This window comes from Salvelinus namaycush, chromosome 28, assembly GCF_016432855.1.
Source record: "Salvelinus namaycush isolate Seneca chromosome 28, SaNama_1.0, whole genome shotgun sequence".
NCBI lineage: Eukaryota > Metazoa > Chordata > Actinopteri > Salmoniformes > Salmonidae > Salvelinus > Salvelinus namaycush.
The window spans coordinates 20,128,743-20,198,956 of NC_052334.1; the positions used below are offsets into that span (position 1 = coordinate 20,128,743).

Sequence of the window (70,214 nt, forward strand, 5' to 3'; positions counted from 1 at the left end):
GCCAGAGCAGCCAACATGTTCAAGATGGCCAAGAACTGGACCGGTGGGTCACTCACACATACATACAGCTGAAATACTACATACGTTCCATAGATATGATCATTATGTGTTTGTGTGTGTGTAGCTGCTGGTAATGCGTTCTGCCAGGGGGCCCGGCTCCACATGCAGCTGCAGAATAAACTGGACTCAGCCACCAGCTTCGTCGACGCAGGGAACGCTTACAAGAAGGCTGATCCTCAGGGTAGGAACACACATACTAGACTATTTATTTATTTGACTTTTATTTAACTAGGCAAGTCAGTTAAGAACAAATTCTTATTTTCATTGACAGCCTAGGAACAGTGGGTTAACTGCCTTAATTCAGGGGCAGAACAACAGATTTTTACCTTGTCAGCTCGGGGATTTGATCTTGCAACCTTTCAGTTATTGGCCCAACACTCTAACCACTAGGCTACCTGCCGCCCCAGAGGGAAAAGCCTCCCTAATAGTAGTCCCTACTAGTAGGTACTGTATGTTTCTGTCTGTGTTCTTTCTTTTTCAATCTCTCTGGTAGGAAAACCTAACCTCTCTTACTCCCTGCTCTCTCTTTCTCTATCTCTCTGCCGCCCTTTCTTTTTCTCTCTCCCTTCTTTCACTCCTCCCTCTCCCCATCTCTCCTGTAGAGGCTATCAACTGTATAAATGCAGCCATCGATATTTACACTGACATGGTAAGCCTGGTCCAACCCTTGAGCCCTGACCTCTAATTCCTAACCTGTGACCGCTAACCATACCACTGTCATCTTAACCTGCTTCACCCATTTCTATGTGCAATAGTCCATGTACTGTGTGTGAGGGGGCTTTGTTTTCTAGCCATCATTGGCTGATACCACCCGATATGAAGGCTGATACAGTGTATATTCTAATGATTATGTATCAGTGTTGTCCACATGTGTATTACAGGGTAGGTTTACTATCGCAGCCAAACATCACATCACCATCGCAGAGGTGTACGAGTCTGAGCTGGTGGACATAGAGAAGGTACGGAACACACAAACACACACACACACACTCACTCACTCACTCACATCTAACTCCTTATGAACAATACTTTACGTGTGTGTCTCCTGTTGCCCAGGCAATCGCCCACTATGAGCAGGCAGCCGATTATTATAAAGGGGAGGAGTCCAACAGGTGAGTATCCAGTGTTCTGTAGTATAAATGAATACTATACTATTCAGTTATGCTACACTCTACTACTACTATACTGTACTCAAATGCTTTGGTATTATACTACTCTAGTACTATTTATAACAGAGATTAGGGTTCAGTGGGAGTCGTCATGAGGGGTTCCCCAGAGCTCTATACTAGGACCTATGCTGTTCCTTCTCTCTCTCTCTCTCTCTCTCTCTCTCTCTCTCTCTCTCTCTCTCTCTCTCTCTCTCTCTCTCTCTCTCTCTCTCTCTCTCTCTCTCTCTCTCTCTCTCTCTCTCTCTCTCTCTCTCTCTCTCTCTCTCTCTCTCTCTCTCTCTCTCTCTCTCTCTCTCTCTCTCTCTCTCTCTCTCTCTCTCTCTCTCTCTCTCTCTCTCTCTCTCTCTCTCTCTCTCTCTCTCTCTCTCTCTCTCTCTCTCTCTCTCTCTCAGTTCTGCTAACAAGTGTCTGCTGAAGGTGGGCCACTACAGCGCTCAGCTGGAGCAGTATCCGAAAGCCATTGAGATCTACGAGCAGGTGTGTTTGTGTCTGCTTTGCATGCATTTTAAAGCCCTGAAATGTGATCAGCGCTCTCTGAGTGATGTAATGGTGTGTGTGTATCAGGTGGCCACCAATACTATGGACAACCCCCTGCTGAAGTATAATGCCAAAGAGTACTTCTTTAAAGCCTCCCTCTGTCACTTCATTGTGGACGAACTCAACGCAAAGGTATTATTATCATTATTAATGGTAGTAGTTGTCTGTTTTAAAACAAGACACACAGAGTAGACATATATCATTCAGATAATCCAACTGAACCGAGAGAGTACCTGTCAATTATTAGTGATTACAAGTGTGTGTGTGTTTTTACAGCTGGCCATAGAGAAGTATGAGGAGATGTTTCCTGCTTTTGCAGACTCCAGAGAGTGCAAGCTGCTGAAGGTAGACATGATGAACGCCTTTGTGTGTGTGTGTGTGTTAACGGACTTCACATTGCTTGTTTAACAGCATAGCTTCCTTCTTCACAAGCCCACACCTATCTCCCTCCCCCCTCTCTGTCTCTCTGTAGAAGTTGCTGGATGCCCATGAGGAGCAGAACTGCGAGGCGTTTACTGAAGCTGTTAAAGAGTTTGACTCCATCTCTCGTCTGGACCAATGGCTCACCACCATGCTGCTCCGTATCAAGAAGACCATCCAGGGAGATGCTGGAGATCTCAAATAAAGAGAAAAGAGGGGTGGGTTGGGGGGGGGAGGGATAGAGAAAGATATGGGTAGGGAGAGAGGATGGAGAGATGAAAGGGATGGAGGAGAGATATAGGGTTAGGGAGACAGGTCTCTATGTGTTTGATGTGTTCAGTGTAAAGAACTCCATGACTCTGTAGTTCATCATGTCTTACCATATCTCCCCTCAGACTCTCACACTGTCAAATACGTTAGCTGTTTCAACTTTACAAGTACCAGTTACCCAGGAGTTGAAAAAACAGTTGACAAATTATTAGATACATTATAGTATACATGTTTATACAACTTGATCTTTTAGTTAAGTAGGGTACTCTTACACTCATGTTTTTAATGTGAATCAGTACAATTTTTTTTTACAGTGTATGACACACTTAACCTTCCTAACTTGTCCACTGAATATCTTCCCTTGATTGGACCCTGTACAGGTTCATGTTTTAAAGTGTAGGGCTATACAGATAGTGTATGTAAAGGTCGTGTGTGTGTGTGTGTGTGTGCGTCCAATGTATCACATTGAAGCCAATATATCTGTGCCAGTGCTTGTTGTAGTTGTGTGTGTGTATGTTTGTGTGTGTGTGTGTACGCATGTGTGTGAGCGAGAGAGAGAGAAACCAAAGGGAATGAACACTTGTTCTGTGGGACTGTATCATGGTCATATAACGGTGTGTTAATAATTCTTGTCAAATCGGAGTCCTCTGTTATAAACGTGTTTCTATTGATTATTCTCCTATGAAAATATGTATATATGTTTGAACCCTTTACTTTCCTCTCCTTTTGTCCCTCCCTCATATCACAACACTACTCCCTACACACTTCTCCCCTCACCCCTAGACAATCCTCCTAGCCCCTACACACTTCCACTAGCCTCTACACACTTCCCTTAACCCCTGGACCCTTATGTACTACGCCGTAGATACGTCCCCTAGCCCGCTAGACACTAATGATCTGGAAGAAATTGGATAGGTATAAGCACACATTCAGTTCTCTCAGATCTACACAGGTGTTAGGAGTCAGAGGTTAGGGGAAGTGTCTGTGTTGTAGTGTGTTGCTGTGTTGTGCTTTTGTGCTGTGTGTGTATTCCTCTCAGCATGTTGCCATGGTAATGATGTGTGTGTTCAGTGTTATTGTCAAAGTAGGTTAACTCAATGTAACGCTATGTTCATTATCACGTGCATAATGTACAAAAAATAAAACTTCAACAAACTTGCATTTGCTGCCTTGTGTGTGAGAAAGAGATAGAGCGATGGATCTATGTAAGGGATAATCAACGAGGAGCTATGCATTCTATGGAAAATAATGAACAACGTGGAAGGTGTGTTCCACGACACACTAGCAGAGTAGCCTATATAAACGAGCTGGTGTGCAAGGTCGGTGGATTAAAATATAAAGGTATTTATTATTTATTTTGGAAAACTAGAAGAGGAAGCCAACTATTGAGATGGAAAAGAGATGAAAGGAGGTAAGGGAGCACCATCATGTGTCTTCTCTCCTTGTCTCCAAACTCCAGCCTTTCCCCCTCATCTCCTCTTCTTGCTGCATGTGCCACCAAGCTCAACAGAAACAGGACAGTTGATGCTCATGTACAATAGGCCTGTGTTTGTTTGTAGGCTGTGCTAACACCATAATGCAGATCTTGTCCTACTGGTTTCATATAGGGCCTCAACAGTATTCCTGTATTCCAGGTGTTCCATCTATAATATAGGCTAATATTGTAGAATCTGTATGACCTCTCAACAGTGTTTCTGTGTTCTAGGTGCTTCCTGTCTCACGGTAGGTTCTGTGTTCATGCTACTGCCTGCCCCCCACCCCCCACCCAACATCATCGAGCTGTGTGATGTGGTTGTCGAGGATCCCCATGCTTACTTGTTCTTCCCACATTCCTATGGGAACCCAGAGGCGCTGCTCCGAGCCCGGTGCCGGCGGCTACCAGCAAATGGAACCCGATGCCTGTCCCGACAGCTGGTGCTGGCCGTGGCACATTGCCATGACAACGGACTGGTGCTCAGAGACCTCAAGCTGAATAAGTTTGTCTTCAAGAACAAGGAGAGTTGCGTGTGAGTGTGTGTAGGCATGTTTTTGTGCGTGCATGCATCAATCAAAGTGTTTTCCTTGTTTGTGTGTGTGTGTGTGTGTCAGAACCCTGTTGATGCTGGAGAGCTTGGATGATGCAGTCATAATGCAGGAAGGAAACCCCTCCCACTATTGCAGCCCAGGACCCGGGGATGTCTCTGGCCTCTGTGGGTCTGTGCTCTGGCTACAGCTGTCTGGTCTCTAGGAATAATGCTCCATGCGCTGCTATTGGGCTGATACCCTGTTGGGGCTGGACAAACACAAGGGGGGGGCATACAAACCTCGCAGGCTCGCTGTCTGATACGCTCAGCCCTGCATTTTAACTCCATCCTCCGCCTCTCTGCATCCAAGCTTCTCACACACCCCTGGCTGTCCACACATACACAGGCACACACAGTCACATACACCAGATCAGACTATACCTACCTGACACGCACATCCACGGGCGCACAAACACACACACACACTCCATATAAAGCAACACCAATAAAGGATCACATTTGTATGGAATTTTGTTCTTACTTTTATTTTATGATATTTTTAATAACACTATTATTATAGTTGTATATATTGTTGATTAACTTTCACCCTAGTTGAATCAAAGAGTTAGTAGACCTGCCACGTTGTGCGTTGGAGATGGGGCCATTAGTACGGGCCCGAGGGCGAAGAGCGGACCGTTCCGGATGGCGGAGATGGAAATCCCGGACGATGTTGGGGTCCAGGAAGTCAGCCACCGGGACCCAACAGCGCTCCTTCTTGACCGTACCCCTCCCAGTCCACCAGGTACTGAAGCCGACCCCCATGACGTCAGGGGTCCAGTAGGGACTAGACGGCATAGGCGGGGTTCCCATCGATGTCCAGGGGAGGCGGAGGGGTGTCACAGGGGATGGCATCAGCCAGGGGACCAGGAACCACCAGCCTGAGGAGGGAAACATGAAAAGAGGGTGAGATCCGGTAGTTGGTGGGGAGTTGTAACCAATATGTTACCTTGTTGACCCTCTGGAGGACCTTGAAGGGCCCCACAAACCCGGGGGCTCAGCTTCCGGCAGGGCAGGTGAAGCGAGAGGTTCTTGGTAGAGCCAGACGCGATCACCAGGATGGAAAACGGGAGCCTCATTGCGGTGGCGGTCCACCTGCTCCTTCTGGTAGCGGACAGCGCGCTGGAGCCTCACGTGGGCAGCGTTCCAAACTTCCTCTGCATGCTGGAACCACTCGTCCACCACAGGGGCTTTGGTCTGGCTCGGGGTCCACAAGGCCATGTGTGCGCCCAGGTCAACAGTCGGTCTCGTAACCCCGTGGGGATGTAGATGCACTCAGGACAGCAGGTAGCAGGCTTGGGTTAATTCTCCAGAGCCTGGCAGATGTCCACATCTACTTCCCAAAACACGGGGCCAACGATTTTGCCTGCCTCACTAACGACACCTTTTGCCTATTCCCTGCCTATACTTTAGCCTATCAGATTTCCTGTTATCTACCTATTGCCTGATCTCCCGGACTACGTTACTAGCTTTAACCCTGCCTGTACTGTTGCCCTTTTGGACCCCCTGTGTATGACCTTCTGCCTGCCCCTGGACCCAGCTACCTGCCTCCTCCTGTGGTCCTTTACCAATAAACACCTGCTGCGCCCTGCGCTTGAAACCAGCTCTCTGTCTCCCTTCGTGTTCATTACAGACAGGTGATCACGGGCCCGCCTCTCTGCCCCAGTGCATCCTGGGTTGGGATGCATCGGACACCGCTGAAGCTGGTGCCCCTCCTGGCCGCAATAGGAACACAGCCCCAGCTGTCTCCGGCGACGCCGCTCTGCCACAAAGAGGTGTGTGGCCCCTACCTCCATGGGTTCACGCTCTGCCGCAGGATGGCCAAAGGAGGAGGGCGAGGAGAGATGGGAAAAATAGAGGGAGCACTGGAGTAGGTAGCCACGGCATTTGGATGGAGTCCCGTCATACTTATCCGGGAGGGACATTCGGGCATCGCCTCCCTGGGCGGACTGCTGGGTAGGCTGGGCGGCTGGCTCGCTGAGACGACTCGTGGTTGGAGGCCCTCCGCTAGTTGGAGGTGAAACCTCTCAGGTGATGTCGAGGCAGTGGAGGACCTCGACCTCATCCATAGCCGCACTCAGTTGTGTCAGCAGATCGCGGTGTTGGCAAAGTAGGTATTCCTATTCACCGACCGTCTGGTAGATCTCTTTATCTTCTGCTGGTTCCATAATTATTGAGGCATTATTCTGTAACGTATGCGCTTGGAGTCAGGAAGCAGGTGCAGAAGGTGAGTTTAATAAACATGAACAAGCCAAATAATCAAAAAGGGAGAAGCATACTGAATGTGAACAACACCAATACTGCCTGATGACTGAGGCTACTGAGGGCTAAGTAAAGGGAGAGTAATCAAGGTGATGAAGTCCAGGTGTGCATAATGATGGGGAGCAGATGTGCGTAATGATGGTGCCTGGACCGGTGGTTAGTAGACCAGCGACGTTGTGCGCTGGAGAGGGAGAGCGGGTGTAGGTGTGACAGACTGCATGAATGTCATCTCAACTCTTGAGTTTCTGTGTTGTACCATTTAATGTTTCCTATTGTTACAATCAACATTATAAAAATGCATTCTATTCCATGAGCCACATCAGAACAATATAAATATACAACTGAGTATTTTTTTCAAGACGTCAGACTAAATAAAGATCCTATAAATCACATGTAATTCTGTGACTCTATGCCAATGACTGTACAGTATATACTATATACAGTATGAAGCTCTACCATCTGTATAATCATAGATAGAACATTGAGTCAGATATTTAACCAGATGTATAAATGTGAAGCATCGCATTGGCGTTTCCACTCACTACCAAATATTGTGATGAGAGGAAGCCCAGTGTCCGGTAGTGAGAGAAGATGGAGCGAGATAGATTTTGGCCGACATTCTGCAAATTTCGATAAAAGATTTGATCACCATACAGTTTTCTGTTTCCACAACAAGAATCTGTAACAAACCGAGTGGACTACGTTTTCTAGAATGCACACTCACACTTCACAGAGTAGGCGTTCCCTAACAGAAATATGCTAATAAATGCTAGAATGCATTAGGATCTCACTAGCTTGTGCTTGGCTCTGCCCAACTCCTTGCTTGTTCTGCCCTCTATGATTAATTTGGAGGTCAAAGAGAGAGACGGAGGAAGAGGGTGAGCTTGAGTAGGGTAAAATTGTGGAAAAAAGAGAGTTGGTTTGTCAAAGAAGAATGTTAGAAAGTAGGAGCAGAGTGAGCCGTACGCCATATCGAGGTCTGGAGGAGAAATGGAAGTTAATGAGGGCAATTTATCGGAGGAGGCACTTTCGGTGAAGTCCTCAGAGCCAGATGCTTGCACCGATGGTCAGGATAAAGATGAGTCTGTGACAGTAGGAGTGACATTTCTGGAGAAAGTGGACCCTGCCTTTTGGCTGATCCATTTGTGGTTTCAGGGTGGGTGAAAAAGGAGTTTGGTGCTGTGGAATCGGTGAAGGTAACCAGAAGTAGTCTTGTGACTGTTTGTATTTCTGCTGGTCAGAGGGAGCAGGAGCTTTGGGCCAAACCAATTGGGACAAGCGATGTGACTTGTGATTACTGGGGTAACGGTAAATGTGAAAGTGGACCAACTGAAGGGAAAGATTCCCGGTGTTTGTGATGCTCGTCGTTTGGTGCAGCGCAGACATGGTGGCGTGAGTGGTGAAACAGAAGACAAAGTGATGTTAGGATATGTCAGTTATCCTGTACAGGCTTATGTGCCAAATACATTAAGTTGTTACAGGTGCCAAGCTTATGGGCATGTGGCAGCAGTGTGTAGGAGGGAGGTTCTTAGGTGTGAGAAGTGTGCAGAAGGGCATGAGACAAAGGAAGGTGTAGCAATGGGGAATGAAGCGGTATGTGCTAATTGTAGGGATGCCCATGGGGCTGAAGATAAGAAATGTCCGGTGTGAGAGAAGCAGGTTGAGGTTACCAGGGTTAGAGTAGAGCAGAGGGTGTCATATGCTGAGGCAGTGAAGAAAGTTGAGGAAAATGGGTCAAGGGGGAGGGATCCTGAGAGGATTCTTGTGAGTACCCAGTTAGCAATGAGCAATCGGGAGGCCGGCGTCCCTCCAGAGTGGTCGCACACCGTGCAACAGCTTTTTTTTCCAGTCGCCTCCATTCACGGGCGCCTGTCAAGCGGCAGCCGTGCTCCTGCCGTTCACGTGCCATTTTCCTCACACAGCCCACCCACCCATGACCCGCCCTTCTCCCGACTAGCGACACTACTGCTGCTAGCGGGAGGCAAGAAGATTTTTCAACATAATGCCAGGGGCATGCCTTCTCCCTATCGCCACTTATTTTTATAAATATTTATTGCTTTTTATTATTCAAGGTACATTGGATGCCATGTTCATTTGGAAAATTACTGTAAAATAAAATGTGTGCAAAATACTGGATATCAGATAACGAATGCAGTCCTGGTCGCCTGGATCCACTAATAACTACAAATCAAATCCAGTCAAATCTAATTTTATTGTCATGTACTTGCAGGCTTCTCACACAGTGCAATGGTGACACAGGTGTCATAGTAATAAAATAAGTAACATTGTAAATATATGCTAATGAAAATACTAAATCAAGTACAAGAAGCATGCAGATAAAACAAAATATGTAAATGAAAATAAGATTTTTTTTTAAAGCCTATAGGGACATAGTAGGCTATGGACATTGTTTGCCCATTTGTATAGTGAGTGGAATAAGTACAGTGCAGTTACAGCATATAATTATTATATGAAAGTATATACGTAGAGTACAAAACATTAAGAACACCTTCCTAATATTGAGTTGCAGCTTCAATTCGTCGGGGCATGGACTCTACAAGGTGTCGAAAGCATTCCACAGGGATACTGTGTGAGCAAGGAGGCCTACAAACCTGACTCAGTTACACCAGCTCTGTCAGGAGGAATGGGCCAAAATTCACCCAACTTATTGTGGGAAGTTTGTGGAAGGCTACTTGAACATTTGACCCAAGTTAAACAATTTAAAGGCAATGCTACCAAATACTAATTGAGTGTATGTATACTTCTGACCCACTGGGAATGTGATGAAAGAAATAAAAGCTGAAATAAATCATTCTCCTATTATTGTGATATTTCACATTCTTAAAATAAAGTGGTGATCCTAGCTGACCTAAAACAGGAATTTTTACTCGGATTAAATGCCAGGAACTGTGAAAAACTGAGTTTAAATGTATTTGGCTGAGGCATATGTAAACTTCCGACTTCAGCTGTACATCACGTGAAGCAGCCACAAAGGTCAGTAAGAGTGTCCATGATTTAGTCTTTGAATGAAGAGGTGGAGATAAAACTGTCCAGTTTTAGTGTTTTTTGCAGCTTGTTCCAGTCGCAGTGAAATGAAAAGAGTGACCCAGGGATATGTATGCTTTGGAGACCTTTAACAGAATGTGAATGGCAGAACGGGTGTTGTAACCATTTATTATTCTAATCTCTTTTCTGATATTTTCTTAAAACTGCATTGTTGGTTAAGGGCTTTTAATTAAGCATTTCACTGTAAGGTCTACTACACCTGCTGTATTCGGTGCATGTGACAAATACAATTTGATTTGTATGTGGAGGATGAGGGCTGCGGTAGGTATCTCAGATAGGGGGGAGTGAGGCCTAGGAGGGTGTTATAAATAAGCATCAAATAGTAGGTATTGCGACGGGTATACAAAGATGACCAGTTTACACAGGAGTATAGAGTGCAGTGATGTGCCCTATAAGGAGCATTGGTAGAAAATCTGATGGCCGAATGGTAAATGGACTCCCGAGTGGCGCAGCGGTCTAAGGCACTGCATCTCAGTGCTATAGGCGTCACTACAGACCCTGATTCGATTCCAGGCTGTATCACAACCGGCCGTGATTGGGAGTCCCATAGTGCGGCGCACAACTGGCCCAGCATCATCCAGGTTAGGCCATCGTTGCATTTCTATTTGTTTCATCAGACCAGAGGACATTAATCCAAAAATTACAATCTTTGTCCCCATGTGCAGTTGCAAACTGGAGTCTGGCTTTTTTTATACGGTTTTGGAGCAGTGGCTTCTTCCTTGCTGAGCGGCCTTTCAGGTTATGTCGATATAGGACTCGTTTCCTCCAACATCTTCACAAGGTCCTTTGCTGTTGTTCTGGGATTGTGTTGCACTTTTTGCACCAAAGTACATTCCTCTCTAGGAGACAGAACGCGCCTCTTTCCTGAGCGGTATGACAGCTGCGTGGTCTCGGTCCCATGGTGTTTATAATTGTGTACTATTGTTTGTACATATGAACGTGGTACCTTCTGGCATTTGGAAATTGCTCCCAAGGATAAACCAGACTTGTGGAGGTCTACAATTCTTTTCTGAGGTCTTGGCTGATTTCTTTTGATTTTCCCATGATGTCAAGCAAAGAAGCACTGAGTTTGAAGTTCGGCCTTGAAATACATCCACGGGTACATCTCCAATTGACTCAAATGATGTCAATTAGCCTATCAGAAGCTTCTGAAGCCATGACATAATTTTCTGGAATTTTCCAAGCTGTTTAAAGGCACAGGCAACTTAGTGTATGTAAACTTCTGACCCACTGGAATTGTGATACAGTGAAATATAAGTGAAGTAATCTGTAAACAATTGTTGGAAAAATTACTTGTGTCATGCACAAAGTAGATGTCCTAACCGACTAGCCAAAACTATAGTTTGTTAACAAGAAATTTGTGGAGTGGTTGAAAAACGAGTTTTAATGACTCCAACCTAAGTGTGTGTAAACTTCCAACTTCAACTGTTTTGTAGTCTCTACCTTCTTGCCTTTGTGCTGTTGTCTGTGCCAAATAATGTTTGTACCATGTTTTGTGCTGCCACCATGTTGTTGTGCTACTATGTTATTGTCATGTGGTGTTGCTACTATGCTGTGTTGTCATGCGTTGCTGCCATGCTATGTTGTTGTCTTAGGTCTCTCCTTGTCAATATGGGGGCGCTGTTTTCACTTTGTAAAAATTTGTTCCCAAATTAAACTGCCTCGTACTCAATTCTTGCTCGTACAATATGCATATTATTATTACTATTGGATAGAAAACACTCTCTAGTTTCTAAAACCGTTTGAATTATATCTGTGAGTAAAACAGAACTCAAGTTGCAGCTAACTTCCTGTCAGGAAGTGAGAAATCTGGAATCGGGCACTCTGTTCCAGGGTCAGTTTATTAATTTGCATGTAATCTATGAGTCGACATGCACTGCATACGATTTCCCCTAGATGTCAGTAAGCAGTTAGAATTGGAATGGAGTGTCTGGGTAGTTCTGAGGCCGTATAAAAGCTCTTGGAACGTGGGGTGCACTCTTTTCAACGTTCGTCATGGCACAAGACAGACCTCAGGATGGCATTCTGAAAAGCTCTCGTTATAGGCCTTAGATATATCCGGCTCTGATTTTATTCGATATAGGTGTTAAAAACATCATAATGTAGTTATTTTAAACCGAGTTATATCAGTTTATATCAGTATATTGCGATTTTCAGAATTTTCTTTGTGCTGCGTTATGAAGAGTTGGACACGTCTGGGCCACATAGCTAATGTTTGCTGCTAATTCCTAAGTTGAAGACGACAATCTACAACCGAGCAACGATGATTCTGGACAAAGGACAACTTGCACAAGATTCTGATGGAAGCTCATCAAAAAGTAAGAACTATTTATGATGTTAATTCGTTGTTCTGATGTTACACTACTATTCCGCCATTAATTTCGGTGCGGTCTCGCTTTAACGCACGCTGTATGTCGTAGTAACGTTAATTTTAAAAATCTAACACAGCGGTTGCATTAAGAACTAATGTATCTTTCATTTGCTGTCCAACCTGTATTTTTTAGTCAAGTTTATGATTAGTTATTGATTAGATTAGGTGCCTCTCCCAAGATTTCTCCCGACATTTTGTTGGCAGCTTGGCTACTATTCTCATTGTATAACCACGATTTGTGCCGCTAAATATGCACATTTTCGAACAAACAATATATGTATTGTGTAATATGATGTTATAGGACTGTCATCTGATGAAGTTTTGAGAAGGTTAGTGAAAAATTTAATATCTTTTGCTGGTTTATTCGCTATCGCTAACGTGCATGAATCAATGCTGCTGTGTGGTTGGCTATTGTAGTAAGCTAATATAATGCTAAATTGTGTTTTCGCTGAAACACTTAAAGAATCTGAAATATTGGCTGGATTCACAAGATCTTTGTCTTTCATTTGCTGTACGCTGTGTATTTTTCATAAATGTTTTATGATGAGTATTTAGGTAATTCACGTTGCTCTCTGTAGTTATTGTAGTTGCTTTGGTGAGAGTTGTGATGGTGGCTGCAATGTAAAACTATGATTTATACCTGAAATATGCACATTTTTCGATCAAAACATATGCTGTACAATAAATATGTTATCAGACTGTCATCTGATGAAGTTGTTTCTTGGTTAGTGACTATTTCTATCTTTATTTGGTCGAATTTGTGATAGCTACCTATGCAGGAAAAAAATGGTGGGGAAAAAAAGTTGTGTCTTTTGCTATGGTGGTTAGCTAATAGAAATACATATTGTGTCTTCCCTGTAAAACATTTTAAAAATCAGAAATGATGGCTGGATTCACAAGATGTGTATCTTTCATTTGGTGTCTTGGACTTGTGATTTCATGAACATTTTATTATATGATATATGTAGTGTTGTGGTGTCTCTTGTCATGATGTGTTTTGTCCTGTATTTTGATTTTTAATCCCAGCCCCCGTCCCCCTTTAGGTAGGTCGTCATTGTAAATAAGAATTTGTTCTTAATTTGTTCTTAATTAGTTTGACTGACTTGTTTAAAAAAAAAAAAAAAAATACTAATTTGTTTGCATGTGAAACGACGGGCAGTGGTCTATCTTGGTTAAGTTATACAAGTCTTTGACTATACTTTGCGCACTTCCGGTGGTCGCCATATTGATTTTTTGTCGATGTTGAAAACACACGTTCTTAAATCCTTGTTCAATTTTATGTCCAACTTTTCGTATTATTGTTTTAAATTGTGGTATCTGGTTATTTGTTTATAGTTACTACCTGAAGGGTAGCAACACAACAGCCAAGATGCCGCGTATCATGATCAAGGGGGGTGTATGGCGAAACACCGAGGTAAATTGGCGTAGCTAACGCTAGTAACTTACGTCTGCTGCTAGCTTCCAACTAAAATACATTTTTTTTTAGTTAACTAAGTCAACTCCAGGTTAATGAACTACCATGTAAATGCATTCACTGAATTAGCCACTCGACAGCATGTAATTCACTGCATCACTTTAGCTAACATTAGCTGGCTAGTCAGCTAGTTAGCTAACAACATTAACCTTAGTCGTAATAGCTCACTAGCTGAACTTCAATGTAACGTTAGCTAGTTGACATTAACTAACTAGTAATATCTACTAGTTAACGCCGTCTTTAAATTATAGTTGTCTGCAGTTTAAACTGAATTTTCCTCGGGGATCAGTGAACAATTAATTAATCAATAAAATATTACATCCTCCCTCTTTCTCCCAGGATGAGATACTGAAGGCAGCGGTGATGAAATATGGGAAGAACCAGTGGTCTCGTATTGCCTCCCTGCTGCACCGCAAGTCTGCCAAACAGTGCAAAGCCCGCTGGTGTGTGTGTGTGTGTGTCTCTTTCTCTCTCTCTCTCTCTCTCTCTCTCTCTCTCTCTCTCTCTCTCTGACGTTAAAACCGGTGTGTGTGGCATGCATGATAAGCTGAGCCCCAAATAAGACTGAGTGGTTTCTGTGAGTGTGTGTAGATACAGTTCTCTGTGTATCTAATGTGTTGTTTTTGTGTGTAGGTATGAGTGGCTGGATCCCAGCATTAAGAAAACTGAGTGGTCCAGAGAAGAAGAGGAGAAGCTGCTCCACCTGGCCAAGCTTATGCCCACCCAGTGGAGGACCATTGCTCCTATCATAGGACGCACCGCTGCCCAGTGTCTGGAGCACTACGAGTTTCTACTGTAAGACCCACGCAAAAACACTTTCTCTCTGTGTTCAGAGAAGACCTCTTGGCGTCCATGTTCTTATGCATTTTCTTGGTGTATGTGTATAGAGACAAAGCAGCCCAGAGGGACAATGAGGAGGATACAGCTGATGATCCCAGGAAACTGAAGCCTGGAGAGATCGACCCCAACCCTGAAACCAAGCCCGCTAGGCCTGACCCTGTGGACATGGACGAAGGTACGTTTATTTATTTATTATTTAACCTTTATTTAACCAGGTAGGCTAGTTGAGAACAAGTTCTCATTTGCAACTGCGACCTGGCCAAGATAAAGCAAAGCAGTTTGACACATACAACAACACAGAGTTACACATGGGACAAACAAACATACAATCAATAATACAGTAGAAAAATCTATATACAGCATGTGCAAATGAGGTAGGATAAGAGAGGTAAGGCAATAAATAGGCCATGGTGGCAAAGTAATTACAATATAGCAATTAAACACTGGAATGGTAGGATGTGCAGAAGATGAATGTGCAAGTTGAGATACTGGGGTGCAAAGGAGCAAGATAAATAAATACAGTATGGGGATGAGGTAGATTGGATGGGCTATTTACAGATGAGCTATGCACAGGTGCAGTGATCTGTGAGCTGCTCTGACAGCTGGTGCTTAAAGTTAGTGAGGGAGGTAGGAGTCTCCAGCTTCAGAGATTTGTGCAGTTCGTTCCAGTCATTGGCAGCAGAGAACTGGAAGGAGAGGCGGCCAAAGGAAGAATTGGTGCAATGCTTCTTCGGCTCGTTGCTGTTCAGTCAACTTGCATGGTTTATTAAAATTAAATAAATAAGACCAAACCAGCTATTCCTGACTGTGTGTTTCTGTTTGTGTGTATAGATGAGCTGGAGATGCTGTCCGAGGCCAGAGCTCGTCTGGCCAACACTCAGGGCAAGAAAGCCAAGAGGAAGGCCAGAGAGAAACAGCTGGAGGAGGCCAGGTATATACAGGCACACCTTTTACACACCAGCACAAATGTGTGTTTCAAATAAGAGCTGTGTCATGTAAATACAACAAATGCAGGATTTGTCATTTGTGAACTGCATAACTTTCAGACAGACATTTCTGAATTTGCTCTCATAGTGAGGGTACTCGATTAAGCTGGCCTGGTGCCTAGTGGGTGTAGTTTACACCGGGTGAAAAGTGATTGCATTCATTTTGGAACTGGGCTGCCTCCAGGCGTGAGCCACGCGCCCCGTTCTGGCTGATGGCAGCGTTGTCTCAAAACAAAAGTGATGTAGGTTAAGCACGTGGAGTAATGAGTAGGATTCTGTTTTCACATGCAAAAGTGATTTATTTTGATAAAACTATTTTGCCTTCCCAATGAAAACTAGTTTGAGAATTCAAACATTTATATATAGAGAGATATATGTTTCTGAACAATGCATCATTCTGCCTTGTTGACAACATGACCGAGTGGCGCAGATTACTGTTCAATTTGAGCAGGGCGTGTGTCCATCACCGGTTTTGCATGTTCATAGCCCGTTGCAACCCGGTCCATCTTAATCGAATCCCCTCAATGCCTACCACCAAATCAAGAAAACGTTCAACCCTGACAAACATACACGCCCTCTCTTTCTCCTCACTCCCAGACGACTGGCTGCTCTACAGAAGCGCAGGGAGTTGAGGGCAGCAGGCATCGACGCTCAGAAGAAGAGGAAGAAGAAGAGAGGAGTGGACTACAATGCTGAGATTCCCTTTGAGAAGAAACCTTCTCAGGTAACACATTACATACACATACATCAACGTGTGTGTGAGGTGTGTATTATTGGGGCTAAGTGTTATTATATTATGATTCTAGGGTTTCTATGACACCAGCATGGAGCTCTACGAAGGTCTGGAACCAAACTTCAAACGCCTGCGACAACAACACCTGGACGGAGAGCTACGCAAGTCAGTCACACACACACACCCAACTTGACGAATGCCACAAGTATGATCTGATTGGGCCGTTTATAGATGGGATAATTTGACAGTTTGAATGTGAGGGGGAGAGAGCTGTGTGTGCCTGACTGTGTGTCCTCAGTGAGAAGGAGGAGAGGGAGAGGAAGAGGGATAGACAGAAGATCAAGAAGAAGAAGGAAAGTGATCTTCCATCAGCCATCCTCCAGACCAGCGGAGTAGCGGAGTTCACCAAGAAACGCAGCAAACTGGTGCTGCCTGCACCACAGGTAACAACAACGCTGACTGTGTGTGTGTGTGTGCGCATCTCTGATGCATAGCTACAGGAAGTAGTGAAGTTTGTCAGGCCAGTGAAGTTTGACTGCGTGTCTGATGTTGTCTGGCTGACGCTGTCTGGCGTGTGTAGATCTCTGATGCGGAGCTGGAGGAGGTGGTTAAGCTGGGTCAGGCCAGTGAAGTGGCTCGTCAGACCGCTGAGGAATCTGGGATCACTAACTCCGCCTCCTCAGCCCTACTGTCAGAATACAGCCTTTCCAACAGCGCCATGGCAACTGGGCTACGCACCCCCAAGACCCCTGCTGCGCAGGACAAGATACTACAGGTACACACAGTCACTCTCCCTTTTTCTCTGTCTCAGGGTATATGAAGAAAGCTGTCCACGGTACATATTACCATTCAATGTGAATCATAACATCAAATGAATGCCAATACAATACCTCTGACAACATCTCTCTCTCTCTGCAGGAGGCCCAGAACCTGATGGCTCTAACTAACGTAGACACTCCTCTGAAAGGAGGTCTGAACACTCCTCTCCACCAGAGTGACTTCTCAGGAGTCACACCCCAAAGACAGGCAGTACAGACACCGAATACTGTACTGACCACACCTTTCAGGTACACACGCAAGCCATTCACACACACGCCAGCAGCATACCACCTTGCATCCCACTGGTGGCTTGCCGCTGAAGCTAAGCAGGGTTGGTCCTGGTCGGTCCCTGGATGTTGGAGAGCCAGTAGGAGGCACTCTTTCCTCTGGTCTAAAAATAATATTTCAATGCTCCAGGGCAGTGATATGGGACATTGCCTTGTGTAGGGTGCCGTCTTTTGGATGGGACGTTAAACGGGTGTCCTGACTCCCTGTGGTCACTAAAGATTCCATGGCACTTATCACAAGAGTCGGGTTGTTAACCATGGTGTCCTGTTTAAATTCCCAATCTAGCCCTCATATCTTCATGGCCACCTAATCATCCCCAGCTTCCAATTGGTTCATTCATCCCCCCTTCTCTCCCCTGTAACTATTCCCCAGGTCGTTGCTGTAAATGAGAATGTGTTCTCAGTCAATTTACCTGGTAAAATAAATTAACATGCCATCCATTCTCCCACACACCTAATTCTGTACTGACTAGTGGCACACACTATTGCTGTTGTAGAACCCCGGGTCCAGGGTCTGAGGGCGGTATGACCCCCCAGGGAGCGTTAACCCCTAAAGGACCGGGTACTGTGACCCCTGGAGTAACCCCTGGGCGCACCCCTCTACGAGACAAACTCAACATCAATACTGAGGAACAACTAGCAGACCCTGCCTACGCTAGACATCTGGTAACACAAACTACTATTGAAATGGCTACTGTTTCGAATTTGTTTTTGTGTATGTATAACGTTATTTTCTGTGTGTGTAACTTTATTTTGTGTGTATGTGCGTAGCAACGAGAGTCGAGGGAGCAGCTGAAGCTGGGTCTGATGTCGCTGCCGATCCCCAAGAACGACTTTGAGATCGTTCTACCAGAAAACGCAGAGACTGAACTGGAGGAAATGGAGACGGAGACTGGATACATGGAGGATGCCTCAGAGATAGAGCTACGCAAACAGGTAACACTCGGTCACACAGACCCACATGCATACAACTCATATAAAGCTCTACTCTTGACTATCCCCTTTTGTAACTGTGTGTGTGTTGCAGGCTGCCCGGGATGCAGAGCAGGAGAAAGAGCTGAAGCTGAGACACACTGCTGTACAGAGGATTCTACCCAGACCATCAGAGGTAAGCACACACAGTGTGACTCTCTCACACACAAGAGTTCAAGTGCTGCATCACCTCCCCTTCCCGGCTACAGCATTAGTGACAAAACTAATGCAGAATTGTGTGTGTGTGTAGGTGAATGAGTCTATCCTGCGTCCGTTGGGAACAGATCCTCTGTCAGAACTGCAGCAGGCTGAGGAGATGCTCAAGAAGGAGATGATCACTATGCTGCACTTTGACTGTCTACACCACCCACCAGCCAACCAACAGGTAGGTGTATACACATACATAAACACACACAGGGCTGCGTTTGGAGCAGAACTAAAGTACTTTGTTTATCCAACCACAGCGCAGCAAACAACGAGGGCCTGCCTCCACCTCCAACAACGCAGAACACATCGCCCACCTGGACAGACACCCCTACAAGCCAATCAGCAATGAGGAGCTGGCACATGTAAAACACACACACACACACCCCTACTATCCAGTGTTTCCCAACCTGTTTCCCCTGCAATGTCATGGTCTCCATCTGCTGTGTTTTAGTCTTGTTTTAGTATGCCTCAATCCTAAAATGAATAGGAAAACTGTCTAGGAATAGGAAAGATGGACACTGTCTAGATGGAGTACTAGGGATGGGTACGGTTAATCGAATATCCGAACGGACGTTAGTATTGGCTTACTTGAGTTCATTTTCAGATTTGTTTTAAAAAGGCCTAAAAAAAACAATGACAAAGCTTTGTCTAAATTACATTTTAAATGATCCTTGTGATATTGTTACCTACAAGGATATACCATGACATTAGAAATTCTTAATATAATGAAACCACTATCTTTTGAATGTATACGGAACAAAAATATAAATGCAACATGCAACAATTTCAAAGATTTTACTGAGTTACTCTTCATGTAAGGAAATCAGTCAATTGAACTAAATTAATTTGGCCCCGACTCTATGGATTTCACATGACTGGGAATACAGATATGCATCTGTTAGTCACAGATACCTTAAGGGGAAAAAAGGTAGGGGTGTGACTCAGAAAACCGGTCAGTATCTGGTGTGACCACCATTTGCCTCATGCAGCGTGATGCAACTCTCCTTCACAGAGTTGATCAGGCTGTTGATTGTGGCCTGTGGAATATTGTCCCACTCCTCTTCAATGGAGTTGCTGGATATTGGCGGGAACTGGAACATGCTGTCGATCCAGAGCATCCCAAACATCCTCAGTGGATGACATGTCTGGTGAGAATGCAGGCCATGGAAGAACTGGGGCATTTTCAGCTTCCAGCAATTGCATAAAAATCCTAGCGACATGAAGCAACGCATTATCATGCTGAACCATGAGGTGATGGGGGGTGGAGAATGGCACCACAATGGGCCTCGGGATCTCGTCACGGTATCGCTGTGCATTCAAATTGCCATTGATAAAATGCAATTTTGTTCGTAGCTTATTCCTGCCCATACCATAACCTCACCGCCACCATGGGGCACTCTGTTCACAACGTTGACATCAGCAAACCGCTTGCCCACACGGCGCCATACACGTGGTCTGCGGTTGTGAGGCCGGATGCCAAATTATCTAAAATGATGTTGGAGGCAGCTTATGGTAGAGAAATGAACATGAAATTATCTGGCAACAGCTCTGTTGTACATTTCTGCAGTCAGCATGCCAATTGCACAGTCCCTCAAAACTTGAGACATCTGTGGCATTGTGTGAAAGTGACCTTTTATTGTCCCCAGCATAAGGTGCAGCTATGTAATGATCATGCTTAATCAGCTTCTTCATATGCCACACCTGTCTTGGCAAAAGAGAAATGCTCACTAGCAGGGATGAAAACTGATTTGTGCACCAAATTTGAGAGAAATAAAGCTTTTTGTGTGTATGGAACATTTCTGGGATGTTTAATTTCAGCTCATGAAACATTGGACCAACACTTTACATGTTGTGTTTATATTTTTGTTATCAATGTAGGTTTTATAATGGTGCATTGAGTTACAGCTGCCCATTTGGCCCTCCAGTCTGCCCAGACATCAGTGTGCTGTTTTTCCCACTTCGAATGGCAATTACAGGCGTCCACATAATGGAGTTTCTACAAATCAAATTTGATTAGTCACATGCGCTGAATACAACAGTTGTAGACCTTACAGTGAAATGCTTACTTACGAGTCCCTAACCAACAATGCAGTTTTAAAAAATACAGATAAGAAAAATAAATAAAAGTAACAAGTAACTTAAGAGCAGCAGTAAAATAGCAAACTATATACAGGGGGGTACCGGTACAGAGTCAATGTGCGGGGGCACCGGTTAGTTGAGGTAATATGTACATGTAGGTAGAGTTACAAGACCTGAGATCAATGCAAAATACTCACCAGAAAACATTGTTGGATCAGAATCTGTTCTAAAATCATAATTTTCTTTCACTGTTGCTGTTCGCCAAAACTACAGAGAAAAGCAGTCTGTCTGCATTTTACCTCTGCCATGTGCATTTTTGGTCATTTTGATTGGTCAAGAGTGTAAAAATTAATAGCATTTCCACTATGGTCCATGCTATCTGGGATCCTAGAGACCATCCCTACCCCATTGAAGTTGACATTTAAAATGGTAAGGGTTAAGGTTGGGTTTAGGGTAGGGACATCCCCGGATTGCATTGACCTTTCGACTATCCAGATACACGTTTAAAAAATATATATTATATAAAATAAAATCCCTACAGAGTAGAGTAACTTTGTCCACGCAATGTGGACATTTGTGTGAGATGTGTAAATAATAGTGTTTGTGACTTCTCCCCTCCCCGCAGGCCAGTGAGTTGCTGAGCCAGGAGATGGAGGTGGTGAAGGCAGGTATGGGTCATGGGGACCTGTCCATGGAGGCCTACAGCCAGGTGTGGGAGGAGTGTTACGGCCAGGTGCTGTACCTCTCCGCCCAGAGCCGCTACACCAGGGCCAACCTGGCCTCCAAGAAGGACCGCATAGACTCCCTGGAGAAGAAACTAGAGGTGAGACCACATACACACGCTATCATGTCCTTTTTACACTAGAAGCTGCTGGGCCATAGGTAACTCATGATGTATACCACATGTTTATGATGTGTGTATTCCTAGATCAACCGAGGCCACATGACGTGTGAGGCCCGTCGCGCTGCTCGTCTGGAGCGTCGTCTCAAGGTGACTATAAACACTGACCTATACTCTTTCTGTATGTCTCTCAAAATGTTTCTAGACGGTACCATTGCTGTGCTGTAGACCTACTGAAGCAGCATGGTGAAGAACTGTGTTAGCAGGGATATGTCTGTATGTGTGTAGGTGTTACTAGGAGGGTACCAGTCCCGTGCTGTAGGCCTACTGAAGCAGCATGGTGAACTGTGGGAGCAGGTTGAGCAGGCAGCTACGGAGCTCCACACCTTCACTGAGCTGAAGAAACAAGAAGACACAGCGATACCCCGCAGACAAGAGGTACACATACTTTCACACACCCCGCCATATCACACAAACACCAGATATCTACACACACAATCAGCAGCCTGTTTATTGGACTTCATTTTCTCTTTAGGCTCTAAGGGAGGACGTGGAGAGACAGCAGGAGAGAGAAAAGGAGCTTCAGCAGAGATATGGAGACTTGCTGCTGGAGAAAGAAGCTCTGCTGTCTGCTAAATATTAACACACACCCCTACTAGAAACCCCATACATGCTTTCTATACACACACACAAATCACTAACACATATTATAAAAACATGTTAAGTTTTAGTGACCCTCGTCTCGCTGTCTAATTGTGTGTTGATAGGTAAACATATTTACAAGTGAATGATCTATTGGAGCTCTGCCTCTTCATGTCATATTGATGTCATGGTCCACTGCTTAGAGCATGCCCAGTAGTTGCCTAGTGTTGGTCTTTCCTCTGGTGAATGTGTCTTTTCATTGGAATAAATTATCAATACAAATCTGATTTCTCCCTAAGACCTGTTTGCTGTATGTGGTGTTTGTCTGCCCCTAGGATTTTCTACCTGCAGCAAACCTAGTGGATAATTCTGGAAATACCAGTAAAAGCAAAGTGCCTCAAAAAGCATGGCCTATGAAATGTATAGAGAAACTTGTTCTTAGCAGTGTTTTCAGGGCTATTGGATGATAATCTGTTTTCCTACAGTTCACATATGTGTTGGAAGATGCCATATTGACAGAAAGCTAGCTTTCCATCCAATTGGTGAGATTTTCATGCAAATTCTTCCCCCAAATGGACTTGTTGCGGATAAAGAGTGCTTGATGACAGTGCACACAATGTACTTTTTTTATTTAAGTTTTCATGTACAGAATTTTTTTACTGTTTCCATTGCATTTTCAACTCTGATAGTTTTGTCACACAAACTGTTGCATTAAAATACCAAATGTACCTACTCTGGTCTTGACACGTGTGCTCTAGCCAACAGCTCACTAGTCTACATGAGATTGTTGTGGATAAGAACGAGAATATTTTAATTTGTGAAACGGCAGTCAAGCATCGATCACGTCACCAGAATAAGACCCTAAATATTTATTGGAATGGAGCATCAAGATCACTGCACTTTCACAACTTATTTCAGCTGTAGCTTAATAAACTGCATGGTTTCCCAAGTCATAGTGGGAGGACCACACACCATGTTGTTCACATGACTCCAAGTTGACTTCGTTATGGTTTTAATATTATTTGCCACCATATCTCGCATAAATCATTGTACTGACAAAAAGATCCCACCATGTCGAACGAACAAATTCTGTCGGCATTTATAAAATTGTAACAGACCGTATTTCCATCACAGCTGTCATGAAGATTATTTTTATTCAGTATGGCATAAAAACTGGATGGAAATGTGGTTGGTGTTGAATAACTGAGTCAGTCTAATCAAATAGCTTTATTAAAGACAACTTTTTATATAAACCAGTGATGCATAATCAATGTGAGTGAATGTGGCCAAAAAAAAAAAATGAACCGGACACTAAGGCTGCATTTACAAAGGCAGCCCAATTCAGATTTTTTTCACTAATTGGTCTAACCAACCAGATCTGAAAAATATCTGAATTGGGCTGCCTGTGTAAACGCAGAGTAAGTGACATATGACAGGAAGTTGTCTGGGCTTCAACAGAAATAGATAACTTCCTGTCTGTCTTTATGGTAAGAATCTCAAATCATAAAAAAACAGCCTGTCGAACCATTTCTCTTCTGCCTTTAGCAGGCCAGGAACGCCATCCCATTCCCCCTATTAGCACTCTGGAAGAGGAGAGAGGGACCATGTTTGTTATATTGATTACTTCCAACCAGTTTGTTTTGTGAGAGGACAGTCCTACAGTGCATATAGGAAGTTGGGGAGGGAAGAGGAATGAAAGGGAGATGAGTGTACCGTGTGTCTGTAACTGTAGCGTCTGATGGCCTCTCTGATGTGGCAGGGCTGAATGGCTCCACTGGGAGGCTCCACACCACTCACTGCTGAGCTCTGAAACACACACACTTTAACACACGGTATACACAAGCTGTGCAACACAAACAAAATAACTATTTTAACAGACCTTCTTGCGTTTCCTTTGCCTGGTCTTACTGTCCAATCCCAAGCCTCCATTTGAGGGCTTAGAGGAGTGGGATGAGCCAGGAGTGGAGGGGGGCGTGGTCTCTGGAGATTCTGGATCTCTCTTTACCTGGGAGAGAGATAGCGACAGAGAGAGGGGGAAGGTAGAGAGGTGGAAGGGAGAAAACATGTTTTAAATGAGCGGCCAGTAGGAATAGCAAGTTAGCTAGCTGCTACTCCTGTTAGCTGGCTAACAGAGGAGTGTGTGTGTTAACTTACCTCTGTATTGCTGTGGTAGTGTATGAAGCTGGCAGACACAACATGGCTGAAGGGGTCTGTCTTTGGAGTCATATCCTGTTTCACTAACAGAGACAGATCTACCAGCTAGAGAGAGAAAGAGAGGGAGTGAATATTGTAATCCAAACAGAACAACAATACAGCCCAAATAAAAAAATACTACAGTTTACTATAGAACACTATAGTACCTACTATAGAATTCTGCAGTAAACTGTAGTATACTGTAGAATCGCATACTCCACACTGTAGTATCTCTCGATCATGTAGTACTTACCATAGAATGTTCTAGTATACTGTACTATACTACACATTTTAGTATCCCTCGCTCGTTTAGTGGTGACTTTAAATTTTGTATTATACATATGTCCCTACCCTAAATATATACTGTATTATACTGAATACTTTACTACACACTGTATACAACAATTCTAGACCTTACCGTGAAATGCTTACTTACTCTGCATTGTTGGTTAAGAGCTTATAAGAAAATATTTGCTAAATAAACTAAAGTAACACAATAACAAGGCTATATACAAAAAAAATAAATAAAGTAAAAAAAGTAACAAAATAACAATAACGAGGCAATATACAAGGGGTACCGGTACAAAGTCAATGTGCAGGGGTACAGGTTAGTCGAGGTAATTGAGGTAATATGTACATGTAGGTAGAGGTAAAGTGACTATGCATAGATAATAAACAGAGAGTAGCAGCAGCGTACAAATGAGGGTCAATGCAAATAGTCCAAATAGCATTTTGATGAACTGTTCAGGAGTCTTATGGCTTGGGGGTAGAAGCTGTTAAGGAGCCTTTTGGACCTAGACTTGGTGCTCCAGTACTGCTTGCCGTGCAGTAGCAGAGAGAACAGTCTATGACTTGGATGGCTGGAGTCTTGACAATTTTTAGGGGCTTTCTCTGACACCTTCGATCGTGTAGTGCTTACTATAGCATTTTGTAGTATACTGTGTAGAATAATATACATCACACTGTAGTATCCCTCGATCAAGTAGTGCTGACTTTAGATTTTTTAATCAATTGTACTTCTAGCTAGGTTTACGGGTAGCTGTTAGCTTTGTCAACTTTGTTTTTATTTTAACGTGCTGTCCTTGGGGACCTCATGGCAGGGATTTCCTCTGAGGTTCCCCCTCGATCGTGTAGTGCTTCGTAAACTCAGGAAAGAAAAGAAACGTCCCTTTTTCAGGACCCTGTCTTTCAAAGATAATTCGTAAAAATCCGAATAACTTCACAGATCTTCATTGTAAAGTGTTTAAACACTGTTTCCCATTGCTTGTTTAATGAACCATAAACAATTCATGAACATGCACCTGTGGAACGGTCGTTAAGACACTAACAGCTTACAGAAGGTAGGCAATTAAGGTCACAGTTATGAAAACTTAGGACACTAAAGAGGCCTTTCTACTGACTCTGAAAAACACCAAAAGAAAGATGCACAGGGTCCCTGCTCATCTGTGTGAACGTGCCTTAGGCATGCTGCAAGGAGGCATGAGGTACTGCAGATGTGGCCAGGGCAATAAATTGCCATGTCTGTACTGTGAGACGCCTATGACAGCGCTACAGGGAGACAGGACGGACAGCTGATCGTCCTTGCAGTGGCAGGCCACGTGTAACAACACCTGCATAGGAACATCACGAACATCACACCTGCGGGACAGGTACAGGATGGCAACAACAATTGCCAGAGTTACACCAGGAACGCACAATCCCTCCATCAGTGCTCAGACTGTCCGCAATAGGCTTAGAGGCTGGACTGAGGTAGGCCTGTTGTAAGGCAGGTCCTCACCAGACATCACCAGCAACTACGTTGCCTATGGGCACAAACCCACCGTTGCTGGACCAGACAGGACTGGCAAAAAGTCCTCTTCACTGACGAGTCACGGTTTTGTCTCACCAGGGGTGATGGTCGGATTTGCGTGTATCGTCGAAGGAATGAGTGTTACACCGAGGCCTGTACTCTGGAGCGGGATCGATTTGGAGGTGGAGGGTCCGTCATGGTCTGGGGCGGTGTCACAGCATCATCGGACTGAGCTTGTTGTCATTGCAGGCAATCTCAATGCTGTGCGTTATAGAGAAGACATCCTCCTCCCTCATGTGGTACCCTTCCTGCAGGCTCATTCTGACATGACCCTCCAGCATGACAATGCCACCAGCCATACTGCTCGTTCTGTGCGTGATTTCCTGCAAGACAGGAATGTCAGTGTTCTGCCATGGCCAGTGAAGAGCCCGGATATCAATCCCATTGAGCACGTCTGGGACCTGTTGGATCGGAGGGTGAGGGCTAGGGCCATTCCCCCCAGAAATGTCCGGGAACTTGCATGAGGAAGAGATGCACTGCAGTATTTAATGCAGCTGGTGGCCACACCAGATACTGACTGTTACTTTTGATTTTGACCCCCCCCTTTGTTCAGGGACACATTATTCCATTTCTGTTAGTCACATGTCTGTGGAACTTGTTCAGTTTATGTCTCAGTTGTTGAATCTTGTTATGTTCATAGAAATATTTACACATGTTAAATTTTCTGAAAATAAATGCAGTTGACAGTGAGAGGACGTTTCATTTTTTGCTGAGATTATATAAATGTGTAGTATAGTGTAGAATACTCCACACTGTAGTATCCCTTGATTGATTGATTTTATTTGACTATTTAAAAACACAATACAAACACAAATATGGATACAATGCATTTAGAAATTTGTCGAGAATAACACAAGAAAGTTGAACATTTATTTCCATTGTGATCCTAGTTAAAACATGTTACACATTAACAGCTAACCCACATTAAAAAATACTTTAGCATACTAAGGTCTAAATATTGTAGTATTACTATATTTATATACTATAGTGTTCATTGTAGTGTTTTTGCAGACTTTACTGTAGTATTCAATGTGTTTTTGCGGGCATCAGTGTAGTATTGTAGTATTTACTGTAGTGATTTTGCGGAAATGACTAGTATACTGTAGTATTTACTGTAGTGTTTTTGTGGACAAGACTAGTTTACTATAGTATTCACTTACAGATCAGTCCATGCACATTTTTACTCCTGAACTTATTTAGGTTTGCCTTAACAAAGGGGTTGAATACTTATTGATTCAAGACATTTCAGATTACATTTTTTAATTCATTAGTAAAAATTTCTAAAAACATAGTTCCACTTTGACAATATGAGATATTGTGTCTAGGCCAGTGACACAACAAAATGTGGAAAACGTCAAGCGGTGTGAATACTTTCTGAAGGCATTGTGGGACTCCAGAAAGTCACAGATTATAAAGGGAAAGCCAGCCACGTCGTGGACATTGACACCTTCCCCCCGGACAAGCTAAACACCTATTTCGCCTGCTTTGAGGAAAACACAGAGCCGCAGAGGCGGGCCTCCGCCTCTAACGAGGAGTGTGAGCTATCGTTCTCGTTAAACCTCGCAAGGCTGCCGGCCCAGACGGCATCCCAAACTGCGTCCTTAGGGCATGTGCAGACCAGCTGGCTGGAGTGTTTACGGACATATTCAATCTCTCCCTATCCCAGTCTGTTGTCCCCACTTGCTGTGGACCAATAACCTTTGATTTGATTTGTCCACAAAAATATTACAGTGAATACTAGTATGCAGCAGTAAAGTCAGCAATAACACAAGTAAATACTACAGTACATTACAGTCATGTCCGCACAAACACTACAGTGAATACTATAGTATTCTAAAGTCATGTCTGCAACAACACTACAGTGAATACTATAGTAATATCCGCAAAAACACTACAGTGAATCATATAGTGTTCTACAATCATGTCTGCAAAAACACTACAGTGAATACTTTAGTATACTACAGTTATGTCCGCAAAAGACACAATACAGTGAATACTATAGTATACTACAGTCATGTCCGCAAAAACACTGCAGTGAATATTATAGTATACTGCAACTTTGTCTGCAAAAGAACCACTACAGTGAATACTAAAGTATACTACAGTCATGTCCGCAAAAACACTGCAGTGAATATTATAGTATACTACAGTTATGTCAGCAAAAACTCTACAGTGAATCATATAGTATACTATAATCATGTCTGCAAAAACACTACAGTGAATACTATATACTTCAGTAAAGTCTGCAAAAACACTACAGTGAATACTACAGTATACTACAGTAGAGGTCGAACGATTATGATCTTTCAACGCCGAGGAGGACCAAAAAAAGCCGATACCGATTAATCGGCCGATTTTTAAAATGTATTTGTAATAATGACAATTACAACAATACTGAATGAACACTTATTTTAACTTAATATAATACATCAATAAAATCTATTTAGCCTCAAATAAATAATGAAACATGTTCAATTTGGTTTAAATAATGCAAAAACAAAGTGTTGGAGAAGAAAGTAAATGTGCAATATGTGCCATGTAAGAAAGCTAACGTTTAAGTTCCTTGCTCAGAACATGAGAACATATGAACGCTGGTGGTTCCTTTTAACATGAGTCTTCAATATTCCCAGGTAAGAAGTTTTAGGTTGTAGTTATTATAGGAATTATAGGACTATTTCTCTCTATACCATTTGTATTTCATTAACCTTTGACTATTGGATGTTCTTATAGGCACTTTAGTATTGCCAGTGTAACAGTATAGCTTCCATCCCTCTCCTCGCTCCTACCTGGGCTCGAACCAGGAACACAACGACAACAGCCACCCTCGAAGCAGCGTTACCCATGCAGAGCAAGGGGAAAAACTACTCCAAGTCTCAGAGCGAGTGACGTTTGAAACGCTATTAACGCGCACCCCGCTAACTAGCTAGCCATTTCACATCGGTTACACCAGCCTAATCTCAGGAGTTGATAGGCTTGAAGCACAGCGAAGAGCTTCTGGCAAAACGCAGGCAAGTGCTGTTTGAGTGAATGCTTACGAGCCTGCTGCTGCCTACCACCGCTCAGTCAGACTGCTCTTTCAAATCATAGACTTAGTTATAACATAATAACACACAGAAATACGAGCCTTAGGTCATTAATATGGTCGAATCCGGAAACTATCATCTCGAAAACAAGACGTTTATTCTTTCAGTGAAATACGGAACCGTTCCGTATTTTATCTAACGGGTGGCATCCATAAGTCTAAATATTCCTGTTACATTGCACAACCTTCAATGTTATGTCATAATTACGTAAAATTCTGGCAAATTAGTTCGCAACGAGCCAGGCGGCCCAAACTGTCGCATATACCCTGACTCTGCGTGCAATGAACGCAAGAGAAGTGACACAATTTCACCTAGTTAATATTGCCTGCTAACCTGGATTTCTCTTAGCTAAATATGCAGGTTTAAAAATATATACTTCTGTGTATTGATTTTAAGAAAGGCATTGATGTTTATGGTTAGGTACACATTGGAGCAACGATACGCACCGCATCGATTATATGCAACGCAGGACATGTTAGATAAACTAGTAATATCATCAACCATGTGTAGTTAACTAGTGATTATGATTGATTGATTGATTGATTGTTTTTTATAAGATAAGTTTAATGCTAGCTAGCAACTTACCTTGGCTTCTACTGCATTCGCGTAACAGGCAGGCTCCTCGTGGAGTGCAATGTAATCAGGTGGTTAGAGCGTTGGACTAGTTAACTGTAAGGTTGCAAGATTGAATCCCCCGAGCTGACAAGGTAAAAATCTGCCGTTCTGTCCCTGAACGAGGCAGTTAACCCACTGTTCCTAGGCCGTCATTGAAAATAAGAATGTGTTCTTAACTGACTTGCCTAGTCAGATTTAATAAAGATTAAATAAAGGTGTAAAAAAAAAAAAATACCAATTTCCGATTGTTATGAAAACTTGAAATCGGCCCTAATTAAATCGGCCATTCCGATTAATCGGTCGACCTCTATACTACAGTCATTTACGCATAAACCCTACAATGAATACTATAGTATACTACAGTCAGGTCCGCAAAAACAGTACAGTGAATACTACAGTAAAGTCCACAAAAACTCTACAGTGAATCATATAGTATACTAAAATCATGTCTGCCAGAACACTTCAGTGAATATTATAGTATACAACAGTCATGTCTGCAAAAACACTACAAAGAATACTACAGTAAAGTCTGGGTAAATACTTTAGTATACTACAGTTGTCTGCAAAAGAAACACTACAGTTAATACTACAGTAAAGTCTGCAAAAACACTACAGGTGAATACTATGGTATACTACAGTCATGTCCGCAAAATAAACACTACAGTGAATATGATAGTATATATTACAGTCACGTCTGTAAAAGAAATGACACTAAATTCTACAGTATACTACATTAATGTCCGCAAAAACACGACATTGAATACTATAGTATACTAGAGAAACACTACAGTGAATACTACAGCCTTAAAAACCACTACAGTGAATACTACAGTAAAGTCCGCAGTATTTTTTTAAATTGTGGGACACTTAGTTCTTTAACTAGCAGTGGTCTGGTAGACACACACACATACCTGAGCGGTGGTCTCATAAGCCAGATAGGACAGGATCTCCATGGCAACAGTGTTGGGCTTCACCTCCAGACTGCTGCAGTCCAGCCAGTCTCGGAACTTAGACGCCTTCTTAGCTACACACAGACACAAACACAGACACACACACAACATCTATCAGAGACTGAGTCAGGGATTAAATGTTGGGAGAAGAAGCGTTACTCACCAAAGCTGAGCTGCCGACTCTCACAGAACTCACTGTACTGAGCACTGTCCATCCCTCTGGTCTGTCTTTCCAACCTCTACAGAGAGGAGAGGTAATGAGAGAGTGTGGAGAGAGGAGTTAATAATCACTGAGGGGAGCTGCTACCCAGATACCACTTTAACACACTGTGTATGTGTGTCTGTCTGTGTGTTCTGACCTCCAGTCGTTCCAGTTTGACGTCATCTACTTCCTGGTTGTCAGACAGGGACAGGAACTCTCCCGTCTGGTCCACCCAGGACAAGAAGTCTCCTGCTAGCCGCTGGCGCTTGTTACTCCCGGCAACAACCCACCTATCTAGTAGTGTGTGAGTGAGAGATAGAGGGGACAATGTTAGCCCTCTAAGCTAAAGTCTAGGCACTCTCTGGGAGTACTGGAAGCTAACAAGTCTTCAGGCAGGGTTAAAGTTACCCGTCACTGGGACGGATTTCCATTATATGGATTCTGAAGAGGTCCTTTTTTGAGATCAGTAAATGGGGCTGGTTTGGAAATGACTGACAGAAGCAAGTGTGTTCTACAAAATATGTTCTCAAATATTACATTTTCTCTGTTAAGCTGTGTGCACTGAACTGACATGCATGATTGTTGATGACACTCTGATGTTCAGATGAAGGGAATGACATAGTCTATAATGTGCACCACAGCAGAGCTCAACTCAGACAGAGTTGTGTAGCCGGCCTACTGTAGCTGCTGGCAAAATAATTCTATACATTATCACTCAGGATGAAACTTTTCAGTGCTACTATTTTTGCCATTTAATGTTGTTTTTAAAACAAAATCAGACAACCCCATAGAAGAATAGTTTACATAGTTGGCTTATTGTTGTGTTCTTTGCCAGAAAAATATTAATCTCGAGGCGCATTCAAGGGAAACATGTAACATTATTCTGACAAGCAGTCAATGCACAACCATTCTTAATGCAATCGCGGAAAAATATTTTTTAAAGCAGTTTTGGCCTTAAAAAAAAAAAAGAGGAAAAAAGAAAGATAGTTCTACATTGCTACCACGTTTATTTCTCTACTCCTTCTATTGTGCGTGTGGCATTCTTTTACAAATGCAGCTTCAAGCTTGGTTTTAGGCGCAGCTGCGCAACAGAGCTCTTAAAGGGGCAATGTCGTCTTAAAAAGGGAAATGCCATACTTTGTAACAAAAACAAACAAAAAAATACGATTTTTCGGGTAAATAAAAACAAATAACTATTTATATATTTATAATAAAATAATAATAATTAATAATAGCAATCAGGATGTAGTGTCCAATGGGGTAAATGCAGATGGACCAACCCCATGCTTCAGCCTATGTACATTTTATAGCAACTATGCTGCATCAGTTGGGCTACAGGTGATAATGCTTATTGCTAATAGCACATCTGATAATATAGGCCATGCATAGGCTATATGCCTGGTCCAATATAATTTTAACAACATTTTTACCAATATGTTTTTGGGCCCACTTCTGGAGGTGGAAATTATATTTTAGATGGTGTCAGCATAATTTTATTTTCATTAATTTGAGAGTAGAATGTCCTTTTAAAAAGTCACCAGAACTGAGCTTCTCAGTCCTTCTACATAACATTTTTCCAGGGAGGACCACAGACCTCCTAAGCAAAGGGGACTGAAATTGGTCAAACGTGCAGTTTAATACATATACAACATGATCCTCTTTCCTTAAAAGTATGATGGTCACAAACGTTTTACATGAAAGGGGAGGATAACTTGACCCCAGACAATAGATCTGAGATCCACTTAAGTTTCAGTCATGGGATTTTCTTTGCTTTACATGTACTGTGTCAAGTACCTGACTCCAGTGGTTCCTCATCTTCAATGGTTTTCAGCACTTTAGACTTGTAGTCTCTGAACTGTAGATACCTTAACAACCTCCTCACCTTCTTCTGTAGGGAGAGAGAGAGAAGATGAAGAGAAAGTGATGGGAGAGAGAAGGGGAAAAGAAAGTGATGGGAGAGAGAAAATATGATGTAGTCTAAAATAATACTACAGGCCTCCGGTTTTCTAGTTAACGCCAGTCAGATGAAATCAGTACTTTACAGGTATTGCAGGCAGAAAATAGTGTGAGTGTATGGTTTGTCTGTGTATGGTGTGTCTGTGTATTGTGTACGTGTGTATATAGCTGGTGTGGACCTTGTCTCTCCTCATGAGGAACAGGATGTCCTCAGCTGAGATGACCCTTGACCCTCTAAGGACCGCCCCCTCACACGCCTGCTGTAGCTTTACACACACACACACACACACACACACACACACACACACACACACACACACACACACACACACACACACACACACACACACACACACACACACACACACACAAAGGGAAGAGAGGAGTGATATGAGCTACTGTTTCGTAGTTGAAAAGGTTTGTCAGTATCAGAGAGAGAACAGGGACTAAAATGTGTGTGTGTGTGTGTTACCAGGTTGATGAGTTGGGTGTGTACAATGTCCTCCACCAGAGCAGCAGTCTCATGTAGGGGTCTGCGAGCATCTCCCAGAGCAAACCTAGAACACGCACACACACACGAGACGGGTTAGAAACACACACAGACACAGGATGCAGGCTCTGTTCTAGTAGGTGAGGTTGAGGGATGTGGTGTATCTCTATGCAAAGGTTGGGTTGAACACCTGAGTGTCTGTGAGTGTGTGACGGCAGTGATGTCATAGTCAGATCAATGTGGTTCGTCGAATGAGGGTGGAGCAAGGGAGTATGGCGACCACGCTGTGGTCCGAACGCCATCACACACACCGCTCCAGGACCACAGAACCACAACGCAGACCGTCTTAGCGTGGCAGACCAGGAGCCGACCACACAACGACCCTTCGTCACTACGGTCAACCTACTGCTGAAATTAGCTGGTTACTCTGTGATACACTGTTGTCATGGCATCCAACAGCCTTTTCAGCCCGAGTCAACACAACCTCTACTGGGGTAAGTGAGATCCATATGTCTACCTGTGTGTGTGTGTTTTTTGGGGGCAATCTGACTCAGTGTGTGTAGTTACATCATGCTCTGTATTTCGGGGATGAAGCTGGTCCGTGTGGGTGGGCGGTCCCTCGCTGAGCTGGAAGAGCCTGCCATGGGACTGCTGCTCATCACCTACACACACACCCCAGGGTCGTGTTCAGGAAGACAACATTACAACACTTTATGATAGAAATATAGGCTACTGTGTAGAACAGATATAATCGTTATTACATAGTCATTGCATAGGGAAACATGTCAACTCTATAAAATACATTTACATCGGCACATACGGTTTATTAACTGAAGTTGTTGGGTGTGTTGACTCAGTCGTAATATTTCAAGTCAGTTTCTCTATGAACTAGTAGCCTAAACACACACCACAGTTACACAAACATGTATTTGGTAGCACCGAAAAACAGCTATACACAAAAACACACTGTCTACAAACACACACACACACACACACACACACACACACACACACACACACACACACACACACACACACACACACACACACACACACACACACACACACACACACTGTGGTCTGCGGTAAACAAAAGAACAGGATGGAGTCACTCAACCAGAATTGAGCTCAGGCAAATCAGCTGTTGCTATTGTCACAATATGGATTTGACTGTTTTTGTTCGCTGCTTGGCTTAACTCTTAACCACTGCCTTCCTCTCCCTCCCTACCTCCCCTTTCTCAGTGTTTGCATGAGCGAATCCTGTAGGACACTCGTTCCTGTATTCAAACCTGTGGCCGTAGACAGACAGAGAGAGAGGATGTATAGCGCACGCACACACGCAAGCACACACACTCCCATTCTCCAGCTAGTAAACAGGTCTGTCACTTTCTCCCATAACCCAGCCAGAACCACTCAAATTGAAGTTACCGGCAAATAGTAAAGTGGGCTAGTTGAATGTCTTTAGAAGGTGTTAGAATAATGCAATCTTACCGTGATTCAACGATTTAGTAGAATATTATTTGTCCCTCGTCATTGGTTTCTTTACAAACCACTGCTGCACTTGGATAAGCTGCTTTTGACGTTTTGTCGCACAGTGAAAGACGTCAGCAATGTTGATTTTGTCACGGGCTAATTGTGCCACCTGGTGGACAGCAGCTGACAAAAATAGTTTGGCCTGTTTTATGGAGGTTGTGCGAAGTCCTGCCTGACGTGTGTGTGTGTGTGTGTGTGTGTGTGTGTGTGTGTGTGTGTGTGTGTGTGTGTGTGTGTGTGTGTGTGTGTGTGTGTGTGTGTGTGAGAGAGAGAGAGAGAGAGAGAGAGAGAGAGAGAGAGAGAGAGAGAGAGAGAGAGAGAGAGAGAGAGAGAGAGAGAGAGAGAGAGAGAGAGAGAGAGAGAGACTGTGTGTGTGCTGTTTAACCCTTCTTTTTACTTTTTTTTAAACAATACTTAAATACGTATACAATACAGTTATGTATGAATGACAAGAAAGAAAGTTGCACACTCTATATGCTCCCAACAATGTTATTTACTAGCCTGTTGATTGCAGCCAACTGTTTTTTAGCAGATTTTACTTGTTCTATGTCCTCTGTGGCTTCAGAAGGCTTTTTGCTTGTCGGCTAATGAAGATCGAGTTTCATCATGTTGCTTATTCCCCCAGATCCCCAGATCACTAGCCGTAGGTTCAGTCCACCGCTCCATGGTAAGACCAGAGATGGGACAGTGGGAGTGACAGCTCAGCATGAGGACAGTGGCCCCCGGAGTACAGGGGACATTCCTGCTGAGTTCAGGCCCACCGACAGCCCCAACTTTCTGGTGTCAAGCCTCCCCGCACACTGGCGTTGCAACAAGACTCTGCCACGTGCCTTCACGGTAACACACACAAAGTCTGGAATCTGAGTCTCCATCCCTTGACCTCATGTTAAATAAAATTCCCCTTCTTTCAGCTTGCCAGTGTTTACAGTACACAGTGTACACATGGGAGAGCTACTGAAAGGTTTAGTGAGGGGACCATTCAACATCTTTTCCCTCCCTATTTAATTTGTCCTGCATCCCCCCTCCGTCCTCCCTCTCCAGGTGGTTGCCCTGGGTGATGTAAGTGACGGTGTTCTAGTCACGGTGATGGCAGGGAATGATGATAACTGTTCAGCTGAGCTACGGAACGCCACCACGCTGATGACATCACACACAGCACGCTTCAATGACCTCCGATTTGTAGGACGCAGTGGGAGAGGTGTGTTTGTGTGTGTTTGTGTACAACAGAGTATGTGTGTGTGTGTGTGTGTGTTTAACATGTCTCTCTCTCTCTCTCTCTCTCTCTCTCTCTCTCTCTCTCTAGGTAAAAGCTTTAATCTGACCATAACCGTGTTCACCAATCCTCCCCAGGTGGCCACGTACCACAGAGCTATCAAAGTTACTGTAGACGGACCTAGAGAGCCACGCCGTGAGTACACACACACACACACACACACACACACACACACACACAGACACACACACACACACACACACACACACACACACACACACACACACACACACACACACACACACACACAGACACACACACACACACACACACACACACACACACACACACACACACACACACACACACACACACACACACACACACACACACACACACAGACTCAGGTTTTTGAACAGGGACATCTGTGTCCTACTCTGATTGAAGAGGGCTATAACTACTTGTGTATGCCACTCTCTGATAGGTCACAGGCAGAAGATGGAGGTTGGTCCAAAAACAGGGCTTTTCAGGGTTGCCATGCCAATGCAGAGTCTCCGCCCCCTCAACAACATCACCAACCCTCCAACAAGAGGTGAAAACAGAGCAGTTAAACTCTTTCTGTGTATACTGATGGGCCAAAGTTTACTGATATTTTCATGAGATACTAGTAACTATATGAAACACTCATTGCTCTTTTACTCCTTCCCTCCATCATTTCCCTCTCTCTCCCTTCCTTCCCTGTCTCTCTCCCTTCCTTCCCTCTCTCTCTCCCTTCCATCCCTGTCTCTCTCCCTTCCTTCCCTGTCTCTCCCCTTCCTTCCTTCCCTCTCTCTCTCCCTTCCTTCCCTGTCTCTCCCCTTCCTTCCCTGTCTCTCTCAATTCATCCCTGTCTCTCTCACTTCCATCCCTGTCTCTCCCCTTCCTTCCCTGTCTCTCTCACTTCCTTCCCTGTCTCTCTCCCTTCCTTCCCTGTCTCTCCCCTTCCTTCCCTGTCTCTCCCCTTCCTTCCCTCTCTCCCCTTCCTTCCCTGTCTCTCTCCCTTCCTTCCCTGTCTCTCCCCTTCCTTCCCTCTCTCTCTCCCTTCCTTCCCTGTCTCTCCCCTTCCTTCCCTCTCTCTCCCCCTTCCTTCCTTCCCTCTCTCTCTCCCTTCCTTCCCTGTCTCTCCCCTTCCTTCCCTGTCTCTCTCAATTCATCCCTGTCTCTCTCACTTCCATCCCTGTCTCTCCCCTTCCTTCCCTGTCTCTCTCACTTCCTTCCCTGTCTCTCTCCCTTCCTTCCCTGTCTCTCCCCTTCCTTCCCTGTCTCTCTCCCTTCCTTCCCTCTCTCTCCCATTCCTTCCCTCTTTCCCCTTCCTTCCCTGTCTCTCTCACTTCCATCCCTGTCTCTCTCCCTTCCTTCCCTGTCTCTCCCCTTCCTTCCCTCTCTCCCCCCCTTCCTTCCTTCCCTCTCTCTCCCTTCCTTCCCTGTCTCTCCCCTTCCTTCCCTGTCTCTCTCAATTCCATCCCTGTCTCTCTCACTTCCATCCCTGTCTCTCCCCTTCCTTCCCTGTCTCTCTCACTTCCTTCCCTGTCTCTCTCCCTTCCTTCCCTGTCTCTCCCCTTCCTTCCTTCCCTCTCTCTCTCCCTTCCTTCCCTGTCTCTCCCCTTCCATCCCCGTCTCTCTCAATTCCATCCCTGTCTCTCTCACTTCCATCCCTGTCTATCTCACTTCCTTCCCTGTCTCTCTCACTTCCTTCCCTGTCTCTCTCACTTCCTTCCCTGTCTCTCTCACATCCTTCCCTGTCTCTCCCACTGCCTTCCCTGTCTCTCTCACTTCCTTCCCTGTCTCTCTCACATCCTTCCCTGTCTCTCTCACTTCCTTCCCTGTCTCTCTCACTTCCTTCCCTGTCTCTCTCACTTCCTTCCCTATCTCTCTCACTTCCTTCCCTGTCTCTCTCACTTCCTTCCCTGTCTCTCACTTCCTTCCCTGTCTCTCTCACATCCTTCCCTGTCTCTCTCACTGCCTTCCCTATCTCTCTCACTTCCTTCCCTGTCTCTCTCCCTTCCTTCCCTGTCTCTCTCACTTCCTTCCCTGTCTCTCTCCCTTCCTTCCCTGTCTCTCCCCTTCCTTCCCTGTCTCTCTCCTTCCTTCCCTGTCTCTCCCCTTCCTTCCCTCTCTCTCTCCCTTCCTTCCCTGTCTCTCCCCTTCCATCCCCGTCTCTCTCAATTCCATCCCTGTCTCTCCCCTTCCTTCCCTGTCTCTCCCCTTCCTTCCCTCTCTCCCCTTCCTTCCCTGTCTCTCTCCCTTCCTTCCCTGTCTCTCCCCTTCCTTCCCTCTCTCTCTCCCTTCCTTCCCTGTCTCTCCCCTTCCTTCCCTCTCTCTCCCCCTTCCTTCCTTCCCTCTCTCTCTCCCTTCCTTCCCTGTCTCTCCCCTTCCTTCCCTGTCTCTCTCAATTCATCCCTGTCTCTCTCACTTCCATCCCTGTCTCTCCCCTTCCTTCCCTGTCTCTCTCACTTCCTTCCCTGTCTCTCTCCCTTCCTTCCCTGTCTCTCCCCTTCCTTCCCTGTCTCTCTCCTTTCCTTCCCTCTCTCTCCCATTCCTTCCCTCTCTCCCCTTCCTTCCCTGTCTCTCTCACTTCCATCCCTGTCTCTCTCCCTTCCTTCCCTGTCTCTCCCCTTCCTTCCCTCTCTCCCCCCCTTCCTTCCTTCCCTCTCTCTCTCCCTTCCTTCCCTGTCTCTCCCCTTCCTTCCCTGTCTCTCTCAATTCCATCCTCGTCTCTCTCACTTCCTTCCCTGTCTCTCTCCCTTCCCTGTCTCTCCCCTTCCTTCCCCCTCTCTCTCCCTTCCTTCCCTGTCTCTCCCCTTCCTTCCCTGTCTCTCTCAATTCCATCCCTGTCTCTCTCACTTCCATCCCTGTCTCTCCCCTTCCTTCCCTGTCTCTCTCACTTCCTTCCCTGTCTCTCTCCCTTCCTTCCCTGTCTCTCCCCTTCCTTCCTTCCCTCTCTCTCTCCCTTCCTTCCCTGTCTCTCCCCTTCCATCCCCGTCTCTCTCAATTCCATCCCTGTCTCTCTCACTTCCATCCCTGTCTATCTCACTTCCTTCCCTGTCTCTCTCACTTCCTTCCCTGTCTCTCTCACTTCCTTCCCTGTCTCTCTCACATCCTTCCCTGTCTCTCCCACTGCCTTCCCTGTCTCTCTCACTTCCTTCCCTGTCTCTCTCACATCCTTCCCTGTCTCTCTCACTTCCTTCCCTGTCTCTCTCACTTCCTTCCCTGTCTCTCTCACTTCCTTCCCTATCTCTCTCACTTCCTTCCCTGTCTCTCTCACTTCCTTCCCTGTCTCTCACTTCCTTCCCTGTCTCTCTCACATCCTTCCCTGTCTCTCCCCTTCCTTCCCTGTCTCTCTCCTTCCTTCCCTGTCTCTCCCCTTCCTTCCCTCTCTCTCTCCCTTCCTTCCCTGTCTCTCCCCTTCCATCCCCGTCTCTCTCAATTCCATCCCTGTCTCTCTCACTTCCATCCCTGTCTATCTCACTTCCTTCCCTGTCTCTCTCACTTCCTTCCCTGTCTCTCTCACATCCTTCCCTGTCTCTCTCACTGCCTTCCCTATCTCTCTCACTTCCTTTCCTGTCTCTCTCCCTTCCTTCCCTGTCTCTCCCCTTCCTTCCCTGTCTCTCTCACTTCCTTCCCTGTCTCTCTCACTTCCTTCCCTGTCTCTCTCACTTCCTTCCCTCTCTCTCACTTCCATTCCTGTTTCTCTCACTTCCTTCCCTGTCTCTCTCACTTCCTCCCCTGTCTCTCTCACATCCTTCCCTGTCTCTCTCACTGCCTTCCCTATCTCTCTCACTTCCTTCCCTGTCTCTCTCCCTTCCTTCCCTGTCTCTCCCCTTCCTTCCCCGTCTCTCCCCTTCCTTCCCTGTCTCTCTCCTTCCTTCCCTGTCTCTCTCACTTCCTTCCCTGTCTCTCTCACTTCCTTCCCTGTCTCTCTCACTTCCTTCCCTCTCTCTCACTTCCATTCCTGTTTCTCTCACTTCCTTCCCTGTCTCTCTCACTTCCTCCCCTGTCTCTCTCACATCCTTCCCTGTCTCTCTCACTGCCTTCCCTGTCTCTCCCCTTCCTTCCCTGTCTCTCTCCTTCCTTCCCTGTCTCTCTCACTTCCATTCCTGTTTCTCTCACTTCCTTCCCTGTTTCTCTCACTTCCTTCCCTCTCTCTCACTTCCATTCCTGTTTCTCTCACTTCCTTCCCTGTCTCTCTCACTTCCTTCCCTGTCTCTCTCCCTCATTCTTTCTCTATCCCCTGCTCCTTTCATTATCTCTCCCTCCAGCCTTCCCTCTCTCAGACTCTAGGCCCCTTTCCTCACCCCCCTGGACCAATGATCAATCTTACCCCTTCTCATCCTCAAGAACCACTGGCCTCTCAGGTAGGCATACACGCATGCACACGCGCACACACAGTAACACAGTGATGTGCCCTCTGACCCTGTGTGCGTCTGTTTTCCAGGTGTGTGTGAGCTGGCTGCTGGGTTTGATCGCCCGTTTCCCCCCCTCTCCTCATTCTCGTCCACTCCCAGAATGCACTTCTCCTCCTTCCCCTACTCCGTCACCCCCCCTCCACCCCCGTACCTCCCCCCACCTTTCCCCACTCTCCCCCCCCACTCCCACAGTGGACTCTTCCAGCCCAGCAGCAGCCCCATCCTCTACTATGGAGCCTCTGCCGGGACCAACCACTACATCTCACTGCCAGAGGGGGACAGGACAAACCACTTTACCTCTGGGCCGGGAGAAGACCAGGCCCCCACTGCCAGGCTGGCCAACCAAACAGAGGGTAGGGGGGAGGAGCCTGTGTGGAGGCCATATTGACTCGGACAGGATGGTGCAATCAATCAATCAAGAATCAATCAATCAAGAATCAATCAATCAAGAATCGATCAAAACCTGATGGTTAGTGTTTTACGCCTGTGTCTTTACATTTATATTTGTTTCCATTAATAATACTAAGATGCACTACGTAGCTCTATGTAGTTCTATGTGTGTGTTTTATGAACTCGTACAAAATGTACTTTTGAGTTTTATGGTTATGTAGTGTTATTTTATGGTTATTGTTGGTTATGGGTAGGCTTATTATCGGTTATCAGGTATGTTTGGTCGATTGTGTTATATTTTATTGTCTGATGCCAAACAGTTATCTATGAAATGACAAAAAATGATAAATGAATAGCTAATGGATTGAATAATATGTAATTAATTGAATCAAATAAAGGATTGGTTTAATGAAAACAGGTTTGATAAATTCAGTTCCAAATGAAATAAAATTGTATCGATTTGATTAGAACAGAGCCATCAAATGAATACATTCCATTGTCCATGGTGCTGAAAACTCAGAAGTCCGCTATATACTGGTTAGGTTAGGCCTATATGTGGGAGTATTAAGTGTTTCCTTTCTAAACCCCATCACATATTTCATATCTTTCCATAACAAGTTGAATTGAGATGAATTAAGTGTACTGCACCACTGAAACTGCCTAGCATGAGGATGATTTGTTCAATGCCAGAATCATGGCACAGGAAAACAAAATTAATCACTGATTCAGTGCATGTTGTAGTGCATAAATGTAAAGTTAGGGCACTCTGTCTGCCTGTTTCTGTGTCCCCTCCTCTCCTCTCATGTCCAGTCATAACTATCATCTCATCCACATTGTAACATCATTATTTATTCAGAGGGTGAGAGCATGTGGTTTCTGTATGCATGCACCCTCCCACATTCACTTGTTTACTTTGGTATCATTCATAGAAGAGAATGTTAATTACTTGAGTAACAGTAAAGAGTCCAGCCAACTAATGTATGAGAAAATATATTTATTATTTAAATTAGAGCGATAACACTCATTAACATTTGTTAACTTATGATCAAATCAGTATAGTTATATGAAAACTTTGTTGTCAATTCCTGGTTTTACAACACACACAACAACTCTGTGACCACAGGATGGTGCAGTCTGGGAAAACACTTTAACTTCACAATCACATGCCCTATCATTCATTCATCTACTAACCAACCATTAATTGAAATCTACTGTGGCCAAAAATACTGTGTGTTATCAATACTGTGTTCTTCCATTCAAATAGCACTTTCTCTTCATCCTCGATTACTGCTCTTTGCTCCAATTTACTGTAATAAAACTGTTCAAATGTTAACATATTATAAAGATCGAAGATCATATATCTTGAATGAAGTTAATCTTGCAATATTAACATCTTGATCATCTTGCTGTGCCACCCTTACTCTGAAAATGTATTTTTGTGGGACAGCTGGAACTATATAAAAAAAAAATATTATTAGAGTAAAAGTCTAAAAGTCCAGAAGTGTAAAAGAAAGCAGGATATACTAAAATAGGTTTTATATGACTGAGTCTGGTTTATTTTATTGGATTTAATAAAACCTGATTTGATTCATTTAGAAAAACTACACAGAGTAATGATTCCAGGCATTATCACTTGGACAGCCTCTTGGCCACGTCCTGATAGGCTAGTTCTATCTCTGCATCAGCCGCGCAGGTGTTGGTAAACTCATCTCGCCTGTAGGCATTTTGAATGTAACGCCATACACCCTGCAGCTCTGTAGGGATCTCATAGTTACGGTATCTCTTAGCGACCACCTGGAGACAGAACACACACCATGGAGAGAATCACAATCGCTTCTGATACAGTAACCATAACCATATAAACCTATAGGTGACTCTAGCCAAAAGGAGTGCCCTGTATGGGCAGAAGGTGTTATTTGAGGTCATAAGAGTTTAGGGCACAACACTAAATCCTGGAACAGACAGCCTGACACAAACAGATCTGAATAAAACACCAAAGGTAAAGAGATACTGTATCTTGATACAGTCCACTTCTGTAATTGGTTGATCATCACTTTCTGTCTGTAGTTGGATAATAACAATAGGAATAATACCTTGACGACATGTAATTTGGGCAGCAAGTTGCAGTCGGCCAGTGTTAATGTGTCTCCGTCTAGATACTTCCGTAACGACCCCCCTTCTGCCACATCTCTGCCATCCTGCAGCTCCTCTGGCAGCGGGGACAGAAGGAACTCATCCAGCTTGGCTAATGCCTTGTTGAGACTTTTCTCTAGAACTGCAGGATGCACACACACATTACTACACACACACAAACCCAGGCAACCCACCTAGATCAGTGAAGTGTGTGTGTGTGTCTGTACCTGCGTTGTTCTCTGGCCTGATGTTTTTGATGTAGGCAGAAAACTTGGCGAAGATGTCGTTTCCTGACGTATTGGACTCCCGGTTCTTAGCTGCCAGTTTAGGGTACCTGAGGAACACCAGCGTTAACAAACACAATCTTATTTAGACTTTTTACAGTGTGTGTGCATGCACGTATGTGTGTATACCTGGGTGGAGCCAGCATGTCCTCTAGGTATTCTTCTATCTTATTGATGTCCGTCTTCACCTCTCCTTCGAAGGTCAGGAAGGGTGGGTGTGTGCCTGGAGCAAGGTTATGGAGGTCAGCCGGCTTTCTATAGGACAACACACACAGATGGGTTAGTGTATATCTGAGAGTGTGTGTGTATGTGCGTGCGTGTTTTACCTCTTCAGGTCGACTGTAGTGACGTTGAAGACGACTCCTTTTAGCCATAGGATCATGAAGAGACGCTGAGAGAACGGACAGTTACCTATACTCTCCCCATCACTCCCTGCCTGCACACGCACGCACACACACACACACACACACACACACACACACACACACACACACACACACACACACACACACACACACACACACACACACACACACACACACACACACACACACACACACACACACACACACACACACTGCAGACATTAGTACACATACAGTTATTGAAATATTGCTTGAGCCAGTATCATACCCTTTTCAAGTTGCACAATTTGTGCATGGATCTCAAAACAATACGATATGACTACAGCTACCTGTATTCTTTAGGCTACTAAAATCACTGCCCTATACACTCAGGCCTTGTCAGACTGGCAACACACACACACACACACACACACACACACACACACACACACACACACACACACACACACACACACACACACACACACACACACACACACACACACACACACACACACACACACACACACACAATGGCGATGGCTGAAAGAGAATCCTGTAAGGGGACACCAGAAACACCATGAATAATATATCAACCTTCCATTACACACCTCACTGGACACACTGCCCTGGAGCAACTATCACATTATAACGACCCTACTGTACTAAGCTAACTACCCCTAGAATTACCTCATATACCAGCTAACTACCCCTGGAATTACCTCATATACCAGCTAACTACACCTAGAACTACCTCATATACCAGCTAACTACCCCTAGAACTACCTCATATACAGCTAACTACCCCTAGAACTACCTCATACATCAGCTAACTACACCTAGAACTACCTCATATATCAGCTATCTACCCCCTAGAACTACCTCATACATCAGCTAACTACACCTAGAACTACCTCATATACCAGCTAACTACCCCTAGAACTACCTCATATACAGCTAACTACCCCTAGAACTACCTCATACATCAGCTAACTACACCTAGAACTACCTCATATACCAGCTAACTACCCCAAGAACTACCTCATATATCAGCTATCTACCCCCTAGAACTACCTCATATATCAGCTAACTGCCCCTAGAACTACCTCATATATCAGCTAACTACCCCAAGAACTACCTCATACATCAGCTAACTACACCTAGAACTACCTCATATACCAGCTAACTACCCCTAGAACTACCTCATATACAGCTATCTACCCCCTAGAACTACCTCATATATCAGCTATCTACCCCCTAGAACTACCTCATATATCAGCTAACTACCCCTAGAACTACCTCATATATCAGCTAACTGCCCCTAGAACTACCTCATATATCAGCTAACTACCCCAAGAACTACCTCATACATCAGTTAACTACACCTAGAACTACCTCATATACCAGCTAACTACCCCTAGAACTACCTCATATACAGCTAACTACCCCTAGAACTACCTCATATACAGCTAACTACCCCAAGAACTACCTCATATATCAGCTATCTACCCCCTAGAACTACCTCATATACAGCTAACTACCCCTAGAACTACCTCATATATCAGCTAACTGCCCCTAGAACTACCTCATATATCAGCTAACTACCCCTAGAACTACCTCATATACCAGCTAAATATCAACATATACCTATCTTACTACTACACACACTGCCCGGTAACTAACCACTAAAAGGTCTACTACATATAGGCTACACCACAATATAACTACTCCTACTACAACTTCCCCTCAACTACACTAACTACCCCCAAACAGTCCATTACACACCTCAAAATTACAGGAGGCAAGTAACATGAACGCTAATGCAAATCCCTTGTTTATTTAGCATAACATACGCCCAAATCTACCTCATACTAACTACCCCACTATACCAACTACCATTACCTCATTAGACCTGCATATCAGGGAGCTAGGAATAAGTATAAATGAGTCTCATAAGAATGAGTCTGGCAACACTAGAGCCACAACATGACTGAACCATTTAACTAGTTAACCTCCTGCTTTCACTGCTTAGAGGACCAGAAATAATTCAGTAGATCTGATCTGTCGGACAGAGAAAGAGAGAAGGGGCAGCAGAGAATAGGAGGAGAAAGGTATAGGGGAGACAGGGGACAGGGGACAGAGAAAGAGAGAGGGGGCAGCAGAGAATAGGAGGAGAAAGGTATAGGGGAGACAGGGGACAGGGGACAGAGAAAGAGAGAGGGGGCAGCAGAGAATAGGAGGAGAAAGGTATAGGGGAGACAGGGGACAGGGGACAGAGAAAGAGAGAGGGGGCAGCAGAGAATAGGAGGAGAAAGGTATAGGGGAGACAGGGGACAGGGGACAGAGAAAGAGAGAGGGGGCAGCAGAGAATAGGAGGAGAAAGGTATAGGGGAGACAGGGGACAGGGGACAGAGAAAACACTCGCAGGCGTGTTGGGTTACTCTGGCCCTGTGCCACGGGAAAACAACAACAACAACAAAACACACACACTACGCAGCAGATATTCATACAGCAGAAAGACATGATTCTCAAATACATACACACACACACAGACACACACACACCCCCCACCTTGACAAAAAGTTCAATATCAGGGTCCTTCTCCTCTTCAGCTGCAGACGTGTCAGTCATCTCCACTGCTCTAACAGGTGTGTGTTATGTTCTGCAATAGTGTGTATGTGTGTATTGTCCGTCTGTGTTCTCAGCCTGGGTTCTGGCCCAGTCACGTTTGTCCTGTTGTACCCAGCAACTCCTTGCTGTGCTGCGCGCTTGTGTGTCAGAGCTTCTGTCCTGACCGTGTCTCTTGATGTATGTGTATGTGTGTGTGTGTGTGTGTGTGTGTGTGTGTGTGTGTGTGTGTGTGTGTGTGTGTGTGTGTGTGTGTGTGTGTGTGTGTGTGTGTGTGTGTGTGTGTGTGTGTGTGCCCTGGTTGTTCTGATTTGTACTCTGAGTCCAGCTGTCTGAATGAGTGTGTCGGTCAAAAATAGTCAAGGGGGCGGGGGGTTGAGGTGTCAGTAAGAAGAGGGGGAGAGGAGGAAAGCAGTAGAGAGTGGAAAAGGAGAGGTGCTTTGCGATTGTAGTGTAGTATAGGGAAAAGGAGGACAGGTAGGTACGGATGGATCAGGTTCCCTCCCTTATCAACATAATTAGATCTGAAATGACCCCCTTTCCCCTATATACAGTACACTCCTAGAAAAAAAGGGTTCCAAAAAGGTTCTGTGCCTGTCCCCCATAGGAGAATCCTTTTTGGTTCCAGGTAAAAACACTTTTTGGTTCCAGGTACAACTCTTTTGGGTTCCATGTAGAACCCTCAGTGGAAAGGGTTCTACATGGAACCCAAAAGGGTTCTACCTGGAACCAAAAGGGGTTGTTCAAAATGTTCTCCAATGGGGACAGCCGAAGAACACTTTTTGGTTCTAGATAGCACCTTTTTTCTGTAGTGCACTGCTTTTGTCCAGAGCCTTTTTCCCTGAGTCTAAAAGTGGTGCCCTAAAATAGGAATAGGGGAACATTTGGGACTCCCTCTTCAACTCAAATGCACCTGTGGTGTCGAGAACGGAGGGGGTGTGTGTGTGTATGTGTGAGTGTGTGTGTGTGTATGTGTGAGTGTGTGTGTGTGGATGTGTTTTACTGCTGACCTTGTTGTTATTTATTGAGGTGTGTTGTCATGTTAAATCCAATATAGATAACGTGTGAAGTGGACTTCAGAGCTCCATCAGATTGTAGGAGGATTATAAAACTATATAAACTATAGAAAACATCAAACAGATCATCAACTACTACGCTTCCTCAAGGCCTCACCTGTACTCACACCTGCCCTAATCAATAAATCAATCAAACTTCCTGGAAGGAAGAAACCTTGAGAGGAAGCAGGATGACCTTACCTGTGATATCCCTCCACAAACACACATCAAATAAACACACAGACACATACAGTAAATGCACTCACAGGGCGGATTCACATGCTACTGGAACCCTCAGTTGAGTCATTGGGGTGGGATGGAATTCCAGTCAGTTCATTTTAAATTTAGAATCTAGGCAACCGCCCCTCCCCCTGCCCCCCCCCCCCCCCCCACACACACACACACAAACACAGTCTACACACACACACACACACACACACACACACACACACACACACACACACACACACACACACACACACACACACACACACACACACACACACACACACACACACACACACTGCTGACTGTGGTAATGTCACCTAAAGTGCAAGGCTCTCTCTAGTGGTCTTCAGCCCTACTATCAACCTCAAACCTGTGTGTGTGTGTGTGTGTGTGTGTGTGTGTGTGTGTGTGTGTGTGTGTGTGTGTGTGTGTGTGTGTGTGTGTGTGTGTGTGTGTGTGTGTGTGTGTGTGTGTGTGCGTGTGTGTGTGTGTGTGTGTGTGTGTGTTTATACCCGATGTGTTTTATAGCCCACTTTATCTCAGACATGACCTTGAGAGGGCAACCTCCACTCTGATATCAGTCTACAGAGCATGATGAAACACATACACACCACACATACACATACGCACACACACACACACACACATGTTATGTTCTTCTATCCCTGTGGAGAGCTAAAATTAATTTCCATTCAAAATCCTATTTTCCATAACCCCTAACCCTCACCATAATCCTAACCGTAACACGTAACCCTAACCCTAATTCTAATCCTAACCCTAATTGTAACACAAATCCTAACCCTAACCCCTAAACTTAAAATAGCCTTTGTCCTCATGGGGATGTGGGAAATGTCCCCACGAGGGAGAATCTTCCTTGTTTTACTATCCTTGTAGGGACATTTACTATCCTTGTGGGGACACACACATGAATGGGGTCTTAAACTCATACATCTTTCACAGTACGTCGTACCCTAATATCATTACCATGTTGTCTTACCCTGACGAAGAGTGAGATCACTGGCCCATCTGCTACTGGCATTGGTTCCTCAGGAGGGTTACCCTGCTCTGACAATGATGATGAAGTAGAAATAGATGATGAAGAAGATGACAAAGAGGATCGCTGGGAAGAGGCTTCATCTGTGTTCACCTTCGCCTGCAGAACCCTCCTCTCCAACTTCTTCTTGTCCTCCTTCTCCTCCTCCTCCTTCTCCTCCTCACTCTCCAGCCTCTCCTCCTTCTCCTTCTCCTCCTCACTCTCCAGCCTCTCCTCCTCCACCTCCTCCTCCTCACTCTCTTTCTTTTTCTCCCTTTCTCCCTCGTCTTCTGATGAGCTGGAGGACCTGAAGGAGCTGCTCTTGCTCTCCCGTCGGGGCAGTGGAACCGCAGGTGCCTCTCTCAGGCTCCCGGTGTTCTCGTACTCCACAGTTAGACCGTCTCCGTCTCCGTTACCGGATGCCTGGGGTGCTTCCACATCACAGTAAACAGAATCATTCACCACGTCACTGGGTGTCTCATAGATACTGCTGGTCTGGGTCTGGTTCTGGTGGGTATCCTCCGTTGGGCTGTCTGAGTCTCTGTCTAGGGGAGTCTCGTAAATGTTCTCACTCTGCTGCTCCATGTTCATGTTCTCACCGCGATGCAACAGGTGCTTTTGACAAGGAGGAGAGGGAGGGAGGGAGGTTGATGAGATTGTAAATGACCTGGGGGCCGTGTGTGCACATGAGCGGTCTGTCCCCAACAACACTTATTGCTGTGATTATCCGGGGACTTTGAACCTGGAGGACGAGTAGAGCAGAGGAGAGGAGAGGAGAGGAGAGGAGAGGAGAGGAGAGGAGAGGAGAGGAGAGGAGAGGAGAGGAGAGGAGAGGAGAGGAGAACATGATTGCCATCATTTTCAGATATAAATTAGCTGGACTCCTGGACCCAGATTCCCCAGACATAAAAATCAATTGAGAATCTCCAATAGGCTGCAGAAAGGGGAGAGGAGACCCGTAGATTAGCCCTCGGTCCACTGGGCCAATCAGGAAGCGTCTGTTGTGGGTGTGACGCGTCTGTCGACGTATCCTATATTACGATTGGTTTACCAAGCTGCTTGTTAAATGGAGCGCCTCTATTTTGAGGAAGTTTTAGGACATCGTCAAGATATTGAAATGACAACAGCTATTGTAGATAGCTAAGGATGTGAAAGCGGATCGATTTAAAACCAAATGAGAAAGCTGTGGAATTGTTGACAAATAAAAAAGGTGGGTATGACGATCTTGCGCAATCCTTGAGCCAGCTGGCTAGCTAGTAAACATCCAACGTTAGCTACCTGGCAGAGGTAGTAAATTAGCTACCAAACTTTTAGTTTGGAAAATAGTCGTCAGTTGTAGCTATATTTCTCTGTAGCTAGTAGGGAGCTATAACTGTCATTAAAATCACTAGCTAGCTACATAATGTGCTGTGGTGGTGGTAGCAGTGCATTGGTGGTAGCAGTAGTGGTGGTGGTGGTGGTAGTTGTCAATATAATGTAAGGGAAAGCCCCCCTGAAATGGACAAAAATTAATGGGAACATATTGGCACCGTACGAAACATATACACGATGTCCAATACCATTCAAATGGACGGCATTTAATTCAAAGCTTATGGCAAATGTCATATGGCAAATTCCAAGTGTCACACAGCAAAAATCCAATAGATGGCGAGCGCGCTCCACAGTAAATTTTCATATTGCAAATACACATCAAGTCAAGACCCAAGGGTCAAATATTTTACATTTGAAAAAAAAAAAAAAAAAAACTTATCACCCCCTTAACTTCTTATGGCTGCAGGGGCAGTATTGAGTAGCGTGGATGAAAGGTGCACAGAGGTGCCCAAATTAAACGGCCTGCTCCTCAGTCCCAGTTGCTAATATATGCATATTACTATTCATATTGGATAGAAAACACTCTGAAGTTTCTAAAACGGTTTGAATTATGTCTGTGGGTATAACAGAACTCATATGGCAGGCAAAAACCTGAGAAGTTCCACTTCCTGTTTGAATTGTTTCTGAGGTGGCAGATTTTCAACCAAGCTCTCAATGAAATTACAGCGAGATATGGATGAGTTTTCTTCCTACGGCTTCCACTAGATGTCAACAGTCAACAGAACTTTGTCTGATGACTCTAATGTGAAGGGGGGCCGAAGGAGACAGGAATGAGTAATCACTGCCACGAGCTGATCACGCATTCACCATGCGCCTTCACATGAGGAGGACGTCCGTTCCACCGCTCTTCTGAAGTCAATCTAATTCTCCGGTTGGAACGTTATTCAAGATGTATGTTAACAACATTCTAAAGATTGATTCAGTACATCGTTTGACATGTTTCTACTGACTGTTACAGAACTTTTGGACATTTCGTCACGTTATAGTGGACGTGCTTTGTGACTTTGGAATTGTTTACCAAACGCGCTAACCAAAGTAGCTAATTGGACATAAATAACGGACATTATCGAACAAATCAAGCATTTATTGTGGACCTGGGATTCCTAGGACTGCATTCTGAAGAAGTTCATCAAAGGTAAGGAAACATTTATCATGTATTTTCTGGTTTCTGTTGACTCCAAAATGGCGGCTAATTTTATTATATTTCTGAGCGCCGTCTCAGATTATTGCCTGGGTTGCTTTTTCCGTAAAGTTTTTTTGAAATCTGACACAGCGGTTGCATTAAGGAGAGGTATATCTATAATTCCATGTGTATAACTTGTATTATCATCTACATTTATGATGAGTATTTCTGTTGAAACGATGTGGCTATGCAAAATCACTTGATGTTTTTGGAACTAGTGAATGTAACGCGCCAATGTAAACTCCGATTTTTTTATATAAATATGAACTTTATCAAACAAAACATGCATGTATTGTGTAACATGAAGTCCTATGAGTGTCATATGATGAAGATAATCAAAGGTTAGTGATTAATTTTATCTCTATTCTGGTTTTTGTGAAGCTATCTTTAGCTGGAAAAATGGCTGTGCTTATTGTGGTTTGGTGGTGACCTAACATAATCGTTTGTAGTGCTTTCGCTGAAAAGCATATTTGAAATCGGACACTTAGGTGGGATTAACAACAAGATTACCTTTAAAATGATATAAGACACATGTGTTTTTGAGGAATTTTAATTATGAGATTTCTGTTGTTTGAATTTGGGGCCCTGCACTTCGACTGGCTGTTGTCATATCGATCCCGGTAGCGGGATGCAGCCATAAGAAGTTTTAAGAACTGACTGATTTACAGAGGGTTGAATGAGTGTGTGATTTCAGAAAATCCCAGAAAATCCCAGAAATCTCGCAGAGCTCCGAAACCCACCTTAACGAATTCATCTGAACACGCCACAAATGGATCTGTAACTTGTTTGGGGAAAAAAACACATTTCTTTGACCATCACCAATTGTACATTGTACGATTTCTCGTCAATTACAATAGATAAATGGCTGGTTCTTTTTTTCCTGACACCGTAGGTTCATGCACTTTGACGTGAAGTGGTCAAATTAGTGCTTTATATTAGTTTTTGACCTTTAATCCCAGAAAAATGGCCTTAACTCAAAAAGCGTTGAGGCCTCGACGCCATCTTGTTTCTGGGCTAACAGCCCATTAGTCCAAACCTGAGCTCACCAAGTTTTGTCTTCGAAGTCTTTTCTGTTTAGGAGAAATGGCCATGTCGTGATTGGTGATGTTTTGTATATTTGCAATAAGATTCCATTCACCATCTGGTGGAATTTACCGGGACAGCGGAAAAACGTAGGTGAATTTGACAAACATTCGCGTACGTCTAGTAAGGGACCGTACATTTGCAATATAGAGATTTTCATTGATCATACAGCAAATGCCGAAGAGGGCCCTTCATGTATGTAATGACTCAGGAGGCTGGCTAGCTACTAATTTCCTGATTTTCTAGTTAGCTCCATTAGCTTAGCTCATTTATTTATCTCATTTATCTCCTTTATTGTCATTTGATTTCCATTTTAAACCCTAGCCTGCAGGCTTTGCATATGGGCTGTGAAATTCACTGGGACTTGTTTGACAATAACCACAGGTGTGTGTGTGTCACAGTGTGTGTGTGTGTCACAGTGTGTGTGTGTGTCACAGTGTGTGTGTGTGTCACAGTGACACAGTGTGTGTGTCACTGTGTGTGTGTCACTGTGTGTGTGTCCTGTGAGCCCTGCCAGATCACACCAGTGGTAAAAATCAAATCAAATCGAATTTTATTTGTCACATGCACATGGTTAGCAGATGTTAATGCGAGTGTAGCGAAATGCTTGTGCTTCTAGTTCCGACAATGCAGTAATAACCAACAAGTAATCTAACCTAACAATTCCACAACTACTACCTAATACACACAAGTGTAAAGGGATAAAGAATATGTACATAAAGATATATGAATGAGTGATGGTACAGAACGGCATAGGCAAGATGCAGTAGATGGTATAGTGTACAGTCTATACATATGAGATGAGTAATGTAGGGTATGTAAACATAAAGTGGCATAGTTTAAAGTGGCTAGTGATACATGTATTACATAAAGATGGCAAGATGCAGTAGATGATATAGAGTACAGTATATACATATACATATGAGATGAGTAATGTAGGATATGTAAACATTATATTAAGTGGCATTGTTTAAAGTGGCTAGTGATACATTTTTACATAATTTCCATCAATTCCCATTATTAAAGTGGCTGGAGTTGAGTCAGTATGTTGGCAGCGGCCACTAAATGTTAGTGGTGGCTGTTTAACAGTCTGATGGCCTTGAGATAGAAGCTGTTTTTCAGTCTCTCGGTCCCCGCTTTGATGCACCTGTACTGACCTTGCCTTCTGGATGATAGCGGGGTGAACAGGCAGTGGCTCGGGTGGTTGTTGTCCTTGATGATCTTTATGGCCTTCCTGTGACATCAGGTGGTGTAGGTGTCCTGGAGGGCAGGTAGTTTGCCCCCGTTGATGCGTTGTGCAGACCTCACTACCCTCTGGAGAGCCTTACGGTTGTGGGCGGAGCAGTTGCCGTACCAGGCGGTGATACAGCCCGACAGGATGCTCTCGATTGTGCATCTGTAGAAGTTTGTGAGTGCTTTTGGTGACAAGCCGAACTTCTTCACAACGCTGTCTGTGTGGGTGGAGCAATTCAGTTTGTCCGTGATGTGTACACCGAGGAACTTTCCACCTTCTCCACTACTGTCCCGTCGATGTGGATAGGGGGGTGCTCCCTCTGCTGTTTCCTGAAGTCCAGAATCATCTCCTTTATTTTGTTGACGTTGAGTGTGAGGTTATTTTCCTGACACCACACTCCGAGGGCCCTCACCTCCTCCCTGTAGGCCCTCTCGTCGTTGTTGGTAATCAAGCCTACCACTGTAGTGTCGTCCGCAAACTTGATAATTGAGTTGGAGGCGTGCATGGCCACGCAGTCGTGGGTGAACAGGGAGTACAGGAGAGGGCTCAGAACGCACCCTTGTGGGGCCCCAGTGTTGAGGATCAGCGGGGTGGAGATGTTGTTACCTACCCTCACCACCTGGGGGCGGCCCGTCAGGAAGTCCAGGACCCAGTTGCACAGGGCGGGGTCGAGACCCAGGGTCTCGAGCTTGATGACGAGTTTGGAGGGTACTATGGTGTTAAATGCTGAGCTGTAGTCGATGAACAGCATTCTCACATAGGTATTCCTCTTGTCCAGATGGGTTAGGGCAGTGTGCAGTGTGGTTGCGATTGCGTCGTCTGTGGACCTATTGGGTCGGTAAGCAAATTGGAGTGGGTCTAGGGTGTCAGGTAGGGTGGAGGTGATATGGTCCTTGACTAGTCTCTCAAAGCACTTCATGATGACGGAAGTGAGTGCTACGGGGCGGTAGTCGTTTAGCTCAGTTACATTAGCTATCTTGGGAACAGGAACAATGGTGGCCCTCTTGAAGCATGTGGGAACAGCAGACTGGGATAAGGATTGATTGAATATGTCCTTAAACACACCAGCCAGCTGGTCTGCGCATGCTCTGAGGACGCGGCTTGGGAATGCCGTCTGGGCCTGCAGCCTTGTGAGGGTTAACACGTTTAAATGTTTTACTCACCTCGGCTGCAGTGAAGGAGAGCCCGCAGGTTTTGGTAGCGGGCCGTGTCAGTGGCACTGTATTGTCCTCAAAGCGAGCAAAAAAGTTATTTAGTCTGTCTGGGAGCAAGACATCCTGGTCCGCGACGGGGCTGGTTTTCTTTTTGTAATCCATGATTGACTGTAGACCCTGCCACATACCTCTTGTGTCTGAGCTGTTGAATTGCGACTCTACTTTGTCTCTATACTGGGACTTAGCTTGTTTGATTGCCTTGCGGAGGGAATAGCTACACTGTTTGTATTCAGTCATGTTTCCGGTCACCTTGCCCTGGTTAAAAGCAGTGGTTCGCGCTTTCAGTTTCACGCGAATGCTGCCATCAATCCACGGTTTCTGGTTTGGGAATGTTTTAATCGTTGCTGTGGGTACGACATCGTCGATGCACTTTCTAATGAACTCGCTCACCGAATCAGCGTATTCGTCAATGTTGTTGTTGGACGCAATGCGGAACATATCCCAATCCACGTGATCGAAGCAGTCTTGAAGCGTGGAATCAGATTGGTCGGACCAGCGTTGAACAGACCTGAGCGCGGGAGCTTGCTGTTTTAGTTTCTGTTTGTAGGCTGGAAGCAACAAAATGGAGTCGTGGTCAGCTTTTCCGAAAGGAGGGCGGGGGAGGGCCTTATATGCGTTGCGGAAGTTAGTATAACAATGATCCAAGGTTTTACAAGCCCTGGTAGCACAATCGATATGCTGATAGAATTTAGGGAGTTTTGTTTTCAGATTAGCCTTGTTAAAATCCCCAGCTACGATGAATGCAGCCTCAGGGTGTGTGGTTTCCAGTTTACAAAGAGTCAGATAAAGTTCGTTCAGGGCCATCGATGTGTCTGCTTGGGGGGGGATATATACGGCTGTGATTATAATCGAAGAGAATTCCCTTGGTAGATAATGCGGTCGACATTTGATTGTGAAGAATTCTAGATCAGGTGAACAGAATGACTTGAGTTCCTGTATGTTGTTATGATCACACCACGTCTCGTTAATCATAAGGCATACACCCCCGCCCCTCTTCTTACCAGAAAGATGTTTGTTTCTGTCGGCGCGATGCGTGAAGAAACCAGCTGGCTGCACCGACTCCGTTAGCGTCTCTCGAGTAAGCCATGTTTCCGTGAAGCAAAGAACGTTGCAGTCTCTGATATCTCTCTGGAAAGCTACCCTTGCTCGGATTTCATCAACCTTATTGTCAAGAGACTGGACATTGGCGAGTAGTATGCTAGGGAGTGGAGCGCGATGTGCTCGTCTCCGAAGCCTGACCAGGAGACCGCTTCGTTTGCCCCTTTTACGGCGTCGTTGTTTAGTGTCGCCGGCTGGGATCAGATCCATTGTATTGGGTGGAAGGCAAAACACAGGATCCGCTTCGGGAGAGTCATATTCCTGGTTGTAACGATGGTGAGTTGACTTTGCTCTTATATTCAGTAGTTCCTCCCGACTGTATGTAATGAAACCTAAGATTACCTGGGGTACCAATGTAAGGAATAACACATAAAAAAACAAAATACTGCATATTTTCCTAGGAACGCGAAGCGAGGCGGCCATCTCGGTCGGCGCCGGAAGTATGGTAATTCAGTATATTAAGTAGATTTCACAGACCTGTAAAATATCATAGTCCTCTCTGTTCTCCTCAGTAAGATGAAACACAAACTCGAAAATGACATTTGGACATGGGAGAGTCTCCCTCAGGGAGAGGGAGCTTTTCAGAAAATGTCATCTTGAAATACATATATATTATACGTCTTTATAACAATATATTATAGCTAAAGGCTTTATTGGTATATACTCCACAACCATAATTTGGTATTTTTCCATCGCAAAGTTTGTGTTGACTTTTAGTTGAAGCATATGCACCTCCCCCGACTGCAGTCATCGACTTCCGTCTGCTTTCGTACGTACGTCACCTTGAACACGGCCATATAAAGGCTTTATTGGTTTTAAAGCTAGAATCCTTAGTTGTTGTATACATTTTTTTACTTCTAAATGAATGATAGATACCCATTGATTCTTGAAGAATATAACTTATAAATGCCTCATAAGGTTAGTCAAACTGTTACCCAAAATATAAGCTTGTTTTACGCCAATGCTTGTAAACAATGTAAACAAACACTTTATAGCCTCAAAACATTGTTAAAACTATCATTTTGATATCATGGATGGTTAGTCCTTGCATTCATAGCTCTGTCTATGAATTTGAGTGGTCACATTTCTCCAGGCCAATCCCTCAGCTTTATACCAAAACAGAGGTGGAGTGATCACTTTATTGTTTCAACTAAGGACTCTAACCTTAGTGTGTACTCCACACTAATTTGGTCTCTCTCTCTCTCTCTCTCTCTCTCTCTCTCTCTCTCTCTCTCTCTCTCTCTCTCTCTCTCTCTCTCTCTCTCTCTCTCTCTCTCTCTCTCTCTCTCTCTCTCTCTCTCTCTCTCTCTGTCACTCACTCACTCAGTCACTCACTCAGTCACTCACTCACTTTCTCACTCACTCACTCTTAGAATGTTAGCCCTGCTGTACTTCCTCTTTAGCGTTGCCTCATTGGCTGCTTTGTTGGGAAAGACAGAAAGTGGCGGCGGTGTTGTTGGTGTCGTTTGATGGTTTCAGAGCTGACTATCTCAGACGGTTCCTTCTACTCAACCTAAAGCTTCTGTACTCACAAGGAGTCCTGGTGGAGCAGATTACTAATGTCTTTATCACCAAGACCTTCCACATCCATTACAGCCTGGTAATATATATATATATATATATACTGTATATACAGTGAGGGAAAAAATTATTTGATTCCCTGCTGATTTTGTACGTTTGCCCACTGACAAAGAAATGATCAGTCTGTAATTTTAATGGTAGGTTTATTTGAACAGTGAGAGACAGAATAACAACAAAAAAATCCAGAAAAACGCATGTCAAAAATGTTATAAATTGATTTGCATTTTAATGAGGGAAATAAGTATTTGACCCCCTCTCAATCAGAAAGATTTCTGGCTCCCAGGTGTCTTTTATACAGGTAACGAGCTGAGATTGTGCTCCTACTCTTAAAGGGAGTGCTCCTAATCTCAGTTTGTTACCTGTATAAAAGACACCTGTCCACAGAAGCAATCAATCAATCAGATTCCAAACTCTTGTTGAAAGTGTTGTGGTCAGATGAGACCAAAATGGAGCTCTTTGGCATCAACTCAACTCGCCGTGTTTGGAGGAGTGGGAATGCTGCCTATGACCCCAAGAACACCATCCCCACCGTCAAACATGGAGGTGGAAACATTATGCTTTGTGGGTGTTTTTCTGCTAAGGGGACAGGACAACTTCACCGCATCAAAGGGACGATGGACGGGGCCATGTACCGTCAAATCTTGGGTGAGAACCTCCTTCCCTCAGCCAGGGCATTGAAAATGGGTCGTGGATGGGTATTCCAGCATGACAATGACCCAAAACACACGGCCAAGGCAACAAAGGAGTGGCTCAAGAAGAAGCACATTAAGGTCCTGGAGTGGCCTAGCCAGTCTCCAGACCTTAATCCCAGAGAAAATCTGTGGAGGGAGCTGAAGGTTCGAGTTGCCAAACGTCATCCTCGAAACCTTAATGACTTGGAGAAGATCTGCAAAGAGGAGTGGGACAAAATCCCTCCTGAGATGTGTGCAAAACTGGTGGCCAACTACAAGAAACGGTTGACCTCTGTGATTGCCAACAAGGGTTTTGCCACCAAATACTAAGTCGTGTTTTGCAGAGGGGTCAAATACTTATTTCCCTCATTAAAATGCAAATAAATGTATAACATTTTTGACATGCGTTTTTCTGGATTTTGTTGTTGTTATTCTGTCTCTCACTGTTCAAATAAACCTACCATTAAAATTATAGACTGATCATTTCTTTGTCAGTGGGCAAACGTACAAAATCAGCAGAAAACGGACCAGAAAACACCACCCACATATGACAGGCTCTTATAGAGGTGTGTGTCTAACACATTGGGCTTGTTTGAGTGGTAAGGCTGAAACAATCAACTGCAGACAAGTCGAGGAGTGAAGTCGGGGAAGGTGCATCTGCGACAGCCTAAAATCAGACACTGATGTAGTTTTCCAACAGCAAGGCTCAGTGCAACATGGCACATACCCTTGCTTTTCTTTGGAATAAACTCCCACATATCACACACTCACAAACTGGAAATATATGTGTGTACATTGTAATATCAATTGGTGAGAGAGAGAGACTCAAATATCACATTAATTTGTACATATCCACACTGTATACAATCACGTCAAAGTTTGTTTCAGTCACGTCTTTGGTCACGTTCGCTTGGGTCAAACAAAAACACTAATGATTGGTTGACAATAGAGCCTTCCACAATGCAGGGTGATGCTGCAGGGTGAAGTTGGGGAAGAGAAACTTCAGAAACTTGCAGTCGACTCACGTAATGACGTTTGATCACATGGTTATTGTAAAGCTCAGGCAGTCGTAATGTGGCGCAAGTCTGACAATGGTTGCCTGCAAGGAGACACGTGCCGTCATCATTGCTTTGCACAAAAAGGGCATCACAGGCAAGGATATTGCTGCCAGTAAGATTGCACCTAAATCAACCATTTATCGGATCATCAAGAACTTCAAGGAGAGCGGTTCAATTGTTGTGAAGAAGACTTCAGGGCGCCCAAGAAAGTCCAGCAAGCGCTAGGTCCAGCAAGCGCTAAAGTTGATTCAGATGTGGGATCGGGGCACCACCAGTACAGAGCTTGCTCAGGAATGGCAGCAGGCAGGTGTGAGTGCATCTGCACGCACAGTGAGGCGAAGACTTTTGGAGGATGGATGGCCTGGTGTCATGAAGGGCAGCAAAGAAGCCACTTCTCTCCAGGAAAAACATCAGGGACAGACTGATATTCTGCAAAAGGTACAGGGATTGGACTGCTGAGGACTGGGGTAAAGTCATTTTCTCTGATGAATCCCTTTTGCGATTGTTTGGGACATCTGGAAAAAAGCTTGTCCAGAGAAGACAAGGTGAGCGCTACCATCAGTCCTGTGTCATGCCAACAGTAAAGCATCATGAGACCATTCATGTGTGGGGTTGCTTCTCAGTGGGCTCACTCACAATTTTGCCAAAGAACACAGCCATGAATAAAGAATGGTACCAACACATCCTCCGAGAGCAACTTTTCCCAACCATCCAGGAACAGTTTGGTGACGAACAATGCCTTTTCCAGCATGATGGAGCACTTTGCCATAATCCAAAAGTGATAACTAAGTGTCTCGGGGAACAAAACATCGATATTTTGGGTCCATGGCCAGGAAGCTCACCAGACCTTAATCCCATTGAGAACTTGTGGTCAATCCTCAAGAGGCGGGTGGACAAACAAAAACCCACAAATTCTGACAAACTCCAAGCATTGATTATGCAAGAATGGGCTGCCATCAGTCAGGATGTGGCCCAGAAGTTAATTGACAGCATGCCAGGGCGGATTGCAGAGGTCTTGAAAAAGAAGTGTCACCACTGCAAATATTGACTCTTTGCATCAACTTCATGTAATTGTCAATAAAAGGCTTTGACACTTATGAAATGCTTGTAATTATACTTCAGTATTCCATAGTAACATCTGACAAAAATATTTAAAGACACTGAAGTTGCAAACTTTGTGGAAATTAATATTTGTCATTCTCAACTTTTGGCCACGACTGTACAACCCTTCTCTCTCTTCTCTCTCTCTCTTCCTCTCCCCTCTCTCTCTTCCTCTCTAATCTCTCCCTTCCTCTCCCCTCTCTCTCCTCTTTCTCTCTCTCTCTCTCTCTCTCTCTCTCTCTCTCTCTCTCTCTCTGTCTCTCTCTCTCTCTCTCTCTCTCTCTCTGTCTCTCTCTCTCAGGTCTGTTCAAGTTGTGGAGGCCACGGCGTCAGTCTGCCTCTCATCCCTTCCAACACATCTCGATACAGGACGATGATGTTGATGATGCTGACTATACTGACCAACCACAGATCATAACAACAAGCCAAAGCTTACCACCATGCTCCAAACAACCAATCAGAACTCAAAAGGGAATAAATAGGGAATAGTGTCATTTCAGACACAGCCATACTAGTTTTACAAGAGTTACAGAGCGGTAGTCAGATTTCAGATTTACACACTCCTCATTCTCTGTGGTACAATACTTACAGTATGGAGTATTCAAATAAATATGTACACTATAAATAAACATATTGAACCGTAAATAGATAAAACTAAAGAAATAAGACACTAAAGAGAACAGTCAATTAGTATAAACAGACTGGGGTTACTTGAATTTGTCTGTATACAGAGAAACCATCTAATATGATATAACACGTGTTTATATATTTGAACAAATGCTCTGTTAATTGTTTTGCAAGACGATCCTAAAAAGAAGAATACATGTTTGTTAGGAGAGCTTCTGTTAAAGGGATGTAAATTTGTATTTTGAAGGGTTTATTTCATAAAGAGTACCGCTATATTGCAGAAGTAGCAGTAGTAATTGTTTGAACAGCAGTGATGGGTTTTGTTAGCTACTTTGTAGACTGCTGAGCCAGGGAGTGGAGTCAGAAACAGGACTGAAGCTATGTTTCTGCTGTTTGTTAGTCAGTTAATTTGATTATATTTATAAGTGTGTGTGTGTGTGTGTGTGTGTGCTGAGATAAGCTATAGCTTTGGTACTGTATGGTTTCCTGTAGTGTTAAAAGGAGACAAACGAGCTATACTGTTCAATTCAGGTCCTTTATCTGAAAATAAGTTATTGAAGGAAAAAAGTTTCAGTTTGTCTGATTCTCTGGTCAAGCCACTGTGTGTGCGTGTGCCAGCGTGTGTGTGTCGGCAGAGAAAGGGCGTGTGCCAGCGTGTGTGTGTCGGCAGAGAAAGGGCGTGTGCCTGCGTGTGTGTGTCGGTGTAGAGAAGTCGAAGATCTGCTGTTACTATGGTTACTATAGCATAGTAACCATAGTACTATGATTAATATGCTGTAACTATGCTGTTATTATGGTTAATGTACAGTAACTCTACTGTTACTATGTCAACCGCCCGCCTCCAGGTGGCTACTGAACTGGTCCGCAGGGTGTTTCTGCTCATATTGTCATTGACTGACATATGAAAGTAAACCTAAATGTTGTGTCCACATTGTATCATTATTTTACAAAGCATCTATGCTTAATCATTACACTGGATATAATGACGTGTGTGTGTGTGTGTGTGTGTGTGTGTGTGTGTGTGTGTGTGTGTGTGTGTGTGTGTGTGTGTGTGTGTGTGTGTGTGAAAAAGAAGGGGAAAGAGTATGTGTCATTGGAACCACCAGGAAAAAAGAAAAGAACACAACCACACATGTTGGGTATGAATAGTTTACATACTCTTCATTTCAGTCACATTATAATGTATTAAAATGCAAAGATATAAAATTAAATAGATACTGACTCATGTAACATTTGTATATTTTTCTGATGAAACTACATGTTCTAAAATATGGGTTATCTTATCTCTTATTACCAATATCGCTATAGATACTACTACTATCTCTGTGGTATCTCATAGTATGTCTGAATTGTCACAGGTTAATAGTCTTTTCAGGAGGCAATGTTACAGTAATAATCCATCTCACAGCATCAACTTTAGTGCGACAATCTCCAAACATTAGCATCAGAGGGGTATGTCACCAAGAAAGATCAATAAGTTAGCCCGTCAAACCCTCCAGAGGGGTGTACTACAAAGCTAGATCAAGGAGTTAGCCAGTTAACTTGCCTGAATATTTTTAAACAGCTTTTTTTTTTTGGTGGGGGGGGGGGGGGGGTAAGCTTGAAATGGGGACGGTCTAATGGACTCTACAACCAAAAATACACATCTAGGTTTAGCTTTCTTAATGAACCAAAAAATCAACTGTTGTTTATCAACGTTAGCTGGCTAATTCATTGATAATGTTTTGTAATATACCCCTCTGGACACTCCCAGATACAGCAGACAGAGGATACAGCACTATATCAAAGTCCTATAAAACACTGTTTTCATCATTCTCATTCAGTTTGGACATTCTAAATGGAAGAACAGAAATCAGCAGTACATAACTAGAATCAATATTGCTAGGGGCAACAAGAGATATGTCCAAGCTGAGGGACATGGACACATCAAAATTAGAAAAATGTAAACCCTCACCAAATAAAAACACTAATATATTTATTTATTAAACTCCTTGAGATGAACCAACTAACTCGTTTTCAAGGGGGTCCTGTGACTTCAAAGGAAGTAATGACTTATGTCATAACTTCTATATCACACCTGTACAATACATCCATGTTAAGTTTGGTTAAAGGTAGATTCAACAATATGACATCATCATCATACACAGTGGTAGGGATTATGATGTGTAACTGGGATCCAAGGACTGTCCCGCAAAAACAATTTATGACAAGAAAAAAAAAATTAGAACATTTTCCCCCTTTGTCGCAGAAATGCATGGGCATCTGTCACAGACATGAAGTCTTAACAATTCAGAGAGACGTGAGGGAAAATTCTATCTTGTCCTGTCCTAGAGCCTAGGCTGTTTTCCTAACCATTCTCAATCCCACTGAAACCCCAAATTCTGACACCTGTCTCGTGTGAAAATTCCTAACTTTATTATGTAAACCATAGGTTACATTATCAAGGCACGTCTCTCGCCTATGCATGTCAAAATACCGCTGTAACATTTCCCCCGCTTCTCTGAGATGTCTCCTACTGCTGCCCATATAAGAACTTCGGTAGAGAATGTGGGATCAACCAACAGTGTGAGAGTAGATATGGATATTTTTAAAACCGAGTTGGCCCCTGTTAAGATACCTTGATAATTAAACTATTTCCACTCGTCATCTGCCCGTTATTATTGAGCTATCTGAAACATCAACTCAATTCTGCCAAATATAGGAGATATCTAGCAAGTTTAGCAACTTTGGTCATTTGACTTTTGTTTGACTGCTGTTACGTTTGTATGATTCGACAACGCAATACTCGGGATGCGCTCTGTGTCGAGATGGGCTACTGCTGAAATGCTCTGAATTGATAACATGATAATGCTCGGAATTTATGAACGGCTTGTTTCGCAATTCACAACGTCATTGGTGATTAAAGATATTTACTCTATCAATACTAAATATCAGTTTCATTTTCTCTGAAATCTTTACATAGTGCCACAGCCAAGCCGACAAGGTGGCGCAACGCCCCTCTTATTTAGGGATAACCCTGGCATTGTGACTATATCTTGGTTTTAAACGCTTTAAATGGGCACTTCTGATTTTTGGGGTATTTCCTGGGACTCTCGGGATAAATATGAATTATTCCCGATATTGAAACTTGGTAGATTTTTGGGAAGATATTCATCCCAACACAGCAGAGGGATTTCCAAATCTGTTCCCTCTCAATGTGTACTGTACCTTCCATTGAGACTATAGTGGCAGTGCCTACACTGACAGTCTTGGCAGAAATTAATTTTACTGTTGATTTCTGTAAGTAGGAAGTTGACCCATATGATAATGTCATATTGCAGTGTACCTTTAACCTGCTCTGTGCTTATAAGAGCTGGCTCCAGCTCAGCCTGATGCCCTGACTGACTTTATTTTTTATAAAACTAGTTTCTGATATGAACCTGGATCAATACAGCCTAATCTCTGAACCGATTGCGTCTCAAACTTTGGCTACAAAGTTCAGACCCTTTACCTGCTGTTACTTTTGACCCAGAACAGAAACAGAGAGAGGTTAAAGGTCAAATGTAGAATGCTGAGTCCACTTGTGACTCCAAATGCATACGCTCAAGTGTATTATTGCTTTTATAAATAAAGTTAATATATATTTGCACCATATGAAGTTTATATATATTTGCCAAAAAAATAAGTTCATATTATGTTCATATATATTTGCACCAAATAAAGTTCACATATATACAGTACCAGTCAAAAGTTTGGACACACCTACTCATTACAGGGTTCTTCTTTATTTTCACTATTTTCTACATTGTAGAATAATAGTTAAGAAATCAAAACTATGACATAACACATGGAATCATGTAATAACCAAAAAAGTGTTAAACAAATCAAAGTGTATTTTATATTTGAGATTCTTCGAAGTAGCCACCCTTTGGCTTGATTACAGCTTTGCACACTCTTGGCATTCTCTCAACCAGCTTCATGTCACCTGGAATGTTAATTTGTGGAATTTCTTTCCTTCTTAATGCATTTGAGACAGTCAGTTGTGTTATGACAAAGTAGGGGTGGTATACAGAAGAGAGCCCTATTTGGTAAAATACCAAGTCCATATTATGGCAAGAACAGCTCAAATAAGCAAAGAGAAATTACATTCCTTCATTACTTTAAGACATGAAGGTCAGTCAATCTGGAAAATGTCAAGAAATTCTAACGTTTCTTCAAGTGCAGTCGCAAAAACCATCAAGCGCCATGATGAAACTGGCTCTTATGAGGACCGCTACAGGAAAGGAAGACCCAGAGTTACCTCTGCTGCAGAGGATAAGTTCATTAGAGTTAACTGCCCCTCCGATTGCAGCCCAAATAAATGCTTCACAGAGTTCAAGTAACAGACACATCTCAACATCAACTGTTCAGAGGAGACTGCGTGAATCAGGCCTTCATGGTCGTATTGCTGCAAAGAAACCACTACTAAAGGACACCAATAAGAAGAGACTTGCTTGGGCCAAGAAACACGAGCAATGGACATTAGACCGGTGGAAATTTGTCCTTTGGTCTGATGAGTTCAAATTTTTGATTTTTGGTTCCAACCGCCGTGTCTTTGTGAGACTCAGAGTGGGTGAACGGATGATCTCCACATGTGTGGTTCCAACCATGAAACATGGAGGAGGAGGTGTGATGGTACTTTGCTGGTGACACTGTCAGTGATTTATTTAGAATTCAAGGCACACTTAACCAGAATGGCTACAACAGCATTCTGAAACGATAAGACATCCCATCTGGTTTGTGCTTAGTGGGACTATAATTTGTTTTTCAACAGGACAATGACCCAACACACCTCCAGGCTGTGTAAGGGCTATTTGACCAAGAAGGAAGGTGATGGATTGCTGCATCAGATGTGCCTCCACAATCACCCAACCTCAACCCAATTGAGTTGGACTGCAGAGTGAAGGAAAAGCAGACAAGTGCTCAGCATATGTGGGAACTCCTTCAAGACAGTTCGAAAAGCATTCCAGGTAAAGCTGGTTGAGAGAATGCCAAGAGTGTGCAAAGCTGTCATCAAGGCAACGGGTGGCTACTTTGAAGAATCTAAAATATAAACTATATTTTGATTTGTTTAACACTTTTTTTGGTTACTACATGATTCCATGTGTTATTTCATAGTTCTGATGTCTTCACCATTATTCTACAATGTAGAAAATATTAAAAATAAAGAAAAACCCTTGAATGAGTAGGTGTGTTCAAACTTTTGACTGGTACTGTATATTCATATATATTTGCACCATATAAAGTTGATCGGTGGAAGGCTTAGTGTTGATTGGTGGAGGGATGGTCAGACGTAGTCAGGTAAAGGTCTCTGTCACCATGACTACCTCAGGGATGAGGTCATCAGAAAGAGAATCACATATCCGTATTCTACATGACAGAAAATCTTATCTGTTCTACACAATTCATGTCTATCTTAACGTTCTGTAATGTTGTGCCTTCCTGAGCAGACAAACAAGCAAACATAATTTACTATGACTCACAGCTCAGGCACAACACACACAGTACACACACATCTCTGTACATATAAATATATACACATTCAGTTAAAAACTAAAGAGATCACACACCCAGTTAACCAAACTAAAGAGAATACACACCCAGTTAACCAAACTAAAGAGAATACACACCCAGTTAACCAAACTAAAGAGAATACACACCCAGTTAACCAAACTAAAGAGAACACACACCCAGTTAACCAAACTAAAGAGAACACACACCCAGTTAACCAAACTAAAGAGAACAAACACCCAGTTAACCAAACTAAAGAGAACACACACCCAGTTAACCAAACTAAAGAGAACACACACCCAGTTAACCAAACTAAAGAGAACACACACCCAGTTAACCAAACTAAAGAGAACAAACACCCAGTTAACCAAACTAAAGAGAATACACACCCAGTTAACCAAACTAAAGAGAATACACACCCAGTTAACCCCAAACTAAAGAGAATAAACACCCAGTTAACCAAACTAAAGAGAATACACACCCAGTTAACCAAACTAAAGAGAACAAACACCCAGTTAACCAAACTAAAGAGAACACACACCCAGTTAACCAAACTAAAGAGATCACACACCCAGTTAACCAAACTAAAGAGAACACACACCCAGTTAACCAAACTAAAGAGAACACACACCCAGTTAACCAAACTAAAGAGAACACACACCCAGTTAACCAAACTAAAGAGAATACACACCCAGTTAACCAAACTAAAGAGAATACACACCCAGTTAACCAAACTAAAGAGAATACACACCCAGTTAACCAAACTAAAGAGAATACACACCCAGTTAACCAAACTAAAGAGAATACACACCCAGTTAACCAAACTAAAGAGAATACACACCCAGTTAACCAAACTAAAGAGAATACACACCCAGTTAACCAAACTAAAGAGAATACACACCCAGTTAACCAAACTAAAGAGAATACACACCCAGTTAACCAAACTAAAGAGAACAAACACCCAGTTAACCAAACTAAAGAGAATAAATACCCAGTTAACCAAAGAGAAGAGAATACACACCCAGTTAACCAAACTAAAGAGAACAAACACCCAGTTAACCAAACTAAAGAGAATAAATACCCAGTTAACCAAAGAGAAGAGAATACACACCCAGTTAACCAAACTAAAGAGAATAAACACCCAGTTAACCAAACTAAAGAGAATACACACCCAGTTAACCAAACTAAAGAGAATACACACCCAGTTAACCAAAGAGAAGAGAATACACACCCAGTTAACCAAACTAAAGAGAATACACACCCAGTTAACCAAACTAAAGAGAATACACACCCAGTTAACCAAAGAGAAGAGAATAAATACCCAGTTAACCAAACTAAAGAGAACACACACCCAGTTAACCAAAGAGAAGAGAATACACACCCAGTTAACCAAACTAAAGAGAATACACACCCAGTTAACCAAACTAAAGAGAATACACACCCAGTTAACCAAAGAGAAGAGAATAAATACCCAGTTAACCAAACTAAAGAGAATAAATACCCAGTTAACCAAAGAGAAGAGAATACACACCCAGTTAACCAAACTAAAGAGAATAAACACCCAGTTAACCAAACTAAAGAGAATACATACCCAGTTAACCAAACTAAAGAGAATACACACCCAGTTAACCAAACTAAAGAGAATACACACCCAGTTAACCAAACTAAAGAGAACACACACCCAGTTAACCAAACTAAAGAGAACAAACACCCAGTTAACCAAACTAAAGAGAATACACACCCAGTTAACCAAACTAAAGAGAATACACACCCAGTTAACCAAACTAAAGAGAACACACACCCAGTTAACCAAACTAAAGAGAACACACACCCAGTTAACCAAACTAAAGAGAATACACACCCAGTTAACCAAACTAAAGAGAATACACACCCAGTTAACCAAACTAAAGAGAATACACACCCAGTTAACCAAACTAAAGAGAATACACACCCAGTTAACCAAACCAAAGAGAATACACACCCAGTTAACCAAACTAAAGAGAATAAACACCCAGTTAACCAAACTAAAGAGAATAAATACCCAGTTAACCAAAGAGAAGAGAATACACACCCAGTTAACCAAACTAAAGAGAATACACACCCAGTTAACCAAACTAAAGAGAACACACACCCAGTTAACCAAACTAAAGAGAATAAACACCCAGTTAACCAAACTAAAGAGAATAAATACCCAGTTAACCAAAGAGAAGAGAACACACACCCAGTTAACCAAACTAAAGAGAATACACACCCAGTTAACCAAACTAAAGAGAACACACACCCAGTTAACCAAACTAAAGAGAACACACACCCAGTTAACCAAACTAAAGAGAACACACACCCAGTTAACCAAACTAAAGAGAACACACACCCAGTTAACCAAACTAAAGAGAATACACACCCAGTTAACCAAACTAAAGAGAACACACACCCAGTTAACCAAACTAAAGAGAACACACACCCAGTTAACCAAACTAAAGAGAACACACACCCAGTTAACCAAACTAAAGAGAACACACACCCAGTTAACCAAACTAAGAGAATACACACCCAGTTAACCAAACTAAAGAGAATACACACCCAGTTAACCAAACTAAAGAGAATACACACCCAGTTAATCAAACTAAAGAGAATACACACCCAGTTAATCAAACTAAAGAGAATACACACCCAGTTAATCAAACTAAAGAGAATACACACCCAGTTAATCAAACTAAAGAGAATACACACCCAGTTAACCAAACTAAAGAGAACACACACCCAGTTAACCAAACTAAAGAGAACAAACACCCAGTTAACCAAACTAAAGAGAATAAACACCCAGTTAACCAAAGAGAAGAGAATACACACCCAGTTAACCAAACTAAAGAGAATACACACCCAGTTAACCAAAGAGAAGAGAATACACACCCAGTTAACCAAACTAAAGAGAATACACACCCAGTTAACCAAACTAAAGAGAACACACACCCAGTTAACCAAACTAAAGAGAATACACACCCAGTTAACCAAAGAGAAGAGAATAAACACCCAGTTAACCAAAGAGAAGAGAATACACACCCAGTTAACCAAACTAAAGAGAATACACACCCAGTTAACCAAAGAGAAGAGAATACACACCCAGTTAACCAAAGAGAAGAGAATACACACCCAGTTAACCAAAGAGAAGAGAATACACACCCAGTTAACCAAAGTAAAGAGAATAAACTCCCCGCTAGGAGACAGCTTTCAGGCCGCTGTTTATATTACATTCACATTTTTTCTAATTTCATATGATCTTTTAGTATTATTCATGAAGACGTGAAAATAACATGACATGCTGTCTTCTGTCACTATCCAGTCTTCTCAGCAGAGTGAGAAATACAAAACAGAGATGAAGAGATAAAAACAGAGAGAAGAGTCACATTTGTGTGTATCAGTGTCGCTTCCGTCCCTCTCCTTGCCCCAACCTGAGCTCGAACCAGGGACCCTCTGAACAGATGAACAACCATCACCCACGAAGCATCGTTACCTGTCACTCCACAAAAGCTGTGGTCCTTGCATAGCAAGGGAAACAACTACTTCTAGGTCAGAGCGGGTGAGGTCACCGGTTGAACACTACTAGCGAGCACCACTAAATAACTAGCCATTTCACATCGGTTACATGTGCGCACTTGTAAATATGTGTGTTTGTCTATGTGTGTATGTGTCAGAAAGAAGACTCGTACTGCAGTAGTTCATAGAGCAGAGGTCTGTCCCTGTATCG

The 70,214-nt window shown here is 43.7% G+C and overlaps 6 protein-coding genes across 12 annotated transcripts in view; 3 read left to right on the forward strand and 3 right to left on the reverse strand.

Moving 5' to 3' along the window:
* The window catches only part of LOC120023744 (beta-soluble NSF attachment protein-like), a 4,213-nt gene extending 1,822 nt beyond the window's left edge, over window positions 1–2,391 (forward strand). The window contains exons 2-10 of one of the 3 annotated variants that reach the window (XM_038967829.1): window positions 1–43; window positions 125–241; window positions 663–709; window positions 942–1,019; window positions 1,117–1,172; window positions 1,622–1,706; window positions 1,794–1,898; window positions 2,043–2,111; window positions 2,239–2,391. The exon at window positions 1–43 is cut by the window's left edge and continues 40 nt beyond it. In XM_038967829.1, coding sequence (XP_038823757.1) covers window positions 1–43; window positions 125–241; window positions 663–709; window positions 942–1,019; window positions 1,117–1,172; window positions 1,622–1,706; window positions 1,794–1,898; window positions 2,043–2,111; window positions 2,239–2,391 — 753 coding nt within the window. Of the gene's footprint in view, window positions 44–124; window positions 242–662; window positions 710–941; window positions 1,020–1,116; window positions 1,173–1,621; window positions 1,707–1,793; window positions 1,899–2,042; window positions 2,112–2,238 lie in introns of those variants that run through there. The other 2 variants (XM_038967830.1, XM_038967831.1) reach the window with 2 other exon arrangements.
* An 11,041-nt stretch (window positions 2,392–13,432) lies between these two features.
* Window positions 13,433–22,823, forward strand: LOC120023094 (cell division cycle 5-like protein). Its single transcript, XM_038967059.1, has 19 exons — window positions 13,433–13,629; window positions 14,029–14,132; window positions 14,323–14,484; window positions 14,577–14,704; window positions 15,361–15,460; window positions 16,113–16,239; window positions 16,322–16,413; window positions 16,547–16,691; window positions 16,829–17,023; window positions 17,167–17,315; window positions 17,852–18,020; window positions 18,126–18,290; window positions 18,382–18,462; window positions 18,577–18,711; window positions 18,791–18,895; window positions 21,238–21,435; window positions 21,541–21,603; window positions 21,742–21,891; window positions 21,989–22,823. The coding sequence occupies exons 1-19, from the start codon at window positions 13,585–13,587 to the stop codon at window positions 22,094–22,096; spliced, it is 2,421 nt and encodes an 806-aa protein (XP_038822987.1). The 5' UTR covers window positions 13,433–13,584; the 3' UTR covers window positions 22,097–22,823.
* Window positions 22,702–35,020, reverse strand: supt3h (SPT3 homolog, SAGA and STAGA complex component). Of its 3 annotated transcripts, none has more exons than XM_038967061.1 (12): window positions 34,925–35,020; window positions 34,001–34,095; window positions 33,416–33,500; window positions 33,123–33,203; window positions 32,782–32,875; window positions 31,145–31,281; window positions 30,949–31,024; window positions 30,747–30,859; window positions 24,250–24,354; window positions 23,975–24,100; window positions 23,809–23,901; window positions 22,702–23,678 (listed from the first exon to the last, which is right to left on the reverse strand). In XM_038967061.1, exons 2-12 carry the CDS (start codon window positions 34,090–34,092, stop codon window positions 23,637–23,639), a joined length of 1,044 nt encoding a protein of 347 aa, XP_038822989.1. In that variant the 5' UTR covers window positions 34,093–34,095; window positions 34,925–35,020; the 3' UTR covers window positions 22,702–23,636. The 3 variants fall into 3 exon arrangements, with proteins under 3 accessions (XP_038822989.1, XP_038822988.1, XP_038822990.1); XM_038967060.1 differs by having other exon boundaries at window positions 33,123–33,209; XM_038967062.1 differs by lacking the exon at window positions 33,123–33,203.
* A 552-nt stretch (window positions 35,021–35,572) lies between these two features.
* On the forward strand, window positions 35,573–41,012 carry LOC120023251 (runt-related transcription factor 3-like). Its single transcript, XM_038967296.1, has 5 exons — window positions 35,573–35,803; window positions 36,008–36,164; window positions 36,270–36,374; window positions 36,664–36,771; window positions 40,654–41,012. The coding sequence occupies exons 1-5, from the start codon at window positions 35,573–35,575 to the stop codon at window positions 41,010–41,012; spliced, it is 960 nt and encodes a 319-aa protein (XP_038823224.1).
* Window positions 41,013–41,994: 982 nt separating this feature from the next.
* clic5a (chloride intracellular channel 5a) lies at window positions 41,995–48,713 on the reverse strand. Of its 3 annotated transcripts, XM_038967795.1 has the most exons (7): window positions 48,610–48,633; window positions 46,347–46,376; window positions 43,758–43,867; window positions 43,561–43,686; window positions 43,375–43,481; window positions 43,108–43,289; window positions 42,644–42,808 (listed from the first exon to the last, which is right to left on the reverse strand). In XM_038967795.1, the coding sequence occupies exons 1-7, from the start codon at window positions 48,631–48,633 to the stop codon at window positions 42,644–42,646; spliced, it is 744 nt and encodes a 247-aa protein (XP_038823723.1). The 3 variants fall into 3 exon arrangements, with proteins under 3 accessions (XP_038823722.1, XP_038823723.1, XP_038823724.1); XM_038967794.1 differs by lacking the exon at window positions 48,610–48,633 and having other exon boundaries at window positions 41,995–42,808; window positions 46,347–46,550; XM_038967796.1 differs by lacking the exons at window positions 46,347–46,376; window positions 48,610–48,633 and adding an exon at window positions 48,684–48,713.
* A 20,984-nt stretch (window positions 48,714–69,697) lies between these two features.
* LOC120023682 (XK-related protein 6-like) overlaps window positions 69,698–70,214 on the reverse strand; it is a 2,259-nt gene continuing 1,742 nt past the window's right edge. Inside the window, exon 3 of the mRNA XM_038967736.1 lies at window positions 69,698–70,214. This exon is cut by the window's right edge and continues 436 nt beyond it. Coding sequence (XP_038823664.1) covers window positions 70,158–70,214 — 57 coding nt within the window. The 3' untranslated portion in view covers window positions 69,698–70,157.

Excerpts from the sequence above, each read along its gene's own strand:
- LOC120023094 (XM_038967059.1), top strand. The coding sequence starts at position 13,585 with ATGCCGCGTATCATGATCAAGGGGGGTGTATGGCGAAACACCGAG. Across the intron at positions 13,630-14,028 it reads GTGTATGGCGAAACACCGAG|GATGAGATACTGAAGGCAGC; the intron begins GTAAATTGGCGT and ends TCTTTCTCCCAG. Across the intron at positions 21,604-21,741 it reads GTCTGGAGCGTCGTCTCAAG|GTGTTACTAGGAGGGTACCA; the intron begins GTGACTATAAAC and ends GTATGTGTGTAG.
- supt3h (XM_038967060.1), bottom strand. The coding sequence starts at position 34,092 with ATGAGCAGCAGTCCCATGGCAGGCTCTTCCAGCTCAGCGAGGGACCGC. Across the intron at positions 33,501-34,000 it reads CCCGAAATACAGAGCATGAT|GTTTGCTCTGGGAGATGCTC; the intron begins GTAACTACACAC and ends TGCGTGTTCTAG. Across the intron at positions 31,025-31,144 it reads TCAAACTGGAACGACTGGAG|AGGTTGGAAAGACAGACCAG; the intron begins GTCAGAACACAC and ends TCCTCTCTGTAG.
- LOC120023251 (XM_038967296.1), top strand. The coding sequence starts at position 35,573 with ATGTTGCTTATTCCCCCAGATCCCCAGATCACTAGCCGTAGGTTCAGT. Across the intron at positions 36,165-36,269 it reads TGTAGGACGCAGTGGGAGAG|GTAAAAGCTTTAATCTGACC; the intron begins GTGTGTTTGTGT and ends CTCTCTCTCTAG. Across the intron at positions 36,375-36,663 it reads CGGACCTAGAGAGCCACGCC|GTCACAGGCAGAAGATGGAG; the intron begins GTGAGTACACAC and ends ACTCTCTGATAG.
- clic5a (XM_038967794.1), bottom strand. The coding sequence starts at position 46,406 with ATGACTGACACGTCTGCAGCTGAAGAGGAGAAGGACCCTGATATTGAA. Across the intron at positions 43,687-43,757 it reads ACTACAGTCGACCTGAAGAG|AAAGCCGGCTGACCTCCATA; the intron begins GTAAAACACGCA and ends GTTGTCCTATAG. Across the intron at positions 43,290-43,374 it reads CAGGCCAGAGAACAACGCAG|TTCTAGAGAAAAGTCTCAAC; the intron begins GTACAGACACAC and ends TGCATCCTGCAG.